General features: G+C 39.6%; 2 protein-coding genes, 2 long non-coding RNA genes and 2 pseudogenes across 6 annotated transcripts; 3 read left to right on the top strand and 3 right to left on the bottom strand.

Annotated features, from left to right (window-relative positions):
• Positions 1 to 4603: 4603 nt before the first annotated feature.
• On the bottom strand, positions 4604 to 20218 carry LOC148364454 (neuritin-like). 3 transcript variants are annotated; one of them, XR_015850756.1, is made up of 4 exons: positions 19960 to 20218; positions 15570 to 15723; positions 11605 to 12821; positions 4604 to 5346 (listed from the first exon to the last, which is right to left on the bottom strand). XR_015850756.1 is itself a non-coding variant. In XM_088338546.1 (4 exons), coding segments are annotated over exons 2-4 (384 nt in total). In that variant the 5' UTR covers positions 19821 to 19894; positions 19960 to 20218; the 3' UTR covers positions 5471 to 12592. The 3 variants fall into 3 exon arrangements, 2 of the variants coding, with proteins under 2 accessions (XP_088194672.1, XP_088194671.1); XM_088338546.1 differs by lacking the exon at positions 4604 to 5346 and adding an exon at positions 19820 to 19894 and having other exon boundaries at positions 5471 to 12821; XM_088338545.1 differs by lacking the exon at positions 4604 to 5346 and having other exon boundaries at positions 5471 to 12821.
• A 4220-nt stretch (positions 20219 to 24438) lies between these two features.
• LOC148364453 (translocon-associated protein subunit alpha-like) lies at positions 24439 to 37691 on the bottom strand. The gene is made up of 9 exons (XM_088337204.1): positions 37534 to 37691; positions 35226 to 35347; positions 35070 to 35154; positions 34846 to 34973; positions 32449 to 32583; positions 30232 to 30308; positions 27350 to 27428; positions 25200 to 25293; positions 24439 to 25111 (listed from the first exon to the last, which is right to left on the bottom strand). Exons 1-9 carry the CDS (start codon positions 37601 to 37603, stop codon positions 25050 to 25052), a joined length of 852 nt encoding a protein of 283 aa, XP_088193330.1. The 5' UTR covers positions 37604 to 37691; the 3' UTR covers positions 24439 to 25049.
• A 118-nt stretch (positions 37692 to 37809) lies between these two features.
• LOC148364452 (uncharacterized) lies at positions 37810 to 39470 on the top strand. Its single transcript, XR_015850636.1, has 3 exons — positions 37810 to 38336; positions 39116 to 39253; positions 39372 to 39470. It is a non-coding gene; the product is annotated as an uncharacterized LOC148364452 (long non-coding RNA).
• A 716-nt stretch (positions 39471 to 40186) lies between these two features.
• On the top strand, positions 40187 to 43370 carry LOC148364451 (uncharacterized). Its single transcript, XR_015850635.1, has 3 exons — positions 40187 to 40286; positions 43140 to 43250; positions 43337 to 43370. It is a non-coding gene; the product is annotated as an uncharacterized LOC148364451 (long non-coding RNA).
• A 1356-nt stretch (positions 43371 to 44726) lies between these two features.
• On the top strand, positions 44727 to 46169 carry LOC148364450 (ammonium transporter Rh type B pseudogene; annotated as a pseudogene).
• Positions 46170 to 50960: 4791 nt separating this feature from the next.
• Positions 50961 to 52403, bottom strand: LOC148364449 (ammonium transporter Rh type B-A pseudogene; annotated as a pseudogene).
• Between the last annotated feature and the right edge of the window lie 206 nt (positions 52404 to 52609).

Raw genomic sequence — 52609 nt, 5'->3', positions numbered from 1 at the left:
CTTTTTAAGAGGGAAAGGGAAGATAGGAAAAATAGAAGGAATGGCACAGGGAAGGGAGAAAGGAAGGAAAGAAAGATAAGGAAAAAAAGAAACAAAATAAATAGAAAACAAAATGAGATTTTAAAATGTTATTTTGCAATGGGAATTTTTTTAAAAATCAATGTTTTAAAACTGCTAACTGCCCACTTTGGGAACCACTAGTGTAGATGTAGGCTTCTAATTTATTCTTTGATTATTCTGACCAGGCTTATAATCAGAATAAGTGTCACATTCCTGCACTCTGGTTCCTCCGTTTCAGTATATTCCCTCTTTTTCTCCCCTCTAGGTCTCTCGACCTTACCTTATTTGATCACACACTTCCTGGTTCCATCTTCCTTCTTACAGCTGCAGTCTCTTGTCTTGATTTCTATTGATTTTATATCTTAACACAGAATCTCCTTGGCTCTGTGCTAGGTCATTGCTTTCATTGTGATGTCCCCAGCCTCAACCTTTTGTTATTCCAGTATATTGAACCCTTGCCTGCCCTTCTGGATCATGAGTACCTCTTGACGAACTCTTGGGAGTGCCACTTTTGCTGATTAAGTTTAGTGGACCATCGACCCCTCTCTTGCATCTTGGACCACCATTGTTGCCTCACTAGTTGACTTCCTGTGTACCGAACCCTGTCTGAATGCAGCCCTCCGTTTCTACACTTATATATTTTGGAAGTGAGCTTCCGATCCCCCAAGTGGGTCCATGTAGACATAGGTTTATATTTTTATTTTAAAATGTTTCCGCTCAGGTTTATAATATAAATATATGTGTCCATGTAGACACAGGTTTTTATTTTCATTTTTAAATTATTCCGATCAGGTTTATAATTTGGATAAATGTGTCCATTTAGACCTAGGTCTGAATTTCCCGCCTTCGATATGTACTTGTAGATGTGCTATTTTCTTTATCGAATTGAAATACAGTAATCCCTTTTTTTCACCGAGGTTGCGTTCCAAAACATCCTGCGATAGTCAAAACCCCCATTTAATTATTAATTTATTGATTTAATGTTTTATTACTCACGTCCAGAGCCAATTTACAGGTTCAAGTATGTGTTTTACATATAAAAGTACTGTTTTTTCTAACTTGTATCTATTTTATTTTACAAATGACTTCCGTAATGTCAAATTATGATTCTAAAAAGAATCCTCCTGTTTCATTGCACAGCTATGAATCAAGGGTCAGATACACTTGACTTTATATACCTCGGCAAACGAGAAAAGCTATCCTGTGCTTGGGATTTTGGGATACAGTAATCCCTCGGTCATCGCGGTTAATGGGGACCAAAACCACCCGCGAAAAGTGAAAATCCGCGAAGTAGCAACGCCCCTTCAAAAATTCTCAATTATTTTATTTTATTATTATTATTTTTTTTGACTCGCGAAGCTCTGAACCCGCAAACGTGGAACCGCGAAGTAGCGACGCCCCTTCAAAAATGCTTAAAATAATAATAATAATAATAACGTTTTTTTTTTTATTATTATTATTATTAATATCATTTTTTTAGACCCGCGAAGCTCTGAACCCGTGAACGTGGAACCGCGAAGTAGCGAGGTCCCACTGTATTTCGCTTTTGAAAAAACATGATTATTATTGTGTTTATTTTTTTGAGCACCAAGACACTAAAATATGGCACGATCACCGTTAGCCTGTTTCCGAGGCAGCGGTGGTGCGAAGGGAGAGGTAGAGAGAGAGAGAGAGAGAGAGAGAGAGATTTACGTTAATTATCTCCTGCACAGTTAGACTGCGCAGCTACGTAACCTTTCTAACCTATGTGACTTTGTTAATGTTGCCGCGCAAGTTTCTGTCTTTTTTGTGTTTTTTTTCGGTCGGCTCACCAAAAAAAGGTGGCTCTTTCGGCACCTAAACTGCTCTTTGGGTTGTTTTTGTTGCCTTTATCCATATACTACCAATTACTATGTAACACTATGTATAAAAAATGACTTAAAGCAGAAAAAAACTAGTTACAAATGAAAAAAAAGAAGACAAATGGCAAAAAGGATAAAAAAGAGATAAGATCAGAAAAAAACAAGAAATTGAAGTGATAGGAAAAAAAGCAGGCAAACATAAGTAAAAATTCATGAAAAAAATCAAAAGTAAAAGAAAAAAGTAAACTAGAGTACTAAAGAAGAAAACTAATGTGGGGAAAAAGAAATAAAAGTTTAGGGGGAAAAAAGGATGCGTTTTTTTGGGTGTCTGATGGCTTTTATGCTCCATTCAAATACTTGCAAATTATTTAAATGTAACATTCAATCTTTTGCCAATATTGTACTTCCACTAAAATGTGATTAAATATATTCTTTATTTTGCAACCAACTGAATCCAGAAAATGTGAGTATTATGTAACAAAAGATACTTAAAAAAATTGGGATATAATAGTCGCTTCAGTTCTAACTCGTTTGTAAACATAATCCTTAATTGATTCTTGTCTAGTAACCTTTTCATCATATACTGTAAATACTGGTAGGTGATCAGAAATATCACAAACCAGTAACCCGCTGACATTTGTAAATTCCATATTATTTGTAAATATATTGTCAATGAGTGTTGCACTGTGTGAAGTGAGTCTACTAGGCCTTAATATAGTTGGGTACAAACTCATACTGTACATCATATTATTATAGTCATCAATGTTTTTATGGTTGTTTGGATTCATTAGATCGATCTTGAAATCTCCACAAATGAATAGTGTTTTGGCGCTTATTGTTGAATATGTTTTTTCAGCCCAGTTTGTGAAGGTTTCCAGATTTGAGCCCGGTGTTCTATACACACAACTGACTATGATATTTTTCCTTTTTTTATTTATAATTTCTATTGTAATACATTCAAGTAAATCGTCAATGACAAATGACATGTTTTGTAATATTTTCGATTTTAATCTTTTGTGCACATATATAGCTACTCCACCTCCTATTTTGTTAGTTCTATTTACATAGTTCAGATTATAATTATTTAATTCAAAATTTACACCCCTTCCCTCACTGAACCACGTTTCAGAAACTGCAATAACACTAAACGGGTTCTCAAATTGTTGTAAGTACTCAGTGATGTCATCAAAATTTGTGTACATACTTCTACTGTTAAAGTGTATTATTGAGAATTTGTCTTCAGATTTAACAAAGGTATTGTATTCATTTCCAGTATAATATTTGCAATTGTCTGAGCTAGCTGATATGAATTTGTGGTCAGGATCGAAGTCATCTAATCTTGAATTATTGGAGTCAGTGTGATTAACAATGCTCAGTTCCGGTAAATCATGGCCTAATATTTTATGATGGATTTTTTTATTGTGATCTGTAATAAGGGTGTCCATATTGTCAGTCCAGGATGCCATTGTTACACTTCAGGCAAATCTGTCCAGCTCCTGCATTTCTCGAACCCATAATATTTTTGCTTGTTCCGGAGTGCCGTTTAACTTTATGTATACTCTGCAGTTTGAAGTCCATGTTCCTTGTATTTTGTTCGTTTTCCTCAAAAATCGAGCCTGTCTTGCAATGTCAGAGTTTTTTTTTGCTTAAGTGTTCATTTAAATAAACATTAGTCCCTTTTAGTTTTTTTCCTTGCTTAAGGATTTCATGTTTCCGTTTTCTGTTAACAAACCTTACGATGGTCGCCTTGGGTCGGTTGTCACCTCTTGTTAATGGGTGGCATGCTTCTATGTCCTCAGCACTGATGGCTATGCCTTTTTTACTCATAAAAGCAATGACCTGTTGCTCAGCTGAATCCTCATCAGCATCTGTTGCAATGTTTGTATTTGCCACAGCCTTGGCATAGGTCCGAGGTTTGATGTCCAAACCGGTGATAATGATGTCATTTATCCTGGTATACTGTTCCAGATCTGCTACGCGTCCTTCTAGTGCAATAATCCTCTTTTCTTTCTCCATGTTTTCGTTTTTTAGGTCTTTGATTTCTGCCATTAAACTCAAAATTGTGTCTTGTTGTCTGGTGACGATATCCATTTTATCCATTAAAAAGCCGAGTGACTTTTTAATTTCCTCGAGTTCTTTATCTCTGCTCGGCATCTTGAAAATTTCACGTTCCTCTTACGGCACCGTCCGCTGGTCGCATCACCCAATCGCCCTCTGAGTCTCAAGTTGTTATTTTCGCCGGATTTAGTTTCCCCGACTGTTGGTCGCTATACAAGTAGCGCCGCCATGTTTGCCAGCGTCAACAATGGCCGATCTTTAACGTTGTGGCGACACGCTTTTGGCGTTATGGCGACTCGCTCTTGACGAAGCACAGAGGTAAGAGGCGCCAGTCCGGCTGGAAGCCGCGGAGGGGCTCCGTATCCTTCCGGGCACGACAGCGGGTCGGGCGGGGACGTGAGTGCGAGCCTCAGAGGACTGAAGGCGGGTGAAGTGTGTGGCTCCGCTCAGCTCGTCCAACTTACTTTTGGAAGATGAGCATCGAGAGTTAGGCAACTTTCTCCTCCGTGATAGAAAGTGACCGAAAAAAAGCGATCCAACAATTTTTTCAACCATATCAAGCTTTCTTATTCCCCTTTAGATTCACAAGAATCGGCTGGCCTCCTTTCTACACTTTACACCAACTGTATTTAATGGATGCACGAGATATTAAACAATAAAAATGTCAAAGTTCTTAGCACGCTGGAGATACAGTATGGAATGTTTATACACGAACTAGGAAGTAAAAGCCGGATTTCTTCTTCAGGGTGGATGCTGGGTTGACCTCTCACAGCACCACCACACGCCGGTAGCGGCGGAATTAAGCACTACAGTAATGTCCTGTACCCGCAAAAATGTGGACACAATACAAAATCTAACTTACATCAATGTCCGGATATTTTTCGACATCCCTAAAAACTTTTTCGCATCTCCCGTTTTTCGTAAGTAGGGGAGCGTCTGGTATGTTGTTCTTGTATTTATTTATTTTTACATCATGATATAACATTTAAGTTGCACTTCCTCACACTTACCCTCCATTCCTGAATACCCAAAACCTCCCTAAGTGTTCTGCTTTGTTGTTTGATTACAAAAAAGCTGAGAATTGGACCTATTTTGGGGACTTTGAAAAAAAAAAAACCTTTGTTCTAAATAAAACGCTGCCACTTCACAGCGGCTTAGAAGAGCGATCCTCTGGAAATATTTGAAGATAATTGGCGTCTGTGCTTCAGATGCCAAAGTTGGCCAAATGCAACCGTGCTTTCGCTTCTCTGACCAGGTTCCACCTCAGGGCATGATCCTTCTCCTCCTCTCACCATCGCTGAAAGCGTCCAGGCGAAAAGGAACAGATGGGCGCGCACACTAGTGCTTGTTACGGTCCTCATTACCGACACTTTGCTGCCAGGGATGCCTGAAAACAGAAACTCTTCTAAATGAGACACAGAAACGTCTCCACGCCAGTGAACCGTTTCCTGCTAATTGATTACCTCCAACAAGATTCCTTCACTTATGCTTGCAAACACGAAGAATGCCAGTTTGTTTTACAGTGCTGGTGCTTTATTACAAATGTGACTTATATTGCTTATATCCTATACAGTCTTCTAAATAGTGTGCTTTTCTAGCCGCAAACAAAATCAAGAGATATCAAACAGTTTTACATTCAGAGGTTTACCATAAATTCCATTTGAATTCAAAATGACAATCTTCATGCGTATGGACGACGGATCCAGCCATATGTAGAAGAAAGGAATTAATACCTACAAATGTATTCCACATAAATAAATGAACACAAGGATAACTCATGTAATACCTAGATATAAGACATAAATGCAATTTATTCATCTATTAATGCCATTTATTTAGTCAATTATTTTTTTCAGTATTTATTTTTTCGGGTATTTTATCATGTTATTCGTAAAAGGCTAAGTTGCCTGATGAGCAATTTGCCTATAGCAGGCATGTCAAAAGTTTGGCTCGATGGCTGGATCCAGACTTTATGTTCTCAGGTCAACACCAAGTATTTAGCTTTGTTTTGCCGTACTACGCTTACTCAAGCAGCCTACATTTGTAGTCTACCCTACAAATTATAATCGCGGATCTTCTAAGCACAACATAGTTAACAGTTGAATAAATGCGGCTTTACATCTGAAACAATTTACCGCGCTAAACAGACTCAAGTGGGAGCTGATGATAAAAATATCTGATTATCTACCCTGGTCATATCCGTCGAGAGGGTTGACCGACAGCAAGACAAACACATACAAAAACAAAGAAAATAAAAAAAATGCCAAAAATGCCCAAACACCCAAACATGTTAAGCACCTTTCGTCCCTCCAGATCAAACAGGACACAAGAAAGCGGCCATGTCGCTCGGGTCAGGGTGGCACAACACATTCTTCTATTCAACAGCGGCGGCCGCTTTCACTGGTTTACCCCTGCAGCATCATACGGGTGCTCTGCCCATCCCTTAGAACGCATCTAAACATCCCACTATCCTTTTACAACGCCTCTCTACTCATTCCGAACTCTAGCCTCGACTATATTTAGACCTCTTTCCTGCGGTGCACTCATTACACCATCCATCCACGTCAACCGCGGCCTTCCTCTTGGTCTCCTTCCATTTACTTCTTCTCTGTAGGTCCTCTTCAACATTCCATCCTCTCCATGTGTCCAAACCAACCGAGTACTCTCTTATCCACACGCTTGCTCAGTTCCACTACTACTCCAGTTCTGTCTCTCACAATTTCATTTCTCAATCCTTCCAATCTTGCCACTCCTAACATACTCCTCAAACACTTCATCTCAAAAACATTTAATTTCCTTCTCAAATGTGGGTTCAGCCTTCAGGTCTCTGCACCATACAACACAGTCAGCACAATCACGCTCTCATACATCTTCTCAAAGCACCCAAAACCTTGCTTTCTTGGTTCACTCTGTGCAATACCTCGCACTCTATTCCACCAACTGCAGCTGCATCGCAAAATAAATGATGAAAATTAACTTGCCTCAATTTTCATACTGCTTTGAAATACAAAATAATAGTTCTAGCAGTGAACAGGCCATTTCTCTGTCAGGCAAATATGGAGATACTGATGCATGTTTTTATATATTCTCATTTAGATTATTGTCATGCCCTGCTCACTGGTTTTCCCAAAAAGAGTATTTCTAGCTTGCAGCTATTGCAAAACTCAGCAGCAAGGGTGCTTACGGGGAACAGGGGGAGGGATAACATTACACCAGTTTTAAAAAAATCTTCATTGGGTCCCTGTGCGTTTGAGGATGAATTTTAAGGTGCTTTTACTAGTTTGTAAATATCCTAATGGTCTTGGGCCATCCTTTAATCGTCTTGTTGAATGCGGAATGATTTTTATACAGCACTTTGAGTGGCAATTTATTTTACGGATAAAATTGATTTGATTTGAATAACATCAGATACAACTCCCAGGCCGGGCCTACTGAAGCTGAGGGAATGCTGCACAATATTGTCTCTAACATGAAACCAGATAAATCTTTCTTTCAATGATCTGCGCAAACAGATGCCATTCCATTACATCTTTTCACCTCCCTCTCATTACACTCCTGCAGTTTAGTTGCTGCTGCCTGCTCCAGAAATTTGGCATATTTTGTCTTTACAATTGTATTAATATCAGGTGTCGATTCCAACATGTTTTACAATGTTACTGTCAAGTGTTTGCTCGTTAACCTTGAGCGCTGCTTTGTTTTATTATTGTTCATTACAGATAACGCAAGTTCACAGAGATAAGTACTGTAATCCTGAACACGGAGCAGGAAGGAGGGTTTGGTTTGTATTTATTTAAAAAACAAAAAAAACATAACTTCTGATAGAAATGAGCTAGAGACATGCAGTTTTTTTTAACATACGCAAAAATTTACAGCTGGGCGAATTAAATCACCGGATCCATGGGCTGTATGTTTGAAATCCCTGGGTTAGGTAAGGAGCTAGCCAGTTTATCCCGCCCCTTCATTTTAAAAATATTTTGTTGAGAGGTAAATGACAAAAATACCTGACAAAATAAATGACAAAATACAGATTGGTTTATCAACTAAAAGAAAGGAATTGCTGTTTATTAGTGCACTCGTCAATCAACCAGTAGGAGAAAAGCTCAGCCACTTTGATTGACGCTCTCATTTAAATAACATTTTGTTGTGACAAAATTCACAACAAAATTCATAAAGAAAAAGACTTAATAAACATCAAAATACACGACAAAATAAACGACAGAAATAATAACAAAATCACAACAAAATACAGCACACCAAAATCTATGTCTAAAACCTGATTTGCCTGTGTGTGTGTGTGTGTGTGTTCGTATTTGGTTTATCGACTCCAAAACTGCTACACCGACTTTTCGTGAAAATTTGCACAGTTGTAATTTAGGCATCTTGGAGTGTTTTTACCTAGGTTTCATGGCACCCCCATTAATACCAACAAAATTCATAAACATCTGCTTTCGTGTACAAGCGGCCATGCAGCTCTTTGGAACTCACTACAGGTTTCCTGGTGCTTTTTCAACATACTACAACCCCAAAAACCTCACCCAAGTAGAATGCCTGGCAACGCCAAGCCTGGAAATGCCAGGCCATTATGCTTGTCTAAACTAAACTACTTTATAAATACCGATTTGTGTGTGTGCCTGTATGTGACCTGTAGGCTCTGAAATGGCTGAACCGATTTGCGTGAAAATGTACACAATTGTACCTTAGGCCTCCGCGAGTTCTTTGGCTAGGGTTCAGGTCAAGACACGCCCGATAAATACCAACAAAATTAATAAAAATCTGCTTTCTTGTGCTCTGCTTCCATGGGGTCTCTTAGGCCCTCTGGCGGACAAATTGCGTAATATAGCTACAGAGCAACGACCACTCCAAGCAGCCAAATACAATCTTCTTTCTACACGGCTACGATTGTAAATAACAAAATGAATGACAAATTGCATGAATATATGAATAAATTGCATTGATGTCATCTATTTAGGTATTACATGGTTTATTTATGTGTTCATTTAGTTGTATGGCATTTATTTGTAGGTATTTATAAATGTATACATTTATTTCGAATTTTGCTAGGATTAGTCTTCCATATATGCACTGAAATACACACAGTGGGAGACAATTCCTCTCAGGGAAGTGGCTTTACATATTGCTCATGCTCAAGAACGGTCGGTTTTCTCACAATGGCATTCCCACAATGGATGATATCATGCTAGCACCTGCGCAAGATTAGAGAATAAATAGAAACAAGCAGAAGGTTCATGCCGACAAAGGGAACGGGGAGGCTGCAGATTGGCTGATGGATGGGGGGAGAGGATGCCGATGCACTGCGGAGCTTCATACACGAACCGCTATACTTTTGTTATTAGGTCCCACCCTCAAAATGGTCATGCATATTATAATTAGTATAAAAAAGTCTAAAGAGCATGTCCACATGAAAAATAGATAAGACTCCTGAGGACAGGAAAATTTATGAGACTATTTGTGTCGGATCAATAAATGCAAATGTCCTCATTAAAACATAGCCCGTGGTGGTTCATTGACCAGATATGTCAAATAGCCTTGTTTGAGGTGGAGCAAACTAAAGCGAGGACAATGGAAACAAACATACTAGCGTCTTAAAAGCAATATCAGGTACAAATAATGTGCTGTATAACGGAGTCACCAACCTTTTTAAAGCCAAGAGATACTTTTTGTTACTGATTGGCTACCAGTGCTACCAGTTGAATTTGTATTTCTAAAATAAGAATTATTTAGGTTAACAATATGTCATACTAAGCAACGATCCAACAGCTTCTGTTGTTGGCACAGTCTTTAAATACCCATCCCTTGATTTTTGTCAGGTGCAGATAGTTATTACCTGTGTGGGGTCCTCCAGTATGTCTGCCTGTTGGCACCCTCTGGAGGAGGGCTAACACTACTTTTTTGGTTACTGAATATCACAAAGGGCTTTTAGTTTGATATGCATTGCTAAAAAAAACTTATCATGCTATTATGTTATTATTATGTTATTACCACGCTGTATTTAATAGAAGTGGGGTTAAAAAAGGCTGAGTAAACCACTGAAACAAATGCATTTTATAAGGGAACAGGTGTGCTTAGATATCTAAATCATAGGCTTATTTTAAAACAAATTTTAGAAGCATTGATCATGTATTTAAAGACCCTGATCATGTAAAATATTTCTCATGCCAGTTAGAAATCAAATTTCCTAGAAAATCACAATGACACATGGCTTGTGAGCTATTTTCGGAACAAATCCATGGTCTCCTCATGTGTTCTCAAGGAACAGTAAGTATTATTGGACCACTTGATGTCCCTGTGTGGTGCTGAGATTTTTGGGTCCCCGTAGCAGCCAAACGCCTGACAATTATCTTAGTTACCTTCAGGTGAAGATCATGTGAAATAAAATAAATGCTAATTTCTCAACCTACGCGTATTTTAAAAAGATGCAGTTATATGATAGTTCATGAATTTTTGGTTATTATTTAAATCACCATTTTTTTACCACCAGGATGCGCTAAATAATACACATTGTCCCTTTAAGGGTCCACACATTGGTGACCCATGCTGTAAAACCCACAACATCTAAGTGAGTGTTTTGGTCCTAGTTTTGATTTTGCACCCAACTTATTTAAATGATCGCATCCTAAAAAAATCTGAAGAAAAAGCAGCCCCCATTGCTTGGACTCTCAATAATTTGACCTGTTTTTTTAACACTTGGAATGTAAACACAATGAAAACATAAACACAAATTCAAAGACGTTTTGCATCTCTAAAGGACCGTTATCAGGATTTGTATAAAACTCGATTGTCGTGACTCAATGAGGAGTAACAACCCACTCATTGATTGATTTGCCTAGGTTTTTTTTTTTTTTTCAATTTAAGATGTACTAGCGCAGAGAAAAGTAGAGAGAAAACAATACAAATAAAAGAAAAGATGGTTAGCCTAGCTTAGCTAAACTGTTGTTTTTTAAAATTATTGTTTTTGTGTATAAAAATTACAAATGTGTGCCAAGCTTGGATCCATTGGATTTGTAAGAACTCTTTTTTATTGATTGAATGTGTTCTATATTGGTAGTAATTTACTTTTTGCTGCATTGATAGTTTTTCACAATTTTCATCTATTGGTGCTTTTATTCAAAAGTAACACCGCATAGACTTCATTTATAAGTTAGGGTAAGTGTTTTTTCAATACGTACAGTTTATATATTGCTCTTGCTCTGCAAATCAAATGATGAAAAATATCTAGGTTCATCTATTTGTAAATCTGACTGTGCCTCACCAGACACGAACCTCACCACACATCACTGATGCAAAGCTAACATAATGTTAACATGAGGATCCCATTGAGGGTATAGATCAAGAGCAAGCTATGCTAGACGGTTCCTTTCTCTGAAGTTTCTTTGATCGAATTTCAAAACATATAGACCAGGGGTCTCCAACCTTTTTCAAGCCGAGAGCGACTTTATCCTTACTAATTAGCGCAAAGGGCAGCCAGTTTGATATCCATTTAAAAAATAATAACTTGTCATGTTATTAGTATCTTGTCACTCTAGGGTTATTAATAACAGAATCAATAATATATAGACTCAATCAACCACACAAAAAAATTTTAAAGCAAAAATTTAAAAACATTTTACTGGAAAATAGCAATCACCCAGGACCGGTGAGCTATCTTCATAACAGATCCGCAGGAACCTCAGCTGTCCTTAAAAGGCACCCTGGCGCCCGCGGGCACACAGTTGGAGACCCCTGATATAGATGAATAAACGGTTAGATGAAAACAATACATAGATTAAAAAGTCACATCATGCCTATGTTTTATCTCCGAGAGCAGGGGTGGCAAAACTTTGTGAGTCGTGGGCCGCATTGGTTAAAAATATTTGGTAAGATGGGCTGTGCAAGAAGGTAATTTATTTTATATTTGTTCTTAAATAGATTTATTTTATTAAATTGTATTTGAAACACAGGGAATTAAAACAAAGATAATATATGAACTCTTCTTTTAAGTAGTAAATTGGATAATAATCTTTGAAAAGATATACACTATTATTCAAATGTTTAGAGTCAGCCAGACAATTGTGTGTTGTCCATGAAAAAGTCATACTTTTAATTATTCAATGTCAGTGTTCTTTTGCCAATTTTAATCTCTTCCCTGTGTTGGCCACTCTCAGATATGGTTTTTCTTTGCCACTTTGCCTTGAAGCCAGCATCTCGGGGGTCACCTCTTAACTGTAGCTGTTGACACTGTTAATTTGCTGGTGCTATTTCACCAAGCGGCTCATTGAGGACCACCTATTCACCAAACTAGAGACTCTAAAGTATTTGTCCTCACAGAAATGGACACTAGGGATAAAAATTGCACCTAAACAACAACAATTTGTTTTTGGTACTAGAACTTTGTTTACCATTATATATATGCCATTACATTTCTACCATTTTCGTTAATTGTGACCGATTAAAAAGCCCATGGGCTGCAGTCTAACCACCCCTGTCTAAGAGTGTTAAGCTAAATGAAGATCCAAGCATCAAAATAATCCTTATTGTTTTCCTTGGCTTTAGGCTCTGCTAGGGAAAAGTGAACCTGATGGAACCTAAGATGGGGTTCACTCTTCCCATTTAATCTCCAGCCTAAATTATCGGCATTACATAAAGGACCACCTGGGCCCGGTAGTGAGCAGCATGGCGGTGAGGGGCAGGCTCAGCGCCGCGACGGGTATGTTAGGAGGTGAGCAGGAGCTACACAGGTCAAACAAGCTTCCCTGAAATCGCATCTTTCTGGAGTCCTGCCTCAGAGTCTCCCAGATGGAACTGACCTCTTGCTGGCAGTCGGAAAGCGCCGTCAACGCGCACGAGTGGAACGCTTCCCAGTGGCTGCGGAAAACAAAGCATCAAAAGATCAGCTCACCAATCGTCTGCCGTAATATTCCCCATCCAACCCTTCTTCCTGTAATTTCTGGACTATAAGCCCCAACATTTTTCGCAAGGGCACGCAGAGGGTGATGACGCAATGTGATTTGTGCCAAGTGCTCTGAATGTCAAAGTGAAGACGTCCAATAATACACGGGTAAACTGCGGAACGAACTAGGACTCTCTTTGCTAGCCAAATGCCTGGTCATCTAATTGCAGACGCAATTTAACGAATAAATAAGATTCCCACAGCCCCTATGGAGTAAGACCACAATCTTGGCAGAAATCAGCGGGGAAATGTCTAGTACAGAAAAGTAACACATTGTTCCGTGGTCAAGTCGCTCGTTTGCGAACTCTATCCGCAGCTGTCAATATCAATGAAATTGGCATTAACATAGACGCAGGAATGTGACAAAAATATTCTCAAAACATAACTCAATGTATTGTACTGATTAAAATTCAGAATCCCGAACAATCACAACAGCCAACAGTAAACTTGCTTTGCCATGGCACTGATCCCTGCGCACATGATAAAGTGATAAAGAGGATAGATACCAAGTATTGCTTCTACTACACGGAGAAATCATTACACATTTGGACGTTAGTTACCAACTAAGGAGGGTTACATAATAATTATCGGGCTGGCAGTTATCAAACTAATGACAGCCTAATATGACATCACGTTTTTGGCCCGGTGAGAAAAATGTACCCAATAATTAGTTACTTGCTGCCACACTAAAAAAATTCAACCAGCCAACACTAATTGTTTGAAAGATTCCAAGCATTTACTGTATGTATAATGATTTCGTTGCACACATACGTATATTTGAATGCCAATTTGATTAAAATTGACTGCCGTGCTGGTTGATTGAGATTGACAGCAGCAGATACAGTCTGCTAACAAGTGTCTTGATCGCGGTACAATGTGTTACGTTTCTGTACTAGACGTTTCCCCTCTGATTTTTTTTAAATGTCAGAAATGGACATGAACGCTTTCATTTATATGGCTGTTTAAGCCTGCGGCTTAAAATCCAGTGCGGCTTGTACAAAAACAAAGATGAGTTTCATCCTTAAATTTGCAGACGCTGCTTCGATCAGGCGCACTCTGTAGTCCAGAATTTACAGTACTTGCCAATGATGGATACAGTGGCCAGCAGTAAGTCCAACTGAGGCTCAATAACCATGGCAACCGCATCTGAGAGAGACACAATATCGCGAATGATATTGCAAGTGGAAATTCTACAACAGAAGGTGTGAATCTGGCCTATGCCGGGGTGGTGGAGCGCAATAACAATGACAAAACAGTCCCCGGAATTTCATTACCGCTGCAACAAAGTGATAAATTATTTAGACGAGTGGCTCAGACTCCCAGCACTGTTCATATCTGTCTCCGTCTTCCTGGATGATGGACTGTGCTTTTTGCTTTAGTCGAAAGATGCACGTGTAGTATTCTGCGAAGTCATGGCTCATACTCAGAATTAAGATGTATACATGTGTTTCTGCAGCTCTCAGTGTTTCTTAAATCATTTTTTATTTTAAAGCAACATTTTCAATCTTATTCTAATGTTTTTAACACATATAAATTCAATTTACTCGGGGGAGGTGGCAGTGATTGGTGAGGCTAGGCAAAATCCGGTTTGCCTCAAGAAAAGCTCTGAAAAAAGAACTCCAATGTTCTATGATACATTTTATTAGAATTGGTCTACAATAATAAAAAATACATTGATCACTGATATAACACTAAACAATCAATCAGTAATCAATTATTCCATAATTTGCGTAGGGTGCACTTACATTAAAGGGGTGGGCAGGTCGTTCCCTTAACCACAAAGGTCATAGGGGCACAATTTCCTAGGGTGTGTCTTGGGCAAGCACAGCCTGCTGGTGCCCATTCCTCTCCAGGCCAACACATTATTCCACCCTGTCTCGAACTGGGGAACTTTTGCATATTAGGCAAATGTGCTAACCGTTTTGTATTATTTGACAACCAGATGTCGCTGTTTTATATAGTCCAACCGAAAACGAGTGCTAAAAAGCATAAGGGGGAACACAAATTGCGGATACTCAGATTAAAAAACAAACAAAAATAGTTTAATTCTCATTCTTTTAACTAGCCTACCAATGGCTCATGTTATGTAGAATGAATGCAACTTTCTTCACCTACATTTAATTAGAAAAATGCATGTTTGTATGAGAGTTTGTGTGTGTCTATCCATCTATCCATTAGCTGAACCACTTATCCTCGGAAGGGTCGCGGGGGTGCTGGAGCCCATCCTAGCTACCTTTGGGCAGTGGGCAGGGGAGACCCTGAACTGGTTGCCAGCCAGTTGCAGGGCATACAAATCACTCCCTCATTCACACCTAGGGACAATTTAAACTGGCTATTTACCTGAGATGCATGTTTTTGGAATGTGGGAGGAAACTGGAGTAACCGAAGGTAACCCACGCAGGCACGGGGAGAATATGCAAACTCCACACGGGAGGCTGCGGTAGCTGGACTCAGCACCGTGGGTCTGCGCACTAATCACCCATCCATCGTGCCGCCAATCATATTTAATGTTTTTTTTAGTTATCTTAATATAATTACACAGCTAAAAACTCAAATCTCCAACCATTTCTGCAATTTGAAAACATGAATAATAATAAGAGTGATTGTTTACAGTGGGGAGTCGAAACGAAAATAAGACTGATTAAGCGGATCAATTTTGTTACCTGCACACAGCCGCCACTCCCCTCTCACTGGTCACGTTTTCCTGGTAGTTGTCCATGCTCTCCCCCAGCTCCAAGACACAATCCGAGAAGTCTTTGTAAACGTTCTCACAATTCACCTCTGAAGAGTCGGCCAGCACGCAGATGGACAGGAACACTGCAACGCAAGCGATGTAGATCATTTCCTGTTACTATAGAGATCATGATCAGTACCATGTAATAAAGCAGTAAAAACATCTCACTCTGCAGTGGAATATTCAGACAATTCAATTGTGACATTGACCACCAAGGAATCTGCTTTAAACCTGCACGAGAGTCAATGTTCCCTCTAATTTTCCACGGGTCTGAGCATTCACACAAAGTCGATGAGCAACGCTTGAAACAACAGTGAGCCACCATAATCCCAAGTGTGGCAGGATAATTAATTATCAAACATGTCCAAAACTTGACATTAAGTTACATTTTGCTGAGTTTCCTGCAATGCAAAATTATTTTTCTCTTTTGAATGAATTGTCTCATGTACTATTGCAAAGGTTGTACGGCCTACAAACGTTGTTTGTTCATACAATTCTATCACAAGATATCCATTTCTTTTTATTTCCTGATATATTTTGTCGCATAATATTAACATTTTTGGGGGCTTATTTAGTCGGTTGTAAGATACAGAACTGTACTTAAACACGTTTTTAGTGGAGGTACTTAGTGGAACTTTTTTTTTCTTTTTTCGGTGTTTTTATCCACTTTTTTTAAAATTCCTTTAAAAAAATCTCATTGTGTTTATTTTTTCCGACCTGTTACTTTTTTCTTTTTGTTCTCTATTTACTTTTTTCTTACATTTCTTTCTTTTCTTTTTTTCTGGCTTTTTTCTAAAAATTTTCCTTCTTTTTTCTCTTTCTTTTGTTTCTTTTTTTCTCAGCTTTTTACTTCTTTTTCATTTTGGTATTTGTTTCTTTTTTGTTCTATCCCCCCTTCCTTTAAGTCATTTTGTGCATAATTTTACTCAATATTTGGTCATTTTGGGATTAAAGAAGCAAAAACAACCTGAAGAGCCGTTTAGGACCCGAAAGAGCCGGTTCCTTTTTAGTGAGCCGAGCCGAAGAAGCCGGTTCTTGACATACTCTACTAACTTTACTCAACTTCGTTCGACTTCAAAATACCGCATTTAGGACACAACGTCAGGGGAACCCGTGTATTTTTGCCTTCATGCACTGTAACTTTGACTTAATCGTTTCTTAATTAGTAATTTTGAGCCCTCATTTTTGTGCGCTAGCTAGATTTTCTTGTGCGCCGAGAATATGCGAGCAGTGCTCAATTGCTCACGCGCGAAGCTTAGAGGGAACACTGCCGAGAGTACAACGATTCAAAATGTAGTATAATCCGTATCCACCTGTTATCTCTTACACCAGTGCCTCTTTAGCTCTAATGACCAACGTTTTTTGCCTGTTTTCGGAAACATTGTAGCAAAAAATACAATATACAAAATAACAAAGATCATTTCAATATTGAAATGAGGTTTTTTTTAGTTTGGTAAAATACGTCATACAGAAATACCCATTTAGCATTTAGCATTTAGCAGAAAAACCCATTTAGCAGCGATGGACAAATGAAGCTTCATGAAGCACTTGTGGTAGATGGTGCCCTTGGTTTAATAATGCAATAAATAAGTAATTAACTCAGTTGCAGTAGCCTGTGCAAATCATCCAAAAGCAACATCTTCCATTGTTGTTATTTTTGTAAATGTTTATGCCACCACCTTTACAATATTTGCATGTTTGGACTGGATATCATTTGACCACTAGATGTCGTATTGTGCAAATAAAAATGAGTGCTTGAAAGCACAAGGACTAATACAAACTACAGACATGCAAAGTGTCTCTTCTATTTTATTTTGGTTTTTTTTTTGCTCAGCCATTAGCAAGGTTTTGGTTTGTTTGGTTACCCGTAGCACAGGTAACAATTACCTCTGGGTGAGTCTCATGTTTTGTAAAAATGCACATTTATACATACTCCATAAAGTTTTGCTTATTTCTTTTCAAATAATTTTTTTTCCTAATGAACAATGGTTATTTTATTATTATTATTTTAATGGTTATTTTAATACACACTGTCCCTTTAAACACATAGTATTATAACAAGGATAAACGAATGCTGTTTTTGTCCCTTGCTATATGAACAGTATGTCATCGTTTCAAAAAATATTAGCAATTATCTTAATAAGTTATGTATGTATATTAGTGAGGCAACCATGGTCAAATCCTGTAGGTGGAAAAAGCAGGAGTGAGCAGGGATCACATTAGATAATATTCTGCAAAAGTAAGCTGGCTGGCGACCAATCCAAGGTACATTCTTGCTCAAAAGCACATGGCGCAGGTCCCAATTCAATACAGAAAAAGAACTACAATCAGTTGATGTGAAACTGTCTGTCTATCCGTTTTCTGTCACTGGATGAGTGAGTTAGAGTCAATTTCCTGTCCCAAACCAGGAACGGAGACGGGACCCAATAGCACTCGTTTTCTCAGTTTTTATTGATAAAGGAGGGAGAGAATGGCTTGCTTGCTTGATCCGAGGACTGACAGATTACAGGAGCGAGCGAGGAGGAAGTGACACTTCCGTGTCGGACGGAAAAAGGCGGGAATAGTGAGTCATTGGCCGGGGCTGGAGATCTTAAGTATAGTCGTTAGCAGGAGGCAGGCAGGTGACGGGGCAAAACAGGTCAGGTAACAGGAGGCAGGCAGAACGGGCGTAATCAGGTCCATAAACAGGTCAATAACGAAGATCAGGCAGGAAAAGGCTTAGCAAAAACGTCGGACGGGAAGGCTCACTGAGTGGAATGCAACAGTTCGCAACGATCTGACAGTCAGCAAAATGAAGCCGGGGGTTTAAAAAGGGAGTGTCCACCAATCAGCTGTCCGGGCTGTTGGCACCAATTAAGCCGCCGCAGCTGCGCTCAATCAGCAATCATGACATTTCCACAAGATTCACTGATTCACTTTGATGCTGAGGACACATGCATGGCCAAAATTAAAACCTGAAACCTTTAAAACCGTGGTGGCAAACTAATTTTAGCTTGTTGTGGCCACATTGGAGAAAAACAGTTCTCACTAGTGAATTAATAGCATAAAAATCTTGCCTTTGTTGGAGGGCTGGGGATCTTTTCGGAGGCTCCCAATTAAATTATGATTTAGGATAAAATGATTATTGAGGCTTTTTTTTTTCTTGATATTTTGTTCCTTCTCTAAGATTGAAGTGTTTACCGATTGTGTATTTTTAAAAGAAAAAAAAGGAAAAAATTAATTAATTTAACCCGGTTAAACTCGTGTAGACTGCGAAGTGACAAAAAGAGCATACAAACACTAAATTAAATACTTGATTTCATGATTTAAAGTCTATCTGATTTAAAAAAAAATTATGAAGACATTTACTTAAATATGACCGCTTTGCTGTTCGATTTAATATCAATTTTAGAAAGAAGCTAAAGTACCTTTAAGCTTCTGCACCAACACCCAGGTGCTATCTTTTTCAATTGTGTATTTTTGGATTGCCTTAAACAGCGCATTCCCGACTTTTATATTTGGTAAAATAAGATCGGGATAGATTTCCTCATTGTTCTCTGGTTGATAATTGGTCATCAGAAAATACAGCTACAGTGGGTGCTTTGCAAGTGGCACCCTGCTTTGCCGACATCCAGTGGTCATATTTATAACTGCAAGTCATTGTTTGACACGATGATACTTATTCTTCTCTTGTGCTTCTCTCAGTATTGTCTATTAATGATGTGGTCGCCACATTTTCCCCGCGGGCCACGAGCTTGACATATGTGTTCAAAAATGTTCTGTTTTCTTGTTTTGGTTTTGAATATGTCTTCTAGCAAGTAGAGAAAAACTGTAACAGGGGTGGGCACTTATACGCTTCGGCTTCAGCCTACTCCCTTTGTGCTCTTATTTATGTATTATCCCATTTCACTCAGGGCAGAGAGGGGATCGTGACTTGATGGGATTTTTTTTTTTTTGTGCCTGTGTGTGCCATAATTATTTTAAATAATTCCATGTGAGTTAAACGCGTATTTTATCGTGCAATTCAAGACTTCAAATGTAGAGAATGACAAAGTGTAACTGAGTATATAATCAATTGTGTTTAATGTGCTCAACGAAACTAATCGACGATACTAATTTTGCAATGCTATTTTAAAAAAAGGGGCCAACTAAGAATAAGCACTGATGTTCATATAGCAAAACTTGTGCATGTGCGCGTACTCCGTCAACAGCATCTCACGCAACATCCCCATCCGGCGTGTACTGATGTCACTCTTATGGCCTCACGCAGAGAGACTGAGAGATAAAAATAAAAAATAAAAATAGAAACGACAGCAGAGAGGAAGCTGAAGATGTCCTACCTAAAGCAAAGCCGAGAATCTCCCCGATCTTATTCGACGTGAACAATCCCATGTCATCCCATTTCACTCCAGGCGGAGAGGCGATCGCGATGTGAGGCAGGAGAAAAAAAATGGATGCTCACGAAAGTGAGTAAATACAAATAAAAAAGGGAAAATTAGCTGCCCATATTTGATAGGAGTGTGAAAAGGCTGGCTCCCAGAAGAAAACGCACAGTGGGAGTGCGCACGAGACGCCCTTCCCATCAGCGCTCGAGGTGACGTCGTGTGTCCCTGGATGCAGAACTCATTTTGAGGCGGGGCTAAAATTGGGGGCGGAGCCAAACCTATGTGTATTTTTTTTCTCTCCCTTTTTAAAAAAAATATTTGTTTGTTATATTCAGTCAAATCAAGTCATGTTATATAGTAACACAGTAACAACATGATAAATGCTCATTTTAGAAATGCAAATCAAACTGATAGCCCTTCGTGTTAATCAGTAACAAAAATCCGGATCCGGCACATCACCATTCTCCAGACAGATTGGAGGACCCCACACCTGCTGGTATTTACCTGGATCTGATTCTAATCAAGGGTATCTAAAGACTGTGCCAACAGCAGAAGCTGTAGTATTGTTGCTTGCTTTTTACATGTTCCTCCCTGGGTATAGTACATTTCTCACCTCCTTGATACCTGTCTTTGATCAATGCTGGACTTCCTGAACTTTGAGTTTTTTCCAAACAGTTTTGTGTTTATCGCTTTCTTCCTTCCTCCAACGTACGGCACACTTTTTGTTAATTACCTTTGCCCCTAATAAACTCCTGTTACTCAGCTCGTGTGTCTGCGCTTGGGTACGGCTGCCCAAAACAATTAGCTCTTGAAAATGCATAGTTAATGATGATTTAGAACATACCTATAATTTGTTTATTCATTAAAATTTAATGCACATACATTAACGTCAATACAAAAGGCATTGGTTTGGTCCTCACATTGGTGGGGGCATAGCACTTTTTTAAGTGTTTACATAAAATTGCTGGGGACAAAACCATCACTTCTCGATATTGGTGGGGACACGTCCCCTAGTCCATGCCAGAACTGTACCTATGCATCAATGACAATAATGACGAATATAAATTAGAAAATAATGTACATTATGCATTTTATTTAAAACATTTAGTATATTACTACCTAGTTATCTTTTTGGAACTCGAAGAGAGTACTCTTAACTTGAGGGGCTTTATTGTTTAAAACTATTCCATGTGAGGTAAAACGAAAACAACTTGAATAAAAACGATACATTGGTTGGGAGTTGTGGTTGGACCCAGTGACCTATGTATTAGGAATTTTGCCAGAAGAATTATTGACTGGTCAACATAAATACACACTAAAGGTTATGCTTCTGGTAGCAAAGAAAATGATCACAGTGCACTGGCTGAAACCACAACCTCCTGACACAAAACAATGGAGAAAAAAATTAAAGCAAATGTACATTATGGAAAAAATCACTGCAAGACTTCAACTGAAACTAGATCAATTTGAGAAAAGATAGAAGCTTATCACACAATTTTTACTTGATGTCTAAACACCTCACTTTTTATTTCATTTATTTTATTAATATTTTTTGTTGTTGTTCCTTTTGTTATTTATGGGTATGTCAATTGTATATATTTTTTGTTTGTGTTGCTGTATGACAGAGGAATCAAACCTCTGTCAAAATGTGTGTGAGAAATAAAAAGATATTAAAAAAAAACATACATAATGCAAAAATGTATATATTTAGCTCTAAGGGTAAGGGGAGTTTTCTTAAGCTGTAAGCCAAATTCAGCAATATTCAAATAATAAAAGGCTTGAAATAGTTCAGTTGATGTGTAATGAATCCAGAATGTATGACATTTTTGTTTTTTTAATTGCATTACAGAAAATAAAGAACTTTATCACAATATTCTAATTTTCTGAGAAAGTCCAGTATATATGTGTGTGTGTGTGCATGCGTGTATATATATATAGCTTCAGCAATAAATATAAACTATATTTAAGGAATTAGTGGTGTATATAATGTGTTTTCAATAAGTTTTTATTTTCTCACTCTAATTTTCAAACAGATGTTGTTTTCCTCTTTCTCTTACATGATGTACTGCATGTACAAAAGTATGTATTTATGCATTTTACATAATATAATAAATATGTACGGTTTTGCTTTTGGATGTTGTGTTGCAACATTTGGTGTTCTTGGAATCGTTATTTGTTTGGCCTGCTCATTTTTTTTTTTATGATAATCATACAGTACACCGAAAGATATTTTCTAGCGTTGAGAATAAGAAAGTGCGTTATCTAGCGGGGATATGTAGTATTGCAGTTAACATTTTGCCAACTCCGGCTAATATGTTGGATTTAAATAGTGTGCATTAACCAGCGTCTCCTAGTGGTAAAAAAAACTTCATTAAGAAAAAATATTGTTTTTTATAACAAGAGAAAAAAAGAACTATAACGTAAACATGCATTTCTTTTAAATACGTGGCAAACCGGAAATTAGCATTTATTTGACATAAAATGATCCTCATTAGAGGGAGCTGATATGATTGGCTACTGCTTGCTGCTAAGGCTACCTTCAAAAACCTTTCTTCACTTATTTTCCACAAAATCACAATAATTTTTCAACAAAACAAAAAACCTATAGAACATTGTGAAAAAAACGTGTTCCACTGCAAGATCATTTTGGGTATTATCTTGTTATTTTCCGCTCTGAAAATGCTGGTCTACTAGAGATCCCAAGAGCCAAGAAGAGAACCGCAGGTTCGCGAGTGTTCTCTATTTGGGCGCCGGTGATGTGGAATGCTCTGCCCCTGAGATTTGATCTGCAACATCAGTGGAACTATTTAAATCTAGGCTTAAAACACACTTATATTCCATAGTTTATGATTTGAATGATATATGTTTCATGTTGACGATATCTGTGTAGTTTGATATTGCAACATCCGTTGCAGCCTGGTCATCCTGGAAGGGGGAGTATCTTGTTTGCGGTAACTTCTCAAGGTTTCATTTTCCTTGCCCTCATGTAAGGTTTTACATCAGAGGATGGTGTAATAATAATCTGTGTGACCCTTTGAAACTTTTTGTGATTAAGGGCTATTCAAAAAAACATTTCATTGTCGTTTTTCTTTATTTCATTATCCTCTTTATTCTTCTATCTTTTTTCCTATTTTATTTTGTCACAGTCCTGTCAGTTGTTCTCTGATTACCCTCACCTGTGCTCACTCCTTCAGCCCCAGCTGCCACTCGTGTCCTAATTACCCCTCTCACTAAATGCTTCCTCACCAGTCACTATTTATCAGTCCGTCAGCGAACTATCCGCCCGTCACCAGCCCCTGGCTTCCCAATCGTCTCCAGTTCCCTGACTTGTTCCGATCCACAACCAGGCTTTGTCCCCCTGTCCCGGCTACCCGACTTGTCCCGATGCCAGACCACGCTTTGTTCTCCTGTCCCGGCTACTTAACTTGTTCCGGTCCCCTACCACGCTTTGTTCTCCTGTCCCGGCTACCCGACTTGTTCCGATCTACGAACACGCTCTATTCTTCTGTCCCAGCTACCCGACTTGTTCCCATCCACGACCACACATCGTCCTCCTGTCCCGGCTACCCGACTTGTTCCCATCCACAACCACACTTTGTCCTCCTGTCCCAACAACCCGACTTGTTCCCATCCACGACCACGCTTCGTTCTCCTGTCCCAGCTACCCAACTTGTTCCGATCCCTGACCACGCTTTGTTCTCCTGTCCCAGCTACCCGACTTGTTCCGATCCCTGACCACGCTGTTCTCCTGTCCCAGCTACCCGAATTGTTCCGATCCCTGACCACGCTTTGTTCTCCTGTCCCAGCTACCCGACTTGTTCCGATCCACAACCACGCTCTGCTCTCCAGCCCTGTCTGTCCGCCTCGCCACCTGTCACCATCCGCAGGGGATTCCTGTTCCACCTGCCCAGCCAGCACTAGAATGCTTCTTTTTCCTCTCTCCCTGATCCTCCGATCCCTTAATATAGTGTTGTGAGAAACGTTACACAGTTGGGTCCACTGTCTGTTCCGGTCGTGACATATTTGACCTTCCCACTATTCTTTCAGAAAGAAAAAAGGGAAAATAATGATTCCTTTGAGTCTCCATACTATGTATACTTCCGTGTGCTTTTAGCACTTGTTTTCGGTTGCACAACACCAAAAAGAGACATCTTGTCAAATATTACGCACAGTACCTTTGAGGACGAAGTTTTTTTCCCGAATCCATTTTGACTACTGACAGCAAGAAATTTGTTACTTTCACCACACTTATCGCCAATAATATTCAAATACTGCTTCCACCCTGCCTCTCCCAACCTATTTGATGCATCAAAAATTTAACATTGCAACCCTTGAATCTGTACCAACCTTTTTATCAGCCCATCGCTATTCAGCCTGTGTAAATAATACAACAAACGGTAGCTACATGTCACAAAATAGAAAAAGAATCCCCCCTTTATTTGTGTCACATTTATTTTTCTCAAAAAGCCCCCATTGGGACGATGTAACATTCTGCAGGAAAAACTATTTGTTCAAATTGCAGCTGCCACCACCCCACAATATTTGAAATGTTACTCCAACGGATTAGAAAAAAGGAAGCTTTGTATTTTTGTTCACAGAGCAATGACGATAAAGATGGCGATTTTCGGGCTCTCTGTGAAAATCCGCGATGGTGTTGAACTCACCAAGTTTCATGAAGCATTGCCGATTTTGATTTTGACTCACTTCCATGTTTGGTTTTAAAGCTGCAGCATTAATTCTGTTGCAATGAAAACCAAGCTCGCTACCTAGAGGAGTAAAAAAACAATGTGCTTCATGAAGCTTCATTTTCTCCTCACAGAGCAGTATTTCTATGCCATTACCGTCAATTCAATGCAGAACACTGTAACACAAAAAACAAAGCGGACTTTTAAAAGAACAACAATTTGGTTCAACTGGCATCAACTCTGAGACCAATGGAAAAGAAATCCAAGTCCCAAAAGTCTAAAATCCGCCACACGTGTGCGGAGAAACGAGGTTTGAAATCCTCACGGACTTCGTGTTGACTGAAAGGAAGGCGACGAGCTTTATTTATTTCCTGCCGTCTGCTTGGTTCGTTTCCGCGGTGACGTTTTGGGAGAGGCTTTTTCTGGAAGGTAGAAATCACAAATTTTGGGGGAATGGATTTTAACACAATTGATTTTTAATCAATGGAGGATTTTTGTAGTATAACTCACTCATGGCATTAAGAGTCTCCTGAGGAATCCAGCTGAGGTCCACGTCGTTCATGCCTCCAGTTCCCTTCTCTATCTTAATCGGGATTCTCTTTTTCTGAAAGACAGTATTCAAAACCTTCTTGTTCATCCAGTAAAAAAAAGAAATTTAAAATTGAGTGCATAGTGGAATGTTATTATGTAAAGCAGGGGTCACCGATGTGCCCCATGAATCACTCTAATGCAGGGGTGTCAAACTCATTTTAATTCGGGGGCCACAAGACAAAACTAACATTCTCTCAGGGGCTGGACTAGTAGATCAGAGGGATAGAGAAAGAGAGAAGAGAGAGAGAGAGAGAGAGAGAGAGAGAAACGGGATACAAAGAGAAATAGTAAGAGAGGAAGAAAAGAAAGAAAGAAATCCAAAGAGAAATAGTGAAAGAGAGAAAAGAGAAAAAAGGAAGGGAGCAAAAGAAGGTAAAAAGAAAGAGACAGAGGAACAAATACAGAAAAAGGGAGGAAGAGAGAGAGAGTGAGAGCAAAACAAAAGGGATACAAAGAAATAGTGAGAGAGGAGGAAAAGAAAGAGAAAGAAAGAAATCCAAAGAGAAATAGAAATAGTGAAAGAGAGAAATAGGAATAGAGAAAAAGGGAGGAAGAGAGAGAGAGAGAGAGAGAAAGAGAAAAAAACGCAAGTACAGCGTTTGTGAGAGGCACCTGGCTTTGGCAACAACAAGTGGACACATTTCAACCTGCAGCTCGTTTTTCTCTTGTGCTTCTCCTCGTGTTTTCTCGCGGGCCAAATTCAATCCCTGACCAGGCCTGATCCGGCCCGCCTGTTTGACACCCTTGCTCTGGTGCCTTTATTTAAGGTGTATTTTCTAGTGGTTGACTGAGCCTGTTTAAACCCTACTTCAAATAACTACAACATGGTAATAACATGATAGGATTGCGGACAAATGTATCGTGTAGGTAAAATTTATCAGTTGAAAGATGTCGGAGTCATACATAATTTTAAATACAAAAAGATCAAACATTGTATCACAAAACACATTTGGGATGAACAGAAAAACGATTTATTAGTAGAAGTGCAAAAAAATCAATCTCTTACTGGATTGATCAGTCTATATGTTGTAAATGATGAATTGGATTAAATAAACTATGTTATCAAATCGGACATTTTTCATATTCAAATAGTAGAATTCATTAACAGGACAGTGTGTATTTCGCACCTAGTGGCAAAACAACCTTATTTCATAAAAAGAAACGACATTTAAATAATACATGAATCATAAAGGCATGCAATTTTGAAAATTCTTGTAGGACAAACATTTTGATTTTTTTTTTGACAAAACATGAGCCTCACCTACAGGGAGCTGGCATAATTGTCTGCCATCTTGCTGCTACTGGTACCCCAAAACCTTGCAGAAGGCTAGCAATTTTTTTGAAGAAAAGTTGTGCAATTTGGTCACTTTGAGTCTCCGTAGTTTGTATTCTTCCCTGTTCTTTTTAGCACTCTTTTTCGGTTGCACTACACCAGGGGTCTCCAACCTTTTTCAAGCCGAGAACTACTTTCTGTTACTAATTACTAAAATAACATTTTTTCATGTTACTAGTATGCTGTTACTTTGTTATTACCTGGTTAATTATTGGAAGTAGGGTTAAATAGACTCAGTTAACCCCTAACAAATTATATTACTAGGAAAATACGTGGACCCAGCACCAGTGAGCTATTTTCAGAACAGGTCTGCGGGCACCTCAGCTGTCCTTAGAGGGCACCCTAGTGCCTACGGGCACCATGTTGGAGACCCCTGCACTACACAATACAGTGACATCTAGTGGTCAATCGCACACTGTTATTTTAAGATTTAGAATAGAGTTGTCGTCATTGTCAGTGATTACAACGTAGTGTACGTTGTTCAAAACAAGCTTGGACGTGGCACCCCAGGATAAACATTTAGTAAGGGACTTTCACGAAAAAATGATGAAAAGATATATATTAGGTTGGGCAACATTTACAAAAAGCACTTGCAGACAGGCCCATGTAGTAAGTGCAAGATAAATAATGACATTAGCAGCAGGATCAAGCAAAAATTTGAAAAAAAATATGAACAACTGTGTCTATATTTTCTCATTTTTTTCAATAAAAAAACAGATTAATTTTCAACACTCACCGTGCGTGATTCCAAGACTTGGTATATCGCAAAGAGAACCAGCCCCACCAACCCAGCAAGGAAGATGTACAGAAACACTCTAAAAAAAAAAAATCACAAACATTACATTGTATTAAAACATAAATTATGCCTGTGTGTCTGTCGGTTTCACCAACAGAAACAGTTCTCTTTATTTAAATCCAAACGTTTGATAAATGCAGTATGTTTAATGAACAAATGTTTGAGAGATGAGGTGGAATTACAAAGAAAGCATAGTCGATTTATCACATCCCGCCATCCCACACCCTCAGATCATCCTCCTCCCTCCATCTCACTAGATCCACTGCCCGTCTCAGTTCCCTGGGTAGCAGAGCCTTCAGCCACTCTGCCCCTCAGCTCTGGAACTCATTGACGCCTGGCCCCTGGAATTCTGCCACTCGGTCCACTTTCAAATCCGTACTCAAAACTCACCTTTTCAGACTTGCCTTTTCTTGATCATCTGCCTCACATACCGCCCACTTTTAACTCTTTTGTGTTTATATTTGCTATTTGTTACTTGCTTGTTTCATTCTGGCTTTATTGTTGTTTATTACGATATGTACAGCGACATTAGAAGTCCTGAAAGGCGCTTCGAAGTACAATGTATTTATTATTATTTTACAGGGAAACCTAAAAAAGTTAAAAACTATGACATCATTTTATATAAGCCTGACTGCAAACAACGTTTTGCATCCAATTGACGAAATTTAGGCAGTCGTGCTGCATGTGGTCAGCTAATTCACAGTAGATGCATTTTTCCTTAGTGGTTCAAAGGAGATAACACATTTAATTGCGATTATTCACATTTGCTCAGAGTTAATTCAGTTATCCTAGACTTAGATGTACGAAAACATGTAGAGTATGTGTTTGTTGTTTTTGTTTTGCTTCTTCTCCCAATTAATTCTTTCTTAATACAGAGGACATGAATAAGAGGTGATTTTCTTAAGTACACTGAGAGACTAGATTAAAAATTGATTGTACCGTAAATTCCGGACTATAAGCCGCTACCTTTTCCCCAAACTTTCAACCCTGCGGCTTATTCAGTGATGCGGCCAATTTCTGTAATTTTTCTAACGGCAGCCAGCGGCGCTCGAGTACAAAAGGTAAGATTTAGACCGGTGGAATATATGCGCTGAGGAAGACTGCAACTTCTTGGCTTGACTAGCGGCGAGAAATCTTTCACTAAAACTGGATGCATGCGAAAGGCAACTTTTTCGCAAGTCTGCCAGTGGATCCTGACAGTGTGGGGCAGCATAAAAAAATCCACCATCACCAACGGGTTCCTAAAAGCCGGTCTGCTGCTTGACGGAGAGGAGGGCACATAATCAGGAGTGGATGAAAGCGATTATTATTATTAAAGCTTTGAAAACTCTCTTGTGTGTAATTATGTATAATATGTATTTGCAACTGTATATTTTTGTAAAGTATTTATTTGTATTTATTTTGGACACTTATTCTGATATGTTTTGGACGGGCGAATTAAAAAGAAGGGGCGTAACAAATGTGGGCTGACGTGAAGTGGGGACCGGTAAAGGTGAGTGTTTGTGGACACGGCGGACAATAGTGGATATATATTTTTCCCACCCTTATCTTTGGAAATATACACTTTTTTCTTTGGATTACTTTCAATGGGACCCGGACTCTGCCGGTCTGCATCAAACCTTAAGTACCGGTATCATTTTATGTTCATTTTGCCGGCTGTGATTTTTGGACTGTGTACTTTGATGAAGGATATTCAGTTACAATCGCGGGACTTAAAGTCGGGCCTGGGTGAATTTTGTGTTTGTGTTACATTTTTCAATGTGGGCGCATGCGGCTTATATACCGGTGCGGCTTGTGTAAGTACAAAATCGGTTTTCCTCTTAAAATGTGGTGGGTGCGGCTTATAATCAGGTGCGCTCTATAGTCCGGAATTTACAGTAATTAGGTTAAAATAAAAAAACATTAATCCTCAATTATTTTTCTTTATTAACGTTAAAACGTATAGTTTGATAAAACAAAAAAAATTACATAGTTCAGATATTTGTATCATTAGTTTACAATCTGAGTTTACCATTTCAGACTGAATCGAATGAACCTCACAGCTGCCTAAACGCTGTTAATGTTTAAGATACTTTTAGAGGCTACTTGCAAACACAGATGATTTATTTGTACCTTAAACATCAAACACAGGTTGAGTGAGACCGGATTGTTAAAGAGAAGGAGCACACTAAGAGCAGCTAGCATTAGCTAAAAATTACGCTTGTGGCTAATGCTAGTGGCCGGGAGAAGAAAGCTATATGCGTTAGCATTAACCCTTACGCTGCAACTATTTACAGCCCTTGAGCCTGTCACTAATGCTAGCAGTCACGTAAGCACGTTAAAGAGACAGTGTGTAGTGTTTAGTGCCTCCTAGTGGTACAAAAACTGTCATCCAGTAAAAAAAATATTTGAATATTAAGCAAAAATACAAGAACTACATCATACCAGTGTTAATTAAAACAAAAAAAACATAGGTTGAGGAATTTCTGTTTTTTTTTACCGGGGAAACCCTGATTACAGTACATCGGCGACATTTTCTTCCGGCATACTGGCGCCACAATCTGCAATCCATTACTGGCACTTGCGTGTACCAGACAAATTAGTGCCATCTAGTGGCCAAAATATTACACATTTAAGAACATTTTAAACTACTTTTTTATATCTAATAATCAAATTTTTAACCTCGGTTTTAAAAGTGCAAAGGCTAAAGGTTTAGTCAGTAGGAGGCGGTTAGATAGTCCCACCTCATTTGCATGGAAACCACTTGGGAATTTCTTTCACAACGAGATTATTCTCAAAAAAATATTGAATAGCAAATAAACAAGAACAACAAAATGTCTTACGTTTCGCCATCCAGTCCTTCTTCTTTCTCGATGATGGTGACAGTCTGGTTGTAAATGGCAGTCTGAAATATGTGTCCCTGAAGGCAACAGTTGGATAAGATTAGAACATTTCTGAGGTCTTTAAAGCAATGTGGTCCCAAAGAAAAACATATAAATTAACCAAACTTGGTTAGTTAAGTATATGATCACAAAAATATACACAAAAAATATAGTAAACGTACTGTTGTGCTCAGATATTTAAACTTAGACTGGGTATGAATGTTAATCTTCTAACTGATACTATTGAGATTCACAAGAGTTAGTTTACCTAAGTTTCCTTTTTCAATGTACTCAAAATTTAATACAATACTGATTAATTTACAAACATCTAAATTTTAGATGCTTTTAGATTCTAAAAGCTACTTAACATCAGGGACATGATCGATTCTCAAATTCCAAATGACGTGTGGAGGGAGTTACTGGTCAATAACTGAGGCTATTTCTTTCAAATTAATGGATTTTCGAAACTGTAATTCAATACTTCAAATTAATCTGAATTAGTAGAATTCGGTATTTGTTTATGAAGCAATATGCAATTATTTCAAGTAAAAATCAATTTGGTATTGAATAGACTTTCAGCCTCCCTGGTAAGTTCTATTCGAGGGTACTGGAGGGGAAGGTCCGTCAGGAAGTCGAATCTCGGATTAGAGAGTAGTGTGGTTTTCGTCCCGGCCGTGGAACAGTGGACCAGCTCTTCACACTCTGCAGGCTTCTTAAGGGTGCATGGGAGTTTGCCCATCCCATGTGTTTTGTGGACTTGGAGAAGGTATTCCTAGGGAAGCTTTGTGGGAGGTGCTTCGGGAGTATCCGGGCTGTGCGGTCCCTGTATGCCCGGTGCCAGAGTCTGGTCCACATTGCCGGCAGTAAGTCAGAGTCATTTCCGGTGGGAGTTGGACTCCGCCAGGGCTGCCCCTTGTCACCAATTCCGTTCAGAACTTTTATGGACATAATTTCTAGGCGCAGCCTTGGTGGGTCAAGTGGTTCGGTTTGGGGGCCTCAGCAATGCATCACTGCTTTTTGCAGATTATCTGGTGCTGTTGGCTTCCTCAGGCTTTCACTGGAGCGATTCGCAGCAGAGTGTGAAGCGGCCGAGATGAAGATCAGCACCTGCAAGTCCAAGACCATGGGTGACATGCTCCTTCCGGGTTGGAAATGAGATCCTGCCCCAAGTGGAGTAGTTCATGGGGTCTTGTTCACGAGTGAGGGTAGGGTGAAACAGGTGATTAACAGACAGATTGGTGCAGCGTCTACTGTCATATGCGGGCCCTGTATGGATCGGTGGTGGTGAAGAGAAAGCTGAGCCGGAAAGGCAGATCTCTCGATTTACGGGTGGATGTATGTTCCTACCCTCACCAATGGTCATGAACTGTGGGTTATGACTGAAAGAACACAATCCCGGATACAAGTGGCTGAAATTTGTTTTCCCCGCAGGGGGGCTGGGGTCTCTTTTAGGGACAAGGTGAGAAGCTAAGTCATCCAGGAGGGATTCTGTGTAGACCCAGAGCTCCTCCGCCAGAGCCAGCTGAGGCGGCCCGGGCATCTGATAAGGATACCTTCTGGACACCTCCCCGACCTGACCCCGGATAAGCGGAAGATGGGTGGATAGATTCTTTTAAAGATTACAACAGTGTTTCTCCTCGATTTTTACTAGTTTTTTTCACTTATTTGTTTACTATCAAAGATTATGTATATTATATCATAATATTCATTACATATGAATGTGTATTTATTGTACTAACATTATATTCTATATAAGGCGTCTCCAATATGGTGCCCGTGGGCACCAGGGTCCGGACCTCCTTAGATAATAGCTTACCATTGCTGGGTCATTGCGATTTTCTACAATAATATTTTTTTTCTTGGTGGTTAACTGAGTCTATTTAACCTTACTTCATTTAATTACCCAGGTAAGAACATAGTAATAACATAGTATTTAAAGAGTTATGGCATGATAAGTTGTTATTTTAGAAATGTATATCAAACTGCCCTTTGCGCTAATTAGCTACAAATAGTTGCTCTTGCCTTTAAAAAGGTTGGAGATAGTCATATACCATCATGTATTCTACAATAAATCATTAAAATAATTTTACTGTGAGTTCAAATATATCTGCATGATGCATCATAACCGAAAACCTTCCCGGCGTTAGGGACAGAATTAGTAAAACTTGACGTGCTAACCTCAGTGTCATGATAGTTGAGAAGAATGACGAGACCAAAGGGCCGTCCGGCCATGGGCTGAGCTGGGATGAACGAGTAGTCGAAGGAGGCTTGTGCACCGGGATGAACCACCGTGCTCAGTGGCAAAGCTGTAAACTACACATACAAAATAAATGTGCTTGATTCTGCCCAGAAAATGAGTCATGTCTTGGTGGGTTGAAATGTCTATCATATCGATTGCAGTGATTTGCATTGGAGTTTATGAAACAAAAACATAGTTCATTGTACATTCATTCTTTTGCCTTTTGGGGACATGCAGTGGTCCCTCTACATTCAAGCTATTAAGTTACAAAAAAATTGAGAGTTTCTAGCAAAATCTTGCTTGACTTACTAAATAAAACCCAATTTATGAGAATTTCCAGACGCTACCACTAGAGACTGATTGAGACCTTGAAAACAGTTTCAATTGATGGGGTGCTACAACTCTTTTAATTGACACTTGCCTTACGCATTTCTATAACACAAGCATAATGGCCCGGCATTGCAGAGATTGGCGTTTCCGGGCATTCTACTTAAACCAGGTTGTTGTGGCCGTGATTTCTAAAAGCGCCAGGGAGCAACTAGGGAGTGCCAAAGAACAGTATGACCGCATGCAGCTCAAGAGCAGCTTGTACATGGAAGAAGATGTTTATTGATTTGTCTGTATTTATTTGGGGTGCCTTGACTCGAAACCTAGCTAAAGATAATCCCAGAGGTCTAACGCACTAATGTGTAAATTCTCACAAAAATTGGTTCAGCTGCTTTAGAGCCTATTAGCCAAATACGAACACACTTGCTTGGGATTCATATAATAGTTTAGACTAGAAAGACTAGATCTAGATATTGAAGATGAAGCAGAGACAAATCCCTTTGGATAGGTTTTTATTCAAAACACCCTAAGAAAGCAAAAGTGTTGCCATCTCAAAAGTCAAAAGAAAGTTAATAAAAGTAAAAACTGAAACAGTAAAAAGGCAAATTGTGCTGTAAAGATATGTTTGTGTACAAGTTCATTTAAAGCAGTGCTTCTCAATTATTTCCGGTCATGCCTCCCCTTAAAGAAGAAAACCTCATACGCCCCCTCAAGTGAGAATGCCATTGCCCCCCAGTGTAGTGGTGGTGCAGTTGCACTTTATTCTGGGACAATCAAAACAAAGAAACTTAGAGGTCAAACACGCCTCCCTTGACAGAGCCTCAAACCAATCACCCCCGCTCCCCAGAGGGGGGACTGCCTCACTATTTGAGAACCGATTTAAAGTTAAAGTAATGTCGGGAAAAAAAACCCTGCCCTAAGAAAACGCCTAAAGAGTGATGGGCGCCGCCGGCCTACAACACTACATCATCAACAGTATCTCGTGCTCCCTCAATCCTCACGTACCTCGCGTATGCCTCTGTTACGTTAGCAACTGCCGACTTCCTCATAATAAACTTGCATTTTGTAAATACAGTGGAACATTGGTTCTCGACCATAATCTGTTCCAGAACCCTGTTCGAAAACCGATTTGTACAATCACTGAAATCGTTTTTACCCATTAAAAGCAATGTAAAATTGTTTTAATCCATTCCAACACTCTGAATGTTTACCACGAACGTAAACATGAAGCTAATCCAGGCTAATCGTACGTTCGCGTTAGCGTAAACTTCCGTACGAAAGATTACGCAAACATGAACGTGTAAAAATAAAAAAATCAGGTCGTTTACACGTCATTTAGCACCCGGGTCTCCACAACAAGTGGTGAGCGGTCAAAGGATAAAGAAAAGAATTATGAATAGGATTTCTTACCGTTCTGGTGGTCTGCAGAAGCCATGCTCTATTCCCTCGAAAGAAAGGAAACTCGCACACCTTCTTCATATTTTGCTATTATTTCTTTCTTAAATGCAATAGTTGTACGCACTACTCTTCTTTTTTCACCTGAAGCAACTTTGCTGCTTGCACCGACCTTCTTCGGAGGCATAATTAGGGGTTAAAACACTCCGTTCACCGATATTAAAAGCAAAAGCAAAAAGAAGTGCGCGTTCACGTGACAACAGTTCTTCACGAGAGGTGGCGGCAATCTACACTCGTACGCCGCTCAGCATCGCCCCTAGCGTACCGGCGTTCGAACGAAAAGCGAAGCAAGAATTTCTCAAGATTTTTGGTCGAGAACCAATTTGTTCGAACTGAGAGGCGTTTGAAAACCGAGGTTCCACTGTATCATCTTATGTATCTTATTACTGTATTTTTATGTTCAGTGATTTGAAAGATTTGTTTTATGGCAGTTTAGGCTTAGCCTGGATGATTTGGGGAGACAGGTAACAAGATAAATAGTTTTTAATTATTACTCATGGGAAAATTTGTAGAGGAGCCACTTTATAACAACTATTGTATCTGAACCAACTCACGTTCTGAATGTAGAACTGGAAGTCCTGCGGATAACGGAAGGAGGCCTCCAAAGACTCGACTGTGAAATCCTGACTGCCCTTGTTGGTGAAACCCACCAGGAACCTCACGATTTCATTGGCAGGAAACTCTAAAATGTTCATTTACACAAAAGATACTTGAGTATAAAAGTGAGATGACGAAAGCCATAAAAAGAAACTAAAAACTGCGCTCGAGTCCGACACACCTTCCCCAGTCGTGAACACGATTGTCGTGTCGGCGTCTGTGTGTGAAGTCAGCGATTTATCGTCGTCTTCGTCATCGTCTCCATCCTACGAAAAAACATCACTATTTAAAGCTCATCGGAAAGCGATGCTTCTCGATTGATATTTTGGTTACGTACAGAGTTTTGGATCTGGTCTTCTTCCACGGGAATCTCTTCTTCGTCATCTTCGTCTTCCACCTCGTCAACAGATGCATCGGGGTCAACGTCTTCCGCGGATTCGGTGTTGGCAGACACTTGGCCTGCATAAACATAATAATAAAAATATAATTTTGTATAATAATCAGAATGCATTCAAACATAGCTGACCACTGGAACAATTAATTACGCTTTAGTTCTAGTTTGATTAAACAGGCACACCAATAACCTGGATCAATTAAGGCAGTGTTTCTCAGTTTGTTTGTTTTAACCACGCAACACTTTTTTCCCATAAAAAATAGGAAAAAACCTGCTGACAGAAACTATTGAATAATTTGAATTTAGCATGTTCGATTTAATATTACACCTTGTGATTGGCTGGCAACTAGTCCAGGTTGTACCCTGGCCATTGGCCAGTGTCAGCTGGCATGAGCTCCAGCTCCCTCCCAACTCTCGTGAAGATAATGAATTCAATGATACATATATACATTTTAAAATTCACAAATATAGGTATTTTTAACATTCAAATTGCCACTGTATGCAGCCCGTGTAGTCGATGTAGCTCAGGTTGAAATAAATAAATACATAAAGATGTTTACATTTATTTGCAGTAAAAAGAGTTACACCTTAGAGAAACGCAATTATTTTAATGTGAAACTTTTTTTGTATTTATTCATTTATTTCGCAGCATAAACTCAAATGTAATCTAAAGACATTATTAATTACCAAAGAGATACACTTTTATTACCCAATGAGCAGATATTTTTTTTTTTTAAATAATGCAACACTTATGAGTATCATTTTGTTATTTTCAGACAAGGTTTCCCAGCGCAATGGTAAGGAAACAAATTAAGGTAATGGACAATTTTTGGCAAAAATACACCTACATTGCTTTATCTCAGAATAGTTTCTCCTTTGCTATTTATGAATGCAAAAAAAGCATGCCATTTTTCAGTATAATTACTTCTTTCAGTGATGGGGGCGGTATTAGCTCAGGAGGTAGAGCGATCATCTTGGGATTAAGAGGTCGCAGGTTTGATTCCCGGCTACTCTGTGTTATATGTTAAAGTGTCCTTGGGCAAGACACTGAACCCCTAAAGCCCCAGATAGTTGCATGGCTGACGCTGCTATCGGTTAGTTAATGTGTAAAAGGGAAAAAAGTAAAGCGCTTTGGGAGGTCTTCATTGACTTGAAAAGCGCTGTATAAATGCAGACCATTTACATTTATTTACATTTGATCAGCTGAGGAACTGTAACATTCATCCATATCAGTAGGTGGCAAAAGTTAAACATTTTTTCAAAGGTGTTATAGATTGCACCGCGAGAATATGAAAAACAGTCAAATACTGTAAAGTAAAGATCTTGCTAATAATTCTTCACATTTTAAATATTGTTTTAATAATTTAGATTTAAAAAGAACAGAAAAAGGTATGCATTTTTATTCCACTGAACGATTTATAGGATCATTTGTGTATAATTTCTACTATTCTTTGTGAAAAAAATACAACAAAACCTGAAAAAACAGGTTAAATTAGAGTGAAATGTAAATTTACAATAAAATTGTTAACCTATTACACCCTGAGCCACAGTGACCACAAATACTAACAACACCTTCCACTTTCAATTTAAACAACATGATAATTTAGGCTTAAAAAGGTTTAAAGAGTGCCTGGAATTCCTTTTTAATCATTTTAAATAAAAAAGTGTGCCATGGCTCCATAAAAATGGATAAACACTTGATCATTCAATCCTTATATATGTTACAATATGATATTTGTATTGCCAGGGCAAGTTTTGAGGAAAGGTGGGGGAATATTTCATCAAAATAAGGATAGTTAAATCCCATTCAAATAAGCGTGGGGCGGTTTGACCTCTGACGTCACACGTGGCTCCAAATACGAGCTATGGTGACGTGTCCCATTAAGTGCGAGTAGAAAACGTTGTTTCATTCGCACATATAAACTTTTAAAAACAGACAATACATATTAAATTCCTTGCTAGATAATTGCAACTTTTCCCGACCACTTTGGCAATAAGCGTTTACGTTTACCCCAAGCAGACGTCGATCACTTTCATTCATTCTTGATAAACAAAGCAAAAATCACTTTTGACTGCAGTTGGTCAATTCCATAAAGTTTTACGTTTCTTAATATAAAGAAAGACAGTTTAGGAACAACAAAGATGATCGGAATCACATTATCGTGTGGGAAAATTGCCACGTCGAAGTAGTTTGACTTTTTCAGTGTAGAATAAAAAACTACACGGAAAAATTTGGTGTCAAATAACTTACCCGGGCTTATTAAGCCACAAGGGAAAGCCAAGAGGAGAAGGAGCAACACTTTTGATCCAAAAGTGAACATTTTTGCAGCGTGTTTGCAGAATCAAGTTAGTAACACATCAGCGTTCTGCAGAAAGGGAGAGACTCGGTTGAAAGGGGCGGGACCAAAGTCAACTCAGACACGCCCATTAGCTAGGGGGGGGGGGGGCAGGAACGGACATTTTGTCAGTGAACCCCCGCTCATTCACGATTCAGTACACAAAGGAGTCACCCATACACTTTCTGCGCTGCAAATCCTCAATAGGGTCGCGGGGATACTGCAGCCCAACTATCTTCAACGACACCTTAAACTGGTTGCCAGCTTTTTGCAGGGCACACAGAGACAGAAAACTCAATCGTTCATTCAAACTTAAGGACAATTTGGACCAGCCAATTAACTTGACATGGATGTTTTTTGGAATGTGGGAAGAAACCGGAGTGCCCGGAGGAAATTCACGCACGGAAGAACATGCAAACTCCACACAGGGAGCAGGAATTATACCCTGGACCTCTGCATCGTGTTTGCCAGCCATGCCGCCCACGCAAAATTAAAAATATTTTTTTTGTTTAGTTTTAGGCGCAAATTCTTGAAAGTAATGGACTTCAGACTTCTGGATCTCCCATTCGAGCTACCATTTTATAAGTGGATGTTGCGGCATGAAATGTCTATAAACTCTCCTGACCTGGTTAACATTGATCCTGATGTGGCAAAATCTATCCTGCACTTGGAGGATATTACTCGCCAGAAGAAGAGGCTTTAACAGGATTGCTCACAGGTAAACTTACTTTAGTTTGAATAATCAGCGTTTGTGTGGTGGCTTGAAATCCTTGAAAATGCTTGAAGTTTAATTTTGTGTATTGAAGGTTTGAACTGTGCTTTTTGAATTTTGGGAGAAGTTCTTAATGCTTGAAATTGATGCCATGTTACTCGGCAGTCTGACTTAACAGGCCACGCATTGAATGAAGAAAAATACAACCAGTCTGCTTAAAATGACACAAAATGTGCTCTCTCGTGACTTTGTTTTACCATTGTATTTCTACTTGCATGGCCACTATTGGTGTGTGAATGTGTGTGTGAATGGGTAAGTGTGAAGCACATTGCAAAGCGCTTTGGGAGGTCTTCATTGACTTGAAAAGTACTACATAAATGCAGACCATTTACCATTCTTCCCTTGTGATTAACGGCAGCTAGCGTTAGTTTGTACGGTGTCATCGCCCCCCTAGCGTCGCTGTTCAATGGCCACAATCTGCGCGCATTGTAGAGGCAGAATGGTGGATTTTATCTCAATATTTACCAGCTGATTGATGGAAAAAGATTATTTATTGTAGATTGTATGATCTCAAACAAGCACAAAGTATGTTCATACTTTGTGCAACATGATAGCGACCTTATCCCTAATGCTCCCGATAGCAGGTAGTTAGTTACCTTGCATGGCTGATTCATGGCTGATGATATCAACCTGGCTCTCTGCCCATTTAAGATGCGACTTTAAAGTTACGTTACTAATATACAAAAGTGTGCATGGTCTTACCTCCTCTTATCTTTCCCATTTAGCCGTGCCTCATATTCCTGGTTGGAGCCTCCGCTCGGAAAACACTGGTCTAAAGTTGATTCCAAGAGCCAAGGAGAAATCTGCAGTCTTGAGAGTATTCTCCGTTTGGGGCCAAGCGCGGTGGAAAGATCCAAAATAAGGTCTTCAACCTCGGTGGAAGTGTTCAAATCTAGACTTAACGCACATTTATATTCTTTAGTTTAAGATTGATGCGAAACTTATACTCTTATTTTCTTGTCCTTTCCATCTGCCTGGCAGGTGGCTGAGAGAGGGGGAAGGACAAACCTGGATAAGTTAGTGAAGGGCCACTTAGACCTGAGACTGCATCATCTGCATTGACCGGCTGACTGAGATGAGAAGCTGCTTCGCTGTCTTGGACTTTTTGTACAATTTCAGTTATTACTCATGTTTAATGTTGATGTTGACTATTTTTTGTCCATCGGTGCCCAAGCAAGATTCATAGCAGATGGGTAGTCTCTGAAGGGGGATTACCTCAAGGTTTCTGATTTTCCGCATACTGTTTTTTTTAAAAAAGAAATGTCCTTGCTTGCATGCATGTTTCAGATCCAGGGATGTTGTAATTGTGGCCCTTGTAGTCCTTTGAGATATTTTTAATTAAGGTCTATCCAAATAAATGTTACTTGACTTGATTACCTAGTGCAGATGGACACCACTTTGGGGAATATAAATTGCTTCATGAGGTTTCATTTGTCCATCACCAGCAAAAAGCACATCGTGTTGCCCAAGCATCACTCCAGTAAAACTGGATATATTTTGGATTTCTTGCTGTTATTCTCATTACTGCCAACTTTTGATGGCATTAGCTATAAAAATGTTTATCACTGTGTGTTCCTGGACAGGTTACATTATAGCACAAGGGTTATTTTTTTGGTCTGGCTTTCAGTACCTCATTAAACTCTTATAATATATGTTTGGAGCAGTTTTACCCCCACTCTTTACTTGTTTTGATGTTATACTTGTGCTGTGGTTTTCTGTAGGAGCGCACATCCTGTGCATGAAACAGTTTTTTTTTCTTGTTTTAGATTGTGTGCCGATTCAGAGGACAGCAGTTTCTTGGAAGTCACTAATGAAGGTGCAAGTGAGTAAACAATCTGCCTGTGTTTAGAGAATCATCAAACATGACAAACTGCACTAATGCAACAATAGCAGCTGGTAAGGTTTTAATCTGTCTGTCTGTTTGTCTGTCTGCCTGCCTGTCCGTCCGTCCGTCCGTCCGTCTGTCTAACAGAAATAATCCTTTAGATGCAGATTTAATACTAGAGTCGTTGTCACATTTCTGCAATTGCCTTTTTAACCTACTTTTTAGATTAATAAGCAATTTAACACTTTTCAGAAAACAAGCCTACCTGCCTTTTCAGAAAACAAGAGTATCAGCAAAATGTGTTCAATAATTACAAAAATCAAATGGATTAACAAAAAAACAAACAAACATTATTTCAGAGAAAAAGAAATCCTATGAACTCAGGACAAGAACAAGAAAATATTCTACAAAATTTCCTAAACCAGAACAAATATTTTGAGGAACTTCGGGGGTTTGGCTTGTTTAGTGGTCGTCTTCAATAATAATTTTCCTTTGAACGTCAATGACAAGCACATTTCTGCGATATTATATACATCACTTTACCTATTTAATACATTTTTAAAGTGTAAACATGTCTTAAACTGTGCAAGCATCTGTTGCCATACTGTCTTCCGTGTCAGGACTAGAAGGAAAACAGGACCCACTTGTGTAACGTTCACCACAGGTTTTATAGAAGAAACGAGGAAGGGCTGCGCCCACGATCCGATGATCGCTGGACGCGGGAAGCGGGTCGCTCTCGTACTCGGCTTGTGATCCGAACACGGAAGTCGATTATCCGTAGCGATCGATGGCGGTGTCAGGGACGGAAAAACTGGTCGGTAGCAGGGACTGGAGAGCAAAAACTTGGTCGGGGTCAAGAACTTGTCGTAAGTCGGGACGGGAGAGCAGACGTGGTTGAGATGAAAACGGGTCATAGCCGTAGACAAACGGGAGCAAAAATGGGACAGGCGGGAGTCAGGGGTCGGAAAAAAGGCTTGCCTTGAAAAACAGAGGTTCGCAGACGGACTGACACCCGGGGATTGACCGGACAAGGTTTAAATAGTGGGGAAGCCAATCTGTCAACAAGCTGCATCTGGCGCCGCATGGGCGGGGCCAATTGGGCACCATGGCAACCGTGACATTCCGCCCTATTGTTACTAACTAACAGTTGCTGTAAAAGATAAAAGTAGGCATCATTTCTGTCATTTTACTGTGCAATTGCACTTTTTGTCAAAGTAAATAAATAAATAAATTACATAAAAATACATCTTTGGCACTGAGTTAGTTTAGAAGAAAAAATGTAATTACCGTATTTTCCGCACTATAAGGCGCACCTAAAAGTCTTATTTTTTTTCAAAAGCTGACCATGCGCCTTATAACACAGTGCGCCTTATATATGGCTCAATATTAAGTTCGCAAGGTCTCGCAACTACGAGAAACAGCCGCCGACTCCATTTTTCGCGCTGTGCATACTGGGAAATATTAAACGATTGGTTGTTGCCGGGGCTCGTGTTGTATTTGTTTACTAAGTGGCAAAATGGCTACCCCATTAAACTGCTTAATTCATATTCAACAAATACAGTATTTGTCTGAATCCAGGGTTATGACTGGTGAAGATGTAAAGCACAATTTACCTTAAACAAACGCAGAATTATTCAGAATGTCACGTTTGAGAGAGAGAGCGAGAGCGAGAGCGAGAGCGAGAGCGAGAGCGAGAGCGAGAGCGAGAGCGAGAGCGAGAGCGAGAGCGAGAGCGAGAGCGAGAGCGAGAGCGAGAGCGAGAGCGAGAGCGAGAGCGAGAGCGAGATTCTCTTTCATACGTGCATTTGTATAAGAAAATGGCTCCTGTTAAGAGACACGCGTACAACGCCGAGTTTAAACTCAAAGCGATCAGTCACGCAGCACAACACGGCAATAGAGCGGCAGCGAGAGAGTTAAACTTAAATGAATCGATGGTACGGAAGTGGAGAAAGGATGAAGATAAGCTCCGCCAAGTAAGGAAAACTCAACAAAGTTTCCGTGGCAATAAAGCAAGATGGCCAGAGTTAGAGGAGACACTTGAACAGTGGGTTGTTCAACAAAGAGCGGCAAGCAGAAGTGTCAGTACGATAACTATACGTATGAAGGCAACAGCGCTGGCACAAAAACACCGGACGTGTTGGATGGCCCATTCACTGAGATATGGTCAATTCGAACACAGCAGAAGAAGAATTCGAGGGATTCGTCGATGAGGAGCTTATAGAGTGATCTTTGTTTTTCTTTTGTGTGTTTACGTTTTACATTTTACAGTTATTATGTTATTGCTTTGCACTCGTTGTTTTTGCACATTACGAGTGTCACTTTATTGCGATTGCACTAACGTTTCATTTAAAATAACAGTATCAGACGTTTTTTTCTTTGCGTGTTGACTAAATGGACAAAAAATAAAATGATATGTCGATGTTGTTCAAAGATGTGTCACGAAAATGCTTTACCTCAGAGAAAATAATAAAACGGCTGTTTATTTATTTTGGGAGTGAATGGAGTTGTGGAAAGCTTGTTTGTTAATAAAGTTTGACCTTTTTGGATGTTTTGTTGACATTCCCTTGAGCGTGGCAACATCTAGAGGTTGCATAAAGTAACTACATTCTCTACTGTAGTCAAGTCGTCACATTTATTTACCGTAAATAGCCCTTAATCCCAAAAAAGTCTCGAAGGACTGCACAGGATTACAATTACAAAATTGCACAATTACCTGATCTTAAACCAGCATGCACTTATAGCGCCTTATAATGGGGTGCGTCTTATGTATGGCATAAGTTTTAAAATATATCATTCATTGAAGGTGCGCCTTATAACATGGTGCGCCATATAGTGCGGAAAGTACGGTACATGCAATTCAATTGTTAATCCAGCGAAAAGAATTACAATATTTGAACTATAATGAATCTATTTTTTTCTTCCAGATTGGTCCTCTGTTTTATTTTCACCACCTGTATCCTATGTGACCAGTAGTTTACTGGTCATAATGTTATTTTCTAACATTGTTCCCTGTGTTACAAAATTACATAACTCAGGTAATCGTTTTCTTAACTCATAATGTTTTGAGAAAATGTGTTATGATACATCTCAAAATGGTTTGTTCTCCTGCGTCTGACATTAGAGGAAAGAAAGTGTTGCCAGAAGATAAGACGAAGGTATGGTATTTAAATTTCCCTTCATCTGAAGGACTTATGGTATCAGAATTTTTTTAATGCTAATGCTCACTGGAAAACAAATTTAAATGTAATTTATGCGTTCTTTTAGAAAACGTCCCAATATGGAAAACAGTCCAGTATACGGAAATGTTCACTTCCAGAAAAGCAGTAAGTGGATTTAGGAAATATCTTGTATGATGTATTTGTACTGGTTGTTTACTGTTCCATATGTGCAGGTACAACTACAATTTCAGAAATCCACCCTCCACACTTAACAGTAAGCTCATCGTCTTTGAGGGATCAGTTGAGCTCTGACTCACAGGTTCTTAAATTCAATTTATAGAACATGTTTTTTTTTTGTTAAAAAAATAAAAACTACTTACAGTACCCACCACTTGTTTTGTCAGAAGGAATATACCAAAATGGTATCAGTCATATTAAAACATCAGCCCATGTCCGCCTGCACCTCGACCACTTCCAAGAAAAAACAAGTCTAACAGTCTGGCCTGAAAATAAAAATACACATTTGTTTTCAAACAATAAATAAGGATTTTAAAAATAGATACAAATGCAGTAGAATGTAATTCATTGCCAATATTCTTTAAAATATCAAAATCCATTGAAAATGTTCATTGATGTATGTTTTAGCATAAACCTCAAATTGTCAACATGGCAGTAAAAGGTTCTTTCCTATTTTTAGTCACCAACTCCAGATTGCTACGCCAACCTGAGTCTAAAGGCTTCTGCGAGCAAGTCTGCATGCATCTCTCCGCAGATTCAGTACTCAGTCGTATTTCCTTCAGACAAGTTGCGAGACAAAGACAGAGGAAACAGAATACCGGCTGTCGCAGTGTCGGATCTATATACTTCTGTGCAAACCATGCGTCCAAAAAATGGGGATGATGCTGACAGTCTGGACGACTTAGCCAACCCTATTTGAAAAAAGTCACAAGTCTGAAGAGTCACCCACCAAACACAGGATTGTACCGTTGATTTATTTTCTTTTAAATATGAAACAATGGATATGATGTTTTTGCTCTTTTTATTTTGTTTTTATATCAAACTATTTTTAGCTGTTCTTTCCTGTTTCTATAAAGAACTTTGAAATGTATTAAAATAAAATCTTTCCCCGTTACCTTTCATAATGAGAATCAGCAGGAACAGTGAAAACTTTCCGTTTTTGAGGGATTAAAGTGCAGTCCACTGAGTTGATACTATGTTTAACAACCTGTCACCTGCATTGACCTGTGCTCTTTAACCATTGTCATTAGCCTTCCTTATCTGATAAAATTGAGTATAAAAGGAGGTATTAGTATTCCAGGTAAAGAATGAGACCAGACCTTTGTCAGTGTCACAATGAATTCGTCAATGAGCTTGCGAGTGCGCCTACCAGCGCTGGTGTTGGTCTTAGAAGTGATCATCTTGACTTTGTACGCTGTTTTCGTCACGTACGATGATGACGCGAACGCCAAGCTGCAAAACAACCAGACAAACCCAATGGAGAACAGCGTGTATCGCGACTATCCTTTTTTCGCCGACGTCCAGGTGATGATCTTCGTGGGCTTCGGCTGCCTGCTGGCCTTCTGCCGATTCTACGGCCTGAGCGGGATGGTCTTCAACTTCCTGACGGCCACCTTCGCCATCCAGTGGGCCATCCTCTTTCAAGGCTTCTTTCAGTTTTACCACGATGGGAAAATTCACCTGGGCGTCATCAACCTGCTGAATGCTGAGTTTGCCTGCGCCGTGGTGTTAATTTCCTTCGGGGCCGTGCTGGGTAAGACCAGCCCGGTTCAGCTCCTGGTGATGGCTTTACTGGAGGTCCCTATTTTTGCAGTGACAGAGTGGGCTGTCTTAAAATACATTCGAATTAACGACGCCGGCGGTAGTATTCTTATACACCTATTCGCTTGCTACTTTGGTCTCGGAGTGACGTTTGTCCTGTACCGCCCGGTCCTCAATAACGGCCACCCCAAAGAAATCACCAGTTACCATTCAGATATTCTCTCCACAATGGGAACTTTGTTCCTCTGGGTTTTTTGGCCCTCATTTAACTCGGCCCTCACCCTAAAAGGAGACGACCAACACAGAGCCATCCTGCACACTTTTATCGGACTAAGCTCATCCACGCTCACTGCGTTCGCGCTTTCCGCTTTCTTCAATAAGAGAGGCAAGCTCACCATGGCCGACATCCAGAACGTAACATTAGCAGGTGGCGTGACAGTTGGAGCGTCGGTGGACATGATGATTTCTCCAACAACTGCCTATGCTTTGGGCATGATGGGCTGTGTCGCTTGTTTCATGGGGTACAGGTACCTTACCCCGTTCTTGGCACGACGCATGAAAATCCAGGACCAGTGCGGCATCCACAACCTGCATGGACTCACGGGCCTCATCTCCTCCACGGCTGGAATTGTCGCCATCCTTCTAGCCACTGAGGAAACATACGGACCCAGTATGTACCAGATTTTTTCCCACCGTGCTCCGCCTGAAGGAGATCCAAAGCTGCAGGAACTTCAGGCGCTGGTCCCCGGGTTGAAGGCGGGTTTGGGGCGTACAGCAGAAGAACAGGCTCTGTACCAAATGGCTGCTGTCTTTTCGACTATTGCGGTTTCTACTGTGGGTGGGCTGCTGACTGGTTTGGTTTTGATGTTGCCTTGCATGGCCTCCCCTTCTGATGAAGACTGTTTTGACGATGAGGTGTTTTTTGATATGCCTTCAGATTTTCAAGGAGGGGAATATGTGAAGAACTCAGTAACCTGCAATGATGCTGATGTCTATAAAAATAAAGTAACTCCATAAACCCAAAGGTCAGAATGGACATGCTATCACTTCTCTGCCATTTTTGTTATGGATCTGAGTCATTTGTTTTGTCTAATCTTCTGCCAGGTTATCCAATATAATGACTGTTATTTATCTTTATTAAATACATTTTTAAAAATCAAAAGTGCAGAGTCTTTTCAGAAACACCTTATGTTTGTTGAATTAAAAATATGTACAGTACAAAGAAGAACAGAGTACATGGACGTAAAGTTTAAAGACAGAGATGTTGCACAAATTATCAGTAGGCAATTTATTTTGAAGAAAAGCGACTGCTTATCATTTTCTTCTGGAAGGCGATACCACTGTGTGCGATAATACCAAACGCTTTAAAATCTGACAAACTACAATTAAGCGTTGGAAAATAGTGAAAACGTGTACAGTACGCTCTGAATGTTATCAGTTGGATGAATCATTCGGAAATGGCAAGCGAATACACTGTGCTTCAAAATCTATTTGACCAACGTAATCATAGACATTAGTTTTATTCTTTGCCAGGAACAATGGCTAATACTGCCAAAAGATCTAAGTTTATACACTTGTTAAAGTTGTGATCATTTTTAAACAATAGGTGGCGCTATTTACCAAAACCATTTGGATCCAGCTTGAAAAATATATTATTGTTTAATAGTGCCTTGCGACCCACGTGAAAACTAATGAATGAATGAATCTTCAACAGCCCCCTCACTTGGTTGACTTGTTTGACAATATACATTTATTTAGTGTATATACAGCCATTATTTGTTGAATTTGAAAAGTAGTTTGGATTGATTTATTTTTCCACCTGAAGTTGAGTGTAACTTCAATGGTTTTGGTAATGTGATTAGTGTCACAACACAGCTTAAATTGATAACACTTGATACTGTAAGATGAAATGTGTCATTTCCGAAAAATGTGTTCTTTGTAATAATAGTTTTCAATATTTTTCTTTCTGTTCCAAAAGTGTTTGGTACCGCTAAATTCTACTTATCTTAATTCTACTTACATAATAATTCAAGAATAAGGGCTAGGGTTGGGAATTTCATAGTTTATCGACTGTAATCAACAAGAGACCCAGGGCCAGCCCACATTCCAGTTGCAATTATGGGTTATCTCAGTTATCTTTGACAAGTCATTTTTATTGTAAACTGTCCCCTTGCTTTTTGTGAATACATTTTAAGCTGTCTCAGGTGTATTTTCATCAACATTTATAAAGTCATTAAGACATTTATTGAGCCATTGGTGCATTCAAGTAGATTTGTCCATGTAAAAAACAGTAACTGAATACTATTAGTAGCAAAAAATGCAAGACCTATTGATAAATTGAGCTAGTTTACATGTAAAGATGCACAAAAAGTACATAAATACACACAAAAACAGTAAACAATGCATAATACATCGTATTTTATGTTTTAACGTTAAAATATCGTAGGGTAGGGATGGCACAACCCGGGGGTCAACTGTATTTTTTACTGAGCAATGCAAATAGCAAGCGTGCATGCCACAAGATGTTAGACTTGGTGCCGGCTTTGCAAGTACAGAGCAAGCGAGCGAACGTCACACGTGTCAGACAGGAGAGTCTTCAAGAAATCCTACAATCCAGGGTGTCGCCATATGCAGGCAATACACAAAGAGGTAAGTATTAGTTTCAGGAGCGAGCAGCAGCAAGTCAACTGCAGGAGAGAGAGTGGGAAAGGTGAGATGGCACAACATTCAGGTAACTTAAAATTAGTTTTACCTGGTTATTTCAGTATGAGAAATTATTTTCCCCCCATTTTCCACTTATTGAAACATAAATATTTTGTTTGTTTGTTTGTACATGATTCAAATTGAATCGTTTCTTCCGGCGCCGTCACGAATGGCAGCCACTCCAGCAGCTCCCGTGTTATTTTCGATTGTTCTCGATTGTTTGTTCTCAGCTCAGGGATGCTGCTGGAAATGTGAATTTCCCTTCGGGGATGAACAAAGTATCTATCTATCTATCTATCTATCTATCTATCTATCTATCTATGACTGACTGGTCAGGATGATTGCATCACAAGTTTTTATGCAACTTGTCACTTTCCTTGAATTCCTGTTCTAACAGCTGATAAGACTGAGACTCAAACTGCCATTTATGGTAAAACTACTGATCGTTGCACAACAGCCTAATAGCTACATAACTGACAATCACTGTTTTTGTGTTTTTTAGTCAGGATTCAGAGCTTATCAATCCACTAAAATGGCCTTCCCCAGATTAACTTATGCCAATGGATTTTGACGCCTCTTCAATATTATTAATATGTTGAACAGTCAACCACGGTATTCTACTGAATAAAAATAAAAATTGAATTGATATCTGAAGATTTGCACTTGAATGGTTTAGAGACGGGGTCTCCAACCTGTTGCCTGTGGGCACCAGGGTGCCCCCTAAGGACAGCTGAGGTGCCAGCAGCCCTGTTCTGAAAATAACCCAACAGTCCTGGGTTGTTGGGGTGTTTGTGTAAAATATTGACTGAGTCTATTTAAACCTTTTTCCAATAATTCACCTCATAATGAAATAGTAACAAAATTATAAATTGTTATTTTAGAAATTAATATCAAACTGTGTGGCGTTTACTTTAAGTGGTAACTAAAAGTTGCTTTCAGCTTGAAAAAGCTTGGCGAGCTCTGGGTCAGAGCCTACTTCAGATAAGACACATGGTGTCAAGTAAGGCAATGTGTTCAATGAGCTTTTCCATGTCAGCTGAGAGTTTCCCGTGTTCGTTGGTATTTATGTCACCGGTAAATAACCCCCTAAAAGAAAATATAGAGTCAGAGAAATACCTTGAAATTGCAACTGTCCTGTGCCGCCAGGCCTGACGGGGTGTGACCCAAGCAAACCAAGCATACGAAGCCTCTGAAGTCCTTAGTACGTTCGGACAGGCCGGTGCATGATTTATGGAAGCTTCGTGGGCAGGTAGTACAGGTGATTGGGGTGTGGTCGCAGCGAATGGTTTGAAAGCACCACTGGCATTTGGACTGGCGGCCAGGGTTGCTCTCGAAGTCGCCCGCCCTAAGAAGAACAGAGAGAGGAGAGTAGAAGAGAGAGAGAAAGAGAGGGACAGATAGAAAGAGAGAAAGACAGACAGAGTAAAACGCAAAAAGGGGTAAAAGAGAGAGAGAGGTGGGGAGAGAGTAGGAAAGAGGGATAGAGAAAATGAGAGACAAGAATGTAAAGGGAGAAGAGAGAAAAGGAGAGACAAAGAAGGAGAGTGGACCAAGAAAGATAGAGAGAGCGAGTCTGAGTGGATTGAGTTGGATTCGTAAGGCTCCCCCGGGAGAGAGCCCTTCGCAGGACACCACGGGAAGGTTCCTAGTCTTTGTCCTGCCCCCGCTGTCGTGAGAATCAATACCCTAAAATAGAGCTGGTATCAGCACCGGTAGTATTGGCACTTGACGATCTGTACAACTGATAGTAAATTAACATTACACTTTTGATTTACAAACTTTAACTCCAAATGACAACTCAATACACACATTAAGGGACAACCTTGGTTTTGTAGCCATGTTGAGACTAAACCCAAAAGAAAAATAGTGTACTTTCTACTCACCGTCTCATAAATCGTGTTCACAAATAGACTATTTTTGTTTTCTGGAACGCCGGTTGACATGGCAATTCGTTGCATAGTAAGTGTGATTGTTATTACATACTATGCACCAGTAAGCCTGCATATTGACTTACATGTAGATAAATACAAGGCGGGTAGTTGGAAATTAAACAATAGCCTACTGCAATCATAAAATTAAGGGATTATATCCAAATATTCCCTCGACATCAACATAGGAACCCCTGAGAGACTCACTACTGTGTGGAATGCATTGAAATACGTTTTCAGGGGGACTGCATAGCACACAGTGGGTGGAAAATAAGAATAGCTGGAAAAGAAAATTAATACATTTGAGAAACAATTAGCTGAATGTTATGACAAAAAAAAAGGTTTTAGGGATATTCGTAAACTAAAATTGGAATTACATTAAATATACAACAGGAAGCGAAATATTAAATATTTAGATTAAAAACACTCTTTTGTGAAAGTGGTCCAAAGATGGAACGACCTCTAGCTGGACAACTTAAGCAGCTAAAATAAAAAGCTATATTTGCTTATACAGTTATGTATTTATCCTGTACACAAGGTTTTATGGTAGTATATTACAGTATATCCCCGAGATACATTTTATCTTATTTATCACACTATTTCTACTTACGGTACCACTTTGTTGAATATGTTGAGCCATGATTAAAATAATTTAATATCCTTCAAAGTCCTCATCATTTTCAGATACACCAAAGAGTTGTTTCCTTCCTCATGCGCTTTGCTTTTGTGTTTCAGGACGATACCTTGACTAAAAGTAGTATGATAATCATATAGAACGTAATGACTTTGCCTGTGTTCTCTACGTGTTCGTAGGTCCAGTGATTACCATGTGGATGTATGCTTACATTTTTTATTAATAGTGATTTTAGTAGTATCACTAATCTCACTATTAGGCCGGGCCACAACAAGATTGTCAGACATAAGACCAGTCCATGGTGCAGAAAAGTTCAGGGACCACTGAGCTAATGAGATAGAACATCAAAATTAAATAACACATGCGTGACTAGTGTATTTAATGGTAAATACCAAAAACTTTTGTTTATCAAAAAGAGGTTTGCAATTTCATAATATAAAATATTTTATTAAACAAATAACAGTCATAAATGTTTGATAACATACAATGATCTAAGGAAGATCAAAAATCTAATGACTTATGTGTATATGAGCCCGTGGTACTTTATGGACTTTTACTATATTCGTGGAGATCAATATCTTTATAGGTTTCTGAGTTTTTAAGAGCTTCTAGTCTTTGAAAATCTGATGGCACATCAAAAAACACATCATCGTCAAAACAGTCTTCAGTGGATGGGGAAGCCATGTAGGGCAGCCTTAAAACTAAACCAGTAAGCAGGCCACCCACAGTAGAAGCTCCAATAGTTGAAAAGACAGCCGCTACTTGATACAGAGCTTGTTCTTGTGCTGTACGCCCCAAACCTGGCTTCAACCCAGGGATCAGCGCCTGTAGCTCCTGCAGCTTGGGATCTCCTTCAGGCGGAGCGCGGTGGGAAAAAATCTGGAACATACTGGGCCCGTAGGTTTCCTCATTGGCCAGGAGGATGGCAGCGATACCAGCCGTGGAGGAGATGAGGCCTGTGAGACCATGAAGGTTGTGAATTCCGCACTGGTCCTGGATCCTCATGCGTCGTGCCAAGAAGGGGGTGAGGTACCTATATCCCAGAAAACAAGCGACGCAGCCCATCACGCCCAAAGCATAGGCGGCCGATGGAGAAATCATCATGTCCACCGACGCTCCAACCGTCACGCCGCCTGCCAACGTTACATTCTGAATGTCGGCCATGGTGAGCTTGCCTCTCTTATTAAAGAAAGCGGAAAGCGCGAACGCAGTGAGCGTGGATGAGCTTAGTCCGATAAAAGTGTGCAGGATGGCTCTGTGTTGGTCGTCTCCTTTTAAGGTGAGGGCCGAGTTAAATGAGGGCCAAAAAACCCAGAGGAACAAAGTTCCCATGGTGGAGAGAATGTCTGAATGGTAACTGGTGATTTCTTTGGGGTGGCCGTTGTTGAGGACAGGGCGGTACAGGATGAACGTCACACCGAGACCAAAGTAGCAAGCGAATAGGTGTATAAGAATACTACCGCCGGCGTCGTTAATTCGAATGTATTTTAAGACAGCCCACTCTGTCACTGCAAAAATAGGGACCTCCAGTAAAGCCATCACCAGGAGCTGAACCGGGCTGGTCTTACCCAGCACGGCCCCGAAGGAAATTAACACCACGGCGCAGGCAAACTCAGCATTCAGCAGGTTGATGACGCCCAGGTGAATTTTCCCATCGTGGTAAAACTGGAAGAAGCCTTGAAAGAGTATGGCCCACTGAATGGCGAAGGTGGCCGTCAGGAAGTTGAAGACCATCCCGCTCAAGCCGTAGAATCGGCAGAAGGCCAGCAGGCAGCCGAAGCCCACGAAGATCATCACCTGGACGTCGGCGAAAAAAGGATAGTCACGATACAGGCTGTTGTCCATCGGGTTTGTTTGATTGTTTTGCAGCTTAGCGTTGCCATTGTCATCGTACGTGACAAAGACGGCATAAAGAGTCAAAATGATCACTTCTAACACCAACACTAGCCCCGGCAGGCGTACTCGCAAGCTCGTTGACGATGTCATGGTGATAGCCCTCTGGTCTCATGCTTGCTCAGGTGCACTTATACCCGCTTTTGTATTCAATTTTATCAGATAAGGAAGGTTAATATCAATGGTTAAAGAGCCCATATCAAGTCATTTGACGGTTCATCAACACATGTGCTAGACTTTAATCCCTCATAAAGTTTATCCCTCAAAAGAATTTTATACCACAGAAGTTATTATAGTTG

Source organism: Urocampus carinirostris, chromosome 6 (assembly GCF_059441175.1).
Source record: "Urocampus carinirostris isolate Australia breed hairy pipefish chromosome 6, RoL_Ucar_1.0, whole genome shotgun sequence".
Lineage (NCBI taxonomy): Eukaryota > Metazoa > Chordata > Actinopteri > Syngnathiformes > Syngnathidae > Urocampus > Urocampus carinirostris.
This window is presented reverse-complemented; position numbering and strand designations above follow the sequence as displayed.

Coding starts and splice junctions, on each gene's coding strand:
- LOC148364454 (XM_088338545.1), bottom strand. CDS start 20,011: ATGGGATTGTTCACGTCGAATAAGATCGGGGAGATTCTCGGCTTTGCT. Junction 15,724..19,959: donor GATTCTCGGCTTTGCTTTAG/GTAGGACATCTT, acceptor CTTGCGTTGCAG/TGTTCCTGTCCATCTGCGTG. Junction 12,822..15,569: donor GGAGTGGCGGCTGTGTGCAG/GTAACAAAATTG, acceptor TGTTTTCCGCAG/CCACTGGGAAGCGTTCCACT.
- LOC148364453 (XM_088337204.1), bottom strand. CDS start 37,603: ATGTTCACTTTTGGATCAAAAGTGTTGCTCCTTCTCCTCTTGGCTTTC. Junction 32,584..34,845: donor TCCAGTTCTACATTCAGAAC/GTGAGTTGGTTC, acceptor TTGTATGTGTAG/TTTACAGCTTTGCCACTGAG. Junction 27,429..30,231: donor GAAGGACTGGATGGCGAAAC/GTAAGACATTTT, acceptor TTTTTTTTTTAG/AGTGTTTCTGTACATCTTCC.